Consider the following 72,089-nt stretch of genomic DNA (forward strand, 5'->3'; position numbering starts at 1 on the left):
TCACACCTGCAAAATCAGGATGAAAGGTAACTTACAGGGTAAATAAAAAGATTAAAAACACTGAGGATTCCCCTCTAGGCTTAGCTTCAAAGTTACAAAACAAAACAAAACAAAAACAGGAATAAAACTCCCTCGTAGCATAGGGAAAATTCACCAGCTAAAACAAAAGATAATCTAATGCATTTCCTTGCCTTTACTTACAATTTCTGTACATTTAGATGTATTATTTCAGATATCTTTTCAAGAGATGATTTACCTGCTTGGTCTCGCTCTCTCTATTCAGAGAGGGAATAAACAAAGACAGCACAAACAAAACCTCTTGCCCACCCTCCAGTTTTGAAAGTATCTTTTTTACTTATTGGACCTTTTGGTCAGGTACCAACCAGGTTAGCTGAGCTTCTTAACCCCTTACAGGTAAAGTTATTCTGTAACTCTGGCTGGGAATTATTTCCTGTTACTGCATACATAAAGGTTGTTAGCCTTCTCTTTATATTTATGACAGAAGGTTTTCACAAAAGAGGAGGTGCACATTATGTTCTGGAAAAGGCGAGACTTGGTTTACACATTTCTTATATATATCTTTTATTTGCTTGAGCAAACAAAGGCATCTGATTTCCAGTGCAGTCAATATGGCATATTTTGTGTCAGTTTTTCAAAGAGTGACTCAGCTGCTGAGCCCACAAAAATCTGCACACACATGCAAAATACATAACCAAACATTATACAGTTTTTGCAATATCATGCCCATATATATGCCATCACCTGATGTATGCAAATATCCACTTAATTGAGCAAAAGGTGTGCGTGGTGGTGGGGGGAGATGTTGTGAGTGCATTGCATCCACAGGCATTTTTGCCAGCACTTTCAATACACTCTCTGTTGATGTTTAGTCATGTATGTTTAAACAGTGTTATTTTAAAAAACAATCTCCAAGCAGGGAGTGGAGGACTTAGCAGCGCACTGGCATTGCCTGTTAGCTGTGGATGTAACCAGTTAGAAGAACACTGCAGAAATCTGACCAGCCGAGGAAATACAAAAGATATGGGAGAGAGATTGTCATGCAGCATTCTCTTTCTTTTACAGGCAATTCTTAGGACTCAAGGCCTTACTGTATAATAAGAAAGTACATATTCTATCCATTATTTGGGAGTCAAAATTTAACAAAGAGTTCTATCTGAAACAGCTTTAGCCAAAAAGTTTTTAAGAAGACTCACACTAATTATGGGTATTTAAGATCATGAAAACTCTGCAATAAGACTGTTAATGAGACACCCATTATAGCCTCTCCCTAGGGCTCACTCATTCCCTTTGCTGTTTTGCTGCATTTTGCCGCTGTCTGAACATGAATCTCACATGGGAATCCTCAAACAAAAACAGCTTCTGTAGGTCTATTCCCTGAGCTCTGTCTGATGGCCTGCTCAGTGTTTAAGTTTTTTAAAAACATTCTTTAAGTACCTGTGAAATCGCACTCCACAGCAAAACTAAAAACTGAAATGATTTTAAAAAGTCACGTTTAAATTGGGAAAAAGAAGCCACTAACATGCTGAGTGGCATGGCACATGAAGGGCAAAATGGTAGACTTCCTGAATAACAAGGACTGAAAGATCAGATTCTCCAGTCTGCTTTGTCCTCCATAAGTGTAAGCAGCACAAAGTGGCCTGAAAACCTCTGAAGGTGGCCAGTCTAGAGTTCCTTTTAAACAAGGAAATATTGCATTGGCATAAAGTTGGCAGGAATAGCACAGCTGCCTCCTGCATTAACTGCTCCCACCCCAAAGTGGCCAGCATAAGGAGAGGGAGGGTGCAATGTGGGCTGGGACAGTGATCTGTTATGTCCAGTTCTTCACTGGTTTAATATAACTGTGCAGAAATAACTTGCACTGGAGTTAAGCAACTTCAGATCGGGGAGCTACAGTCAATTCTCTCTGGCTTCAACCTCTAATCAAGCCCTTTATGTCTAAGTATTACTCCTGGGGGAATTCTGCACCACTGCACACATGCAGAATTTGTGTCCTCCCACAGATTTCTTTGCTTCCCCTCAGAAAAAATGACTTTCTGAAGCAAATGGAAGCCACAAGAGCAGACATGTACCCCTTCCCTAAGCATGGATACATGGTTTTGGGCACCTGGAGCAGCTGATGGTGCAGCAAATCACTGTGGTGAGAGGGGTGGGAGGCTAAGTCAGACCCCCTTGTCCACCAATCCCCATGCATCCAGGCCCCCACTGTTGTCTCCCCCTACACACCAGAATCCCCCCCACCAAGCCCTCTGCTGAGTCCCACACCTCCAACACCTGACCCTTCCCAGCCACAGCCAGCAGCTCCTACCCTGTGTCAGGCTCAAGGCTGGGGTTGGGGGAGGAGTGCACTTCTCCTACACAGAGCAGCTGGGCCCAAGCAAAATCCACCTCCAGAAAACTGACCTGTTTCCAAATCTCCCTACCCTGCTTCCTGCCCCATCGCTCCTCAGCCACTGGGGGGGGGCATTGTACTGGGAGCTACTCCCCCATCTGCCCAACCTGTCCCATTGCCCCTGCACTCATACTCCCCACCATTAGCCCCTGTGCATCCAGATCTCCCCGCACTTGGACTCCCCCACTGAGCTGCCCACACTCAGAATACCGCACACCTTGATTCCCCTACACTAAACTCCTCCACACTTGGATCCTGTCTGTCTGCCTACATAAGGTGTGCCTAGCATATAGGGACAGGGCCTCCGGGTGTTTCTGTGGAAGGCCCAGCTCTTGCACTATTTCAGGATCAGGTACAGCCTCACCATCGAGTTCATGTCCTGGGTAGAGGTGGGGCTGAAGGGTGATCTTCCACTTCCATGTAGCCAGTGGCATGTGCTCCCCATTGCCATGCTGAAGTCTCCACATTATTTATTGGCAAATAAAATTTGAAGAATTTTGCAGAATTTTAAAATATTGTGCACAGAAATTTTTTTTTCTGCAGAATTCCCTGAGGAGTAAAGTATACAAAGGCCAGTATAACCAGGTTCACTTCACTCCTTCTCGGCTCCCTAGGATCAGGGGGCATGTTAGGAGGCAGCAGGGAAAAGAAAGAGATGTTCTGGAGAGAGGCTTTTCCAGGAGCCCCGCAATGCATGGACCTGAAAGTGGAAGAAGCAGTCATCAGCCACAGGGGGCTGACAGGGAGAGCCCCAGCTGTCAGCACCCTGGGACTTCTGGTGTCTGACAAAATTGCAGGGGAAGCCTAAAATTGTGGGATCTGCAATTTCCACACTATTGCAAATTCAGTAGGGCATTATATATAAGACATTTTATTATTTTTTTATTTACTCCCAGTGTCTAAACTTCATCTTATCATTGTTCTGTCTGGATGAAGGTACATAGTTTCATAAGCAGTACAAAATTAGTATGGCAAATATGAAGTAGCACTAGCTCTTCACCACAAGAGATCTTCTTTGTCCCACCGACAGGAGCCAGCATAAAGAGGTGGAGTTTGGATTGGACCATAAAAGAGAACAAACTTAGGCACCACCATCTGTCCTCTTTCAAAAATGCAGTCATACTGTGTCAGACCAAGAATCCATCTAGTCCTGTATCTGGTCTTCCAAGAGTGGCCAATTTCAGGTGCTTCAGAGGGTATGAACAGAACAGATAATCAGCAAGTGGTCCATCCTCTGTTGTCTACTCCCATCTTGTGGCAAACAGAGGCTAAGGACCCTCAGAGCAGAGTGTTGTGTCCCTGCCCATCCTGGCTAATAGCCATTGATGGACCCAACACCTAGGAACATATCAAGTTCCTTTTATGAACCCAGTAATACTTTTGGCCTTTCACAACATCCCCTTGCTCCTCTGAGCTCTCACATAGTCATTGGGACCATCTCATCTGATCTCAGCTACTTTGAAAATACACGGAGACAGAGGTGATTTCTCAGCAGCTACAGCCCAAACAGAACACTGAATCAATGAACATTCAGAACACATTCTCGTTAGAGACTTAATTGCTCACTGATTGCCATGTATGAGACTGGCTTGTATAGCTTACATGTAGATAAAGATCAGTTAATTCAGCCAGAGAAAACATTTTGGGCTTAGTTCTATTACCCTTATACATGCTGAGAATTAGAGAAAGATACTCTCAGTTGGATGAAGGGTGGAGTTGGTGGGCCCAAAATGTTGGGAAGAACATTTTTTAAAAGGGGCAACTAGATAAATTAGTGCTTAGATACTGGACTTGGAGAGAAATGACATTGTAGAGTAGCTGTTAAAATGATCACTGTGTATACAGGAACATAGCTGGATAGAATGTACTGTATAATTTCCCAGATTATTCTCTCACTTTCAACTATCTAGACAGACAGCTCACTAAGATAGCATGCTAATCCTTAAACAATACCTATAGAGACACTCTACAAATGAGTTTCTTCAAAAGCATGTGCAGATTCTTGTAAATATTGTCAGTGTATAGGGTCCTATGTGAACTGTTCTAAAAGATCTTCAGAAAGAGCATATGCATCTATTAATGCTAATCCATTCATTAGAGCTCTACTTGGTTAATTAAGTATATGTGGGAAACAAAGTAAGAGTAGAGGAATCTGGTCTGAAGATTTTACCAGTCACAATCATTTTAAATGCTTTGCGAAACCAAGAGTAAAAGAAACCATAAATGATTGGATTACAAGTAGAATTGAAGTATCCCAGCCAGAGGAAGGCATTGTACAAGTCTTCAGGTGTTGAGAAGTTAATAAAAGGATCAGCTATTGTAAGAATAAAGAAAGGCAGCCAACAAAAAACAAACACCCCCATGACTATACTTAAAGTTTTAGTTGCTTTGTTCTCTTTTTTTGTGGAGATTTTGTTTTTTATTGCAGAGACACATTTTATTGCACTGGGGATTTTAGCAACTTGTCTGGCATGTTTTCTTGCCACTGTAAATATGTGGACATAGATACCCACCATCACTGTGCCTGGGAAAAAGAAGGCTATAAGAGAAGCCATCACTCCCCAGAACTTGTTAAATATGAGTGCACAGAAACCACTGCAGTCAATAGAAGTCACATATTCTTCAATGCCCTCAATATTCAACTCTGAGAAAACTAAGCCAAAGGCAAATAAGAATGGGACAGACCAGCTAATTAATAAAAACAGTACTATCACAAGGATAGTTATTTTGGTAACATAATGCAGTGGGTCACAAACTGCATAGTAACGGTCAACAGAAATAAAACACAGATGGAAAATAGAGGTGGTACAGAGCATTATATCACAACAAGTATGGATTTTGCAGAAGAGGTCTCCAAAATACCAGCATGACTCAATAGACCTGATCATACTGTAGGGCATAACCATGAAACTAAGCAAAAAGTCGGTAGTTGCCATGGAGCAGATCAGGAAGTTGGTTGGGGAGCGCAGCTGTTTGAAATGAGCGATGGAAATGATCACAAGCATATTTCCACCCATTGTGAGCACTATTGTTCCCACCATGAAGATGTACATAGCCCAAAGACTGCTTGTAAACCTTACATTTCTAGGACATGAATTGTTAACAAAGTCAAAGCAATACTGCACATTCTGTGGACTCCAGAGATTGGATGAATTCATGAAGTGGGATCATTGATAGGAACCTTTTCAAAAGTATTATAATACAGCCAGTTCTGAGGAAAAAGAAAAACGAAATAAAAAAAATGACATGAACAGTAGCAACATTTGCAGACCTGTGTTTCACATTAGTTTATTAGCATCTAAAATTAAAAATAATGGGCCTGATTCTGCTCTCAGTTGCATGTCAATTCAGAATAATTCTCATTTATTTCAGAAGATTACTCTAGACTTACACCAGTATAAGAGATAGCAGAATTTGGCCCAATGCTAACAAAAAAGGAATGGGCTGAATCATTTCCTAAATCCTTTTGAATCTTAAGGTGCTCAAAAACACTTAGTAATATTGGATATTTTTGCTATGAGTTTGCATTCAACACTGTAAGCACCTTGATAAGAGTTTTGTAAAGTGAAAGCCTCAAACACATGACACTCACCTGATTTCCACAGCTCTACCCATCACCTCAGAGATTTTTGTTCCTGGAGATACTGCCCATACTTCCAAGAGAGACATTACAGCATCAGGAAACCCAAACTGGTTGATGCTATAAAGATTTTAACATGCAACACTTCATAAGAGCCTCCTCGTTTTAGCATGCTTGCCAGTAGGCCACTGAGTGTATACCTGCAGACTTGTTTCTGTTTGTAATATTAATCCACTAAGGAGCTTACCCTCAACATATAATTGGCCAGGATTAAGAGAAATATAATAGCATCGTGCTGTGGAGTCATTCGGGTTTGCTAAACAATCTGTGCCTCAAAGTACTGAAAGATTTGAAAAACAGGTTAAACAACATCCAGTTTATTGAACTGTATTTATCCTTTATTATGGATAATTGTTATTTAAGACTCTGTTTTTATTTAACCAGTATTTGTTATTACAGATATACATGTGTAAGAAGAAAAAAACCCATCTATGTCACCTTACAGTCTGCACACTTTCATCTACATGCTACTCCTTATGCCAGCAAACTGCTACGCAATTCCTAGGGTATACAGCAGAATCTCAGTTAACAAACATCTCAGGAACAGAGGTTGTTCGTAACTCTGAAATGTTCGTATCTCAGAACAAAACATTATGATTGTTCTTTCAAAACTTTACAACTGAACATTAACTTAATACAGCTTTGAAACTTTATTATGCAGAAGAAAAATGTTGCTTTAAACCTTCTAATTTTAAATGAAACAAGCACAGAAATAGTTTCCATACCTTGTCAAATCCAATTTTTTAAATCTTTCCTTTTAGTTTTTAGTAGTTTACATGTAACACAGTACTGTACTGTACAACATTTCCTTTTTTTTACTTTTCTGTCTCTGCTACCTGCTTATGTATTTCTAGTTCCAAATAAGATTTGTGATTGACTGGGCAGTTTGTAACTCTGGTGTTTGTAACTCTGAGGTTCTACTGTAATAGAATTAAAGTGATGGAGTTTGAAGGTGGCAACTATGTGTGATAGTGTGTGCACACACATATATACATAAATGTACACATGTTATCTATATGTTATTAGAGTTTGGGAGTTTCATAGTGGTAAAATAAGGAATAGTGTTTGGCCAGTAATGCCAACAAGAGTTCCTGGTGACATCACAAACCACAAAACTCAAGTTACTGGGAGTTCCTCATGCTACAAGGTCTCCAAATTTAATTAGGTGCTTAAGGTATGTATACGTCAGGGACTCATTCTTCAACAGAATACAGATTTTAATCAAACAAACTGCCCCATCTGCAAGTCCCATTTCTTCCTCCTTTCAATTCTATAGGTCCTTATCCCTTCTCCTGTTTTATCTATCCCCTTTATTTGTCCCTCACATATTCCTGTTTTTCTTTTCTTTCTCCCAGCTTCTCAGGTTCATTAAGCTATTTCTGGATCAAAAAGTACATGAAAGCTTTCTGGCATACTTTTCTAAAATCCATTGGAAACGCCATTGTATGATAAGAATATGAACATTTGCCATTATAAACCTATTGCAGGTTTACATCGAGTATGCCCGGCTGATATCCAAACGTATCCTATATAACAACCTTGTAGTATGAATGCCCCCAATAGGCAATTATGCTGTGTGTATGCTTAACATTTTGTGATCTTTCTCCTTTTTACACCAAAGATATAGAAAGTATCGTATCTATTGTAAGCCAAAACCTTACCCCATTAAAGTCATTGAGAGTTTTAAAAATGATTTTGATGGAATTAATATTAGACCTTATGTCTAATAAAGTTTATTCCTACAAGCATTTAAGCATGTGTATAACTTTATTCCAATGAACAGGGCTACTGAAATCAGTAGGTCTAGCCACCTGTGAATAAGAGTGTTTGCAGAAAAGGATTTTAGTATAGTATCTTGCTTTAGCACTTCGAAATGATATATGACATTAACATGCATAAGAAATATCATAATGTTTGCTCAGTAACAGATTTTGTAAAAGTAAACTCTCAGAGACTGCAATCTTATGAAAAACAACTTTCTAGCCCAGCACTGCAGTCCTCCCATTGGTAATTAGCAGCTCACTAAAACCATTTACAGATGTTTTTATCTGTCATTGGAATAACATAAATTATTGATGATACAGCTGTTCATCTCTAGACAGTTTCTCAACGATCTTGCCACACATTTTAAGATTCAATTGACTTCTTTATTCTACATCGTGGATCAAGTTATTCTTATGATACAGAGACAAACATTTCCTCTGAATGAAACACTAGAAAACTTTTTGTCATTACAGTCATTCCATTATTGAGATTGGAAAATCAAATAAATTGCAGTTCTTCTAGTACTTTACAAAATTCAGTTGGTTACATCATTACATGGGAGTAAAAGATGGTTTACCTGATATCTCTCTATAATTCATCTTTTCATGGAAAACATTTTTAGCTGTGATTTTTGCTTTTGTTTCCAGTCTCATTTCAGTTAGAAAATCTTCCGATACAAATCAATGAACAGTTTTAGAGTTTATCTGTAAAATGTGCATAACTTTTTTTCTTATTACCTTACAAAGCTATTTTGGTTGCTTTTTTCTCCATGAGACTCCTTTGTGGCAATTCGCAATGAAAATGCATTTGATTTTTTTCCTCTTTTCTTATCAGATTAACTGGGATGCTACTAGTATATATACAACAAAGAAGACCTGTAGCTGTCTCTGGTGAGTTCACAAGTCTCCTATCGTGTCTTTACTTTGGCAGATTTACTCTGTAACTCTTCTCTGCTGCTGCAGCTGAAAAAAAGTATGCACAAACAATCCAGTGAGGAGATTATTTAATTTGGTTCACAGCCACATTGGAAATGGAAAGATGAACTTTACAACTACTTAAATATGTTACATATAAAGCCATGGGAGGTCTTTTAAAATATAACTTATAAGATTCATGGGACAGGGGCTGTCATTTACTCTGCTGAGTAGGGCTGATAGAAAATAATCTGTCAATTATTTTTGGAAAATTTGTTTTTTGTCTAAAGACATATTTTTTACAATAAGTGTCTGTTTTCAGTGGAAATTTTCAATTTCTCATCCAAAAACTGAATGGCCACAAGCGAAAATATTTCATCCCAAGTCCAAAATACTTCAGATCTGAAATGCTGCCACAGGATCTCATGGGAATTGTAATTAGAGTGCCTGACACTCCAATTCTCCTCTCTCCACACTCCATTCCAATTTCCACATCCAGACTTCATCTCCCATAATGCACCATGGTCATAGAACTCTATTCTATATAACCTCTACTCAGCCAGAGGGGAGACTGTGGCACATCGCAGAAGATGTAGTCCAATGAGGGAGCACAGCCTATAGAGGAGAATGGGGCCTGAGGCACTTGAACTAGAGCGCCCAGAAGGCATTAAAGTAGCAAAGAACCTAAACATTTTCCAACTGAATGAATGATTTTCATTTCATTGATATTTTCCATGGGGAAAAACCCTTATTTTCTAATGTCGATGGGACCCTAACCTGTCAGAGAGGTCTCTATGTTCTATTGCAATGTAGATGTTAAATTATAATAATTAAGTCTCAATTGAGATAAATGAAAAAAAGCAACTAGAGTAATGACTTCTAAAACAGGGGAATGCCTCATAAAAGACAGGGAATCCAAGGATGATCAGTTACATCTAGGGATGGGCAAAATATGCTAGAAATTATAGGTGTCTTGTTTCCTTTTTCCATTTCCACAATTCAGCCTTTGACCATTTCAACCCCTTAAACATTATGAAGGGTCCTGAAAGAGCCTTCTCACCATGTGTTTCTGCACATCTAAATTCAAGCCACAACTAGACACACAAGTAGTGAAATACCGCAAGGCAAACTGTTCTCACTGTATCCTTAGCTCTATCCAAGGCCTCACTTCAGGAGACCATCCCTAGTGAGCAAAACACTAAAGCACTTACTTCACTTTGAACACAAGGTTCGGTTCTACTGAGTTAAACAAATGCTTAAGTTGGTCTGCTGAATTAGAACTCAGAACAGTAAGTAACACCTAGGTGAAAAGAAAACTTGTTCTTGTAAGATTTTCAGCTAAGGATTCATACCCCAGGTATTTAGATTGCTTGGGTGTTCTTTAATTTTCTTCTAGCCTGGGTATGTAGCAGAAAGGCTGATATGTGCTGCCCACTTTTACTTGCGTTTATCTGTGGACTCCAGAAAGGTATATAAAACACCAATCCAGAACAGTTCATACTGTAAGAGGATCATGCAAACCATGCAGAGGTATTTACATTTACAGATGAAAATGATATTTCCTTGCCATAAGCAGGCATTGTATAAATCTACAGGGATTGATGAGTTACTACATCTTTTAGCTATAGTATGTCAGAATAAGGAAGGTTAATGAACAGAACACTTGTTTGAACAAAAATTGTTGGATCTGCAGACAGCACCAGTCACTGCTGGGACAGGCAGAGCAGGAGTCATGATTTCAGAACAATTCACAGATATGTTGTCAGACTATCAGGCTCAACGGCGCATGGAAGAAACAGGCTGATGCATTCAGCATACATAGAGGGTTATGAACAGTTATTTTTTGTGTATAGGGATTGTGTATGAATAAGACTATTATGTAGTGAATTTATTTATCACCAAGGGAGAGTGGTGGTAGTGGGGTACTGGCCTAGTGTTCGGAGCAGAAACAGAAAAAGGACCTGGGGATTACAGTGCACTAGAAGCTCAATATGAGTCAGCAGTGTGCCCTTGTTGCTAAGAAGACCAATGGCATATTGGGTTGTATTAGTAGGAGCATTGCTAGCAGATCGAGGGAAGTGATTATTCCCCTCTATTTGGCACAGGTGAGGCCACATGTGGACTATTGTCTTCAGTTTTGGTCCCCCTACTACAGAAGGGAAGTGGACAAATTGGAGAGAGTCCAGCAGAGGCAATGAAAATGATTACAGGGCTGAGGCACATGACTTTCAAGGAGAGGCTGAGGGAACTGGGTTTATTTAGCCTGCAGAAGAGAAGAGTGAGGGGGGATTTGATAGCAGCCTTTAGCTACCTGAAGGGGGGTTCCAAAGAGGATGGAGCTCAGCTGTTCTCAGTGATGGAAGATGACAGAACAAAAAAAACAATGGTCTCAAGTTCCAGTGGGGGAGGTCTAGGTTGGTTATCAGGAAAAGCTATTTCACTAGGAGGGTGGTAAAGCACTGGAATGGGTTACCTAGGGAGATGGTGGAATCTCCATCTTTAGAGGTTTTTAAGCCCTGGCTGGGATGATTTAGTTGGTATTGGTCCTACTTTGAGCAGGGGATTGGACTAGATGACCTCCTGAGGTCTCTTCTAACCCTAATATTCTATGATTCCATGATTCTATGGTGGGGTAATGAAATCTAGAAGACAGTCTACCATGGTGTCTATAGTAAAGGGCAGCCAGCAAGGAGATAGATTCTATATCTGTACCAAGAGTTTTAGCTGCCTTTTTTTTCCTCTTTGATGCTCCTGAGTGTAGCCCACATCCAGCACTCTTGCTCATGCTGCTCATCTGTCTAGCTTGTCTGTTTGCCACAATAAATATTTTCACATACAAAGTTATCATTATGAGGCAGGGGAAGAAGAAAAGAGGGAAGTTCAACCAGCCCCAGAGCTTGTTAAACAGCAAATGACATCTACCAAAACAGGGCATATCTTGTAAGAAATGGCCCAACCCTTCTTAAATTGCATTGGTATAGAGCAAGACAAAAGTATAAATCATGGGGACTCCCACCCTATTGCTATATATATGCATGCCACTCTTATGGTAAACTTAGTGGGGTAGAGCAAAGGATCACAGATAGCATAGTGACAATCAATGAAAATAAAACACAGATGAAACATAGAGGTCAAAAAAAAGACAGTGTCCAGAAAGGTATGCAGCCTACAAAAGTCATCTCCAAAATACCAGCAACTCTTCATGGATCGGATAGTGCTGAAGGGCAGCACCATTATCCCCAGGAGGAGATCTGCAAGGGCCAGGGAGAATAGTAAGAAGTTTGTGGGGGTGTTATAGCATTCTTTCTCAGATCTGAACCTTAGAGTTCAGAAAATGAGATAATAGCATGAATTTCCCTAAGCTTAATTACCAGCTTAGATCTGATAGGCTGCCACCACCCAAAAATATAGTGTTTTGGGGCACTCTGACCTCCCCAACCTTCCCTGGGGACCCCAAGAACCCAGACCCCTTGGGCTCTTAAAACAAGGAGAAATAAACCATTCTCCCACCTTCCCCCTCTCAGAACTTCCCTCTCTGGGCTATCCTGAGATACTGATCTAACCTCTTAAATCACCATACAGAGAAGCATCTCCCTTCCCTTCCACAAAGAGGCAAACAGATTCAAGGAAATCAGAGAGAGATTTTATCTCTCCCCCTTCCGTCTCTCCACCCGTCCTGGTGAGTTATCCCAATCCCCTGGGATAAAACAAGGGAAACAGAGAAAAAGGAAACAGAGAAAAAACAATCAATCAGGTTCTCTAAAAAGAATTCTTTTAATAAAAAAAAGGAAAAAGTAAAGAATTATCTCTGTAACTTCAAGATGTCAATATACAGGGTCCTATAGCTTACAGATACCAGAAAGAGACTTTCCCCCCAGTACCAATACAAATCAAAATATTTCCAGCAACTACACATATAAAAGTTAACCAGCCAGATCCACAATTGCAAATAGAGTAAAACAATTTAAAAAAACACCTAAACCGCCTGTTTTTTACTCACTACTTGAAAAGAGACTTAGAGAGCCTGTAGTAATGTCTGGTCTCTCTCAGATCCTCTGAGAGAAGAACAAAGAACTCACACCCAAACTTCCCTCCACCTGAATTTAAAAGTATCTTGTCTTCTGATTGGTCTTCTGATCAGGTGTCCAGTTTCCTGCTTGTAACCCTTTACAGGTATAAGAGACATTAACCCTTAACACTCGTTTTATGACAGGGGGTACGTAGGGTATTGAAGTGAGAGACTGCAATCACCACCATCAGATTCCCCAGTACGGTGAGCAGCATGCCTATGGCACAGGCCATGTAGATGGCCAGCTGGATGCCAAAGGAGTGAAGCGTTCTGGAGCAGGAACCATTCACTTCATAGCACAATGGAGTGGACACCACTTCATTAGCACCTGGCTTCTGGACAGAGCTCATTTCTTCCTTACTAGCTGTTCTCTACCTTCTCCAGCTCTTCCACACTTCCAGTAAATGACTCGACTTTTAAGGGAGATTCAGGACAATTATCTTCTGTGCTAAAAATAATAAGAAAGTAAGTTAGGCAGAAGAAAACCACATGTTTATTAATACAAATGAAAAAGGCAGGTTTTTTGATAATTTGCATATGACTTTTTAGGCATAGTTTTTCATATATATTTTCCCTTTATTTTCTCAGTCAAAAATATTTATTTATGCAATCGCTTGGAATGAATGAAGGAAATATAGTAAAGTTAAACCCAAAAGGAGATAGAGCAAAAATTGTGCCATAAAAGTATACTGAGTCCCAGTATCTGCAAGCTGGGGTGTATGAACGGATCTTTACAGCTGACGCTATAAAATAACAAATTAGTTCTTGTGAATTTCCACTGGCAGGTTTCCTTAATGTAGTTTTTGAGAAGTTTTCAATCTGTAATGAAAATAATTATTTTTATTTTGAGTCTAACTAGAAACTGTTTGCTTCTTATGGACAAATTATCTTTTCTTATGAAAATAGCTATGTCATATGGCAGATGAAAAATTCCAAAGGGCAAATTGCTCATTTTATATACTTCCAGTTAAAAATGAATGTAGAAAACCAGTATAAGACTGAAAATTCCACACTCAAGTAACCAACTGTAATGACTAATAGACTTCCTAAAACACTAGCACTACTTTCTCCCATGTCATTGCTATGTACATCCTTATTCAACAGGAAAAGTAACATAATAAATATAGATGTACACATGAGAATTTTCAAAGAGTATTTTAATGAATCATATAATTAACAATATGATTTTAAAACACACACATTAGTTATGTTTTTAAAAACTACATTATGATAGATGTTTTTAAATATAAACTTTCTGTTCATTTGTTTTTTCCAAAATCACTAGGTTGCAGCCAGAATTCATTAATTTCTGAACAAACACACACAGAATGATACTGGATCTCTCTTAAATTCAATAAAGTATAATATAAAACTATGTTTATAAATCAGTTGTACATACAGTGAAACAGAATCACCTATTGTTGTCTCATGTGATCTATATTACAGTGAGTAGGGTCCCTCTTCTTATGATGTATCAATTGGCCATACCTGGGAGGTGGGAGATTAGTCAATGCTTTATATAATCCAGATGGAGAGATTGGTCCTCCTCAGATGAATAACATGCCTGAGGGAGTGCTCAAAACATTATTTGTACAAGAAAACATTATTGCTTTTAAAAAAACAAAGAATCTTAAAACACACTCATGCTCACTTGTCCGTAAAATCTTTAGACCCCTTTCAGGGGACGCTGATGAGCTTTCACTTGGAAGGATCCTTCCATCCCCATTCTTCTCTGCAGGTTCCAGGCCCACTTTGACCTATCCTCCACCATGCTCAAACAGGTTCCCCATGTCCATCCCTTTTACCCCAAAATTCAAGCAACAAATCACAATGCCCTAGAATCTTCCATATTTCCCAGTGAGAGTGTGCCTTGCCTTCAAACTCACAAGTTCCTGGCAAACTGAGATTTTCTCATCACCCAGAAAAGGTGATTATTACAACCTTCCCTCCCCATAGATGTTCTGACAGTCTCTTGGTTTTATCTGACTCAGAGTAAACTCCCAGTTCCACAAAATAACCTGGTTTAATGTGACTCTGGACACTCTCCTCAAGACTATCCAGCAATGTGCTCCAGGCTTCCCACAACATAGCTGTGAATTCTAAAACAGGCTCCTGGCTCCCAGACAAAATTCTTCATATTCACGAATCCCTCCCTGCTCCTGATGACAAATTCATGATCCCATCACTACTCACAAATCTGTCACAGACATCCAAAAATACCTTTTCTCACCTGGAGTCTCCTCACAATATCTGCTTCCTTGACCTGCAGCTCTAGGTTCTTTATGTGCTTCCTAAACAAGATCTTTGCCATTCTTCCTCTCTACGTCTGATCTCCTCACTAACATGCCTTCAATTGCACATGGCCTTTCTTCACGAGAACCCATCTCCCATTTCCTTGATGCTCCCTTGCCTCTCATTCCCTCTGCTCCTGCCAAGTGTTTTCCAAGTGCACTCTGTGCCAGAGGAAACAAAAGTGGGAAAGGAAGTGTAGAGGTCCCACAGAGAGATTGCCATGGCAAAGGTTGAAGGCACATCTTTTATGTGGATTTTTAAGAAGGGATTACACTGAAGTTGGAGCCAGTTCTTATCTTTTTCAACTGGTACACATATTCCATGGCAGAACTCCAGAAGTGATGCTAGGTCCTCTACCTGAGTGGGAAAAAAAAATCTTCCCCAAAACTTTTTAAATAAAGACTACAAGGCCAAGGCCTTACAATTTTTTCAATGTCTTTTGAAATGTTACAATTGTGTTTTAGCAACATTATGAAAACTTCTGCAAAAAAAAATTATAGTGAAAAAATTGTGAACTTTGCATAACTTTACAAACTGCTAGACAAAAAGATTGCTACAGTGTCAATCCAAACAATGGATATTTTTATGTGTGTTCATCAAAAAAGTGTAGATAGATAGATAGGTAGATAGATTATCAAAGGTTTTTATGGAATCATCAGATTACTAATATAGTATATATCTGTCTTTGTGTTTTGTCATCTTCACTATTTTCATATTCTTCTAGGTTTTAATATAAATGAATTCAAGGTCTCTTTCCAATTCCAAGTATGAATGTATCTACATCAGAATAATAATCCTGTCTATCTATCTATATGTAGGGACTATGGCATGGACAGTTACTTCTAATTGTTAGAATCAAGAGCCTGGAACCTTGATCAGAGTCAGATGCCAACCCAAAGGTCAGATCCAGAGACAGAATCAGGAGTCATATCAAAGGTCAGAACTAGAGTCAGAGTGAGGAGTCAAGCCAGGGATGTGGAGCAAGGCAGGAAATTGGAAACTAGGAACAGATGCAGACGTGGGATAAGGAGGGCAAGAACCAGGCTGGACAGCAGGGCTTAGGAATCAGGCAAGTATACAGAAACCATTGTAGCAGCCATTCAGGGATTCACCTAGTTTCTCAGGCAACTTCCTGGACCTGTTTATGTAGTATGTCCCAGCCAATCAGCGAGGCTGGATGACTCCTCCAGTCATGAGCTTTGTGGACAAGGCCTTTGTGAGCTAAAGCTTGGCTGAACTTCTCCACTGGCTCAGGTGAGTGGCTGGATGGTATCCATGGTCTGAGCACTGGGGTTTGAGGTTTGCAAACTCTTACATCACCCCTGTCCTCTTCAAATATGTAGGCAGTGGTCTAGGTTTTCCATGGTGTTTTTTGTGGAAAGCTTTTACCAGATCAGGAGTCTCAATATTCACGCCTGTTCCCAGGAGCACTCTTCAGGACCACAGCCTTCCCAGTCTACACGATACCAAAGTCTACTTTTTGCCTGATTCTGGCACTGAGGATCTCATGGATGATATACTCACCCTGGTCTTAAAAACATACCAGCGGAGGGTGGGACGGTGTTTGGGAGTGGTGAGGGAATGGTGGGCTTCAGGAGTGATACATGGAAAATTGAGTGTATTTGGTAGAGAGTGAAGTAATTTGTGTTCAAAGGTAACTGGGTTCATTTGCCGGGAAATTCAATAGCTGCCAAGGGATTGATAACCAAATGTATGAAACGGCCTGTTCTTGTGTAGGTTTTTCATCAAGTGGCATACCTTCTGGCTTACCAGAAGTGTGGACCCCTCCTGTCATTGATGAGCCTTACATGGTTTCTTGGCATCCTCCAGGTGAACTTTTAGGTTATGTTGGGTTTGACATGTCTGTTGTGTCAAGTCTAGGGCGCCTGGGTTGTGGGAAGGTGTGAGTAGCTCTGGGTAGAACCCAGAGGAGAACCCATAGTTTGAAATAAAAGGGCTTTGCCACATAGAAAAGTGTTCTGCTTTGTACACAAACTTTGTACACAAACCATTGTATTCCAACACTGCCTGAGCTAGAAGCAAGGACCAATCATTCTGGTGAAGATTTATGAAGCACCAAAAATACTGCTCTCAAATCTCATTGGTTCTCTCCACTTGACTAATTGTCTAAGGATGATAGGCAGCAAAGAGGCAGGAGTGGGTGCCAGTGCAGGGAATGAAGTGTGCCATCTTTGTGAGGTGGTCCATTACTGTCTGAATTGTTGTGAACCTGCTGGACTCAGGCAGTTCACTTCAAAATCTAAGGCAGTGACTGTCTAGGATCCAGGTGGAGTCCTGAGGGATTGCAAAAGTCTGAAATGTTTATTGTGTGACACGTTGGAGTTGGGGCATACATTGGAAGAGGCCATATAGGCCTGCAATGTGGCTTGAATGTGAGGCCACCAGAAGACATGAGAGACTAGGAGCTGAGCTTTAAAGCAGCCAAACTGCCTGGTGGGAGTCATAACATATTTTTAGGGTTAGAGGCCTTGGAGGCCTGGTAGGAAAACATATATATGCCCTTATACATAGATTACCCTATCTTGGATGTTGTAGGGTTCCTTATTTATGGCTTCCTGCTCATCAGGAGGGTGTTAGGGGGCTTATTCCTTCACCCTCTCACTTCCTTGGTCCTTTTCGCATGAACAGAGAGCAACAATACCCAAAGTCCAAAGGTGCATCTGCTTCAATGATGAAGACTTGCATGGTATTGGGGTGGATCAATATGGGAACAGTGATAATTGTGAGTATTAATTGCTCAAGACCTAATGGACCTTTATGGAGCAGGGCAGTGAGAGGGGTGATCCACTCCAAGAATTTTGGGATGAACCCGCGGATAAATGTTCATGAACCCCAGGAAACATTGTAATTTATGAACATTCCAAGGTACTTCCCACTAGAGGACTGTTCTTTATCTTATGTGGGTCCATTCATGATTCTAGTAGGAGACACGATGAACCCTAGGATTCTATGACATGGTGGCCTACTTCACGGCACACATAGTCCACACATAGTTCAAGGCTTTCATCTTTCTTTTTAATAAAGAGGAGTGGTGCCTTGGAAGGCAAAGTGGACTTATGAATAAAGTCCTTGGATAGGTTCTCCTGAAGGTAGGTTCACAATACAGCTAGAAATGGCAAATATATGCTGAGTGGAATGTTTTCCCCGGTTGTAGTTTGATTGGGCAATTGTAGTCCCTGTGTAGGGGCAAGGTGTCTGTGGATTTTTGCTAAAGACATCTTTGTAGTTACTGTATTTGGATGGAACTTAAGTGCTGGCATCACCAGATGACATTGCCAGGCCAGCTTCCCTGGCATGCAACTGCTGGGGAACTACTGCGCACTGCCCATTTCCCGGGGTCAAGCAGTGCAGATATCTGAGAAAAATTCAACTTAGTTCACATCAGCTTATAAGGGGGTTGTGGCGTGCCAGCCATGAAATATCCATAATCAGAGGGAAATGCGGGGAATGGATGGCACTGAAATATAGCATCTCTGTGCTCTTGGATATCAACCTCAGGAAGAACCATTTCCATGTCCACCGGCCTGGAGAATAAGTGGGACGTATCATGAACTTTTATCAGCAGTTCATCAAAGTCAGGAGTCAAGCCTCGGGTTGAAGCCATCATCAGGGGTAGGGCATAAGAGCGGGGATTTGGAGTGAAGCAGGGAAGCAGGAACCAGGAACAGAAGGATGTTAGGGATGAGGAGGGAAGGAACCAGGAAGAGGCAGGAAGGAAGGGCTTAGGAGGCAGGCAGGGAAGCAGGGTCTGTAATAGGAGCCAGCAAGTGAATCACTTAGTTGATTATACAAATTCACATGCCTCTTTCTGGTTTAAGTATTGCCTCCCAGCCAGTCAGAAGGGCTAGACATCTCCCCCAGTTTAGGAGCATTCTGGGTGGGACTTTTTGTGAGCTAGAGCTTGGCTGGCCCTCTTCTCAGCTGCTCTGGTAAGCTGGTGGGTGGTGACCACAATCTATGTACTGGTTGGGGTCCCATGGGACTGGTGTTGCAGCTCGCGGTCCCTCACATTATCTATATATGATATTTCTAAAGTGTTCGTCACCATTGTATTTAGGTAGCAAATATAAAACCTAGAGACAGGTCTTAAATGACCAAAGCAACTTCAATTGTCCACTTCACCATTGTACATTTGGCTTTTTTTTTTCTTTCCTCTCATTTTATTTCTGTCTGTCTGTCTGTCTATCTCTGCTTCCTCATCACCTACTGGCCATGTGACAAGAAACCATCTAATCAGTGATAGAAAGGTTTTCTCAAAAGAGGATATGTGCATTATGTTCTGGAAAAGGTGAGACTTGGACTACACATTTCTTATATATATATTTTTATTTGCTTGAGCAAACAGAGGCACCTAATTTCGAATGCAGTCAATATGGCACATTTTGTGTCAGTTTTTCAAAGAGTGATTCAGCTGCTGCACCCACAAAAATGTGCACACCCCTGCACAATACCTAACAGAACATTACACAGTTTTTGCAATATCACGCCCATGGATATGCCATCACCTGATCTATGTATGCAAATATCCACTTAATTGAGCAAATGGGTTGGGAGGTTTGTGAGTGCATTGCCATCCACAGATGTTTTTGCCTGAACTTTCAATACATCTTTCTGTTGATAATTTAGTTGTGTATGTTTAAACAGTACAATTTAAAAACAATCTGCAAGCAAGGAGTGGAGGAGGTAACGGTCCACTCACAGGCACCAACTCCACATCTATGGAAAAAAATTAGCAGGTGCTTAGCATCCACTGGCAGCCAGCGCCTCATGCTCCCTCCAGCGCTTCTCACTTGCTGGCGGCCTTACTTATCAACTCCTCTGTGATCAGCTGTTCCTCAGCAGGCAGGAGGCACTGGGAGGGTGGGGAATGAGTGGGGATGGGGCGCGCTTGGGGGAGGGGTGGAAACAGTCAGGGTGGTGGTGGAGTAGGGGTGGGAAGAGGCAGGGTGGGGCTAGGGACTTGGGGGAAGAGGTGGAGTGAGAGAGGGCTTCGGGTGGTGGGAGGTAGCGAAGAAGTTGGTGCCTATGAGTGCACTGGCATTGCCTGTTAGCTTCCACATGAGCTATGGGTGCAACCAGCTAGACAAATACTACAGAAATCTGACCAGCAGAGGAAATACAAAAGATATGGGAGAGAGATTGTCATGCAGCATTCTCTTTCTTTTGCAGGCAATTCTTGAGACTTAAGGCCTTATTGTATAATGATAAAGTACTCATTCTGTCAGTTATTTAGGAGCCAGAATTTAACAAAGAGTCCTATGTGAAACAGCTTTAGTCAAAAAGCTCTTAAGAAGAGTCACACTAATTATGGTATTTAAGATCATGAAAACTCTGCAAAAGATGCTTGTTAATGAGATACCCATTATATCCTCTCCCCAGAGTTCACTCATTCCCCTTTGCGTGTTTTACTGCATTTTGCTGCTGAGGGAACTTGAATCTCACGTGGGAACCCTCAAAGAAAAACAGCTTCATAGTTCTATCCCTGAGCACTTGTCTGATGTCTTGCTCTGTGTTCAAGGTTTTTAAAACGTTTTAAGCATCTGTCAAATCACACTCCCTATATAAACAAAACACTGAAATATTTTAAAAAGTCACTTTGAATCTGGGAAAAAATAAGTCACTACCATGCTGTGTGGCATGGCACATTAAGGGCAAAATGGTAGAGCTCCTGAATAACAACGGACTCAAAGACCAGGGTCTCCATGTCTGCTTTGTCCTCCTAGAAGTGTAAGCAGGACAAAGTGGCCTTAAAGCCTTTGGAGGTGCCAGCCTAGAGCTCCCTTTAAACAAGGAAATTTTGCATTGGCATAAAGCTGGCAAGGGTAGCACAGCTGCCTCCTGCATCAACTGCTCCCACTCCACAGTGCCCGGCCTAAGGAAAGGGAGGATGCAGTGGGGGGTGGGACAGTGTTCCATTATGTCCAATCCTCCAGTGGTTTAATATCACTGTACAGAAATAACTTGCATTGGAGATGGGCAACTTTAGATTGGGGAGCTACATAGCCAACTCCCTGTGGTTCTTATCTCTAATGAAGCCCTACATGTCTAAGTATACAAAGGCCAGTATAACCAGTCTCACTGCATCCTTCCCAGCTCCCCAGGATCTGGGGACATATTGGGACAGCTGGGAGAAGAAGGGGATGTTTTGGAGGGGGTCTGTATCATGGGACCATTCTAGTTGGCTATTCTGGCTTACCCCCATGCAGTCCTGGCTTAGAAATGTGAATGACAGCCATCGTTGCTTTACCCCATAAGCCGCGTTAAGCTGATAATTATACCCCAAATGTTTCTGTAGTGCATTTAAACAAGGTTTCAGTGTTGATTGTATGTTCATTGCCATTTTCAGAAAATTGGGAAGTGCAACTCTTTTCACATAAACTCTTGAAAAAGCCATCAGATGTTAGCATCTTTAACAAACTGGGCAGGGTTTGAAATGTGAGGCACTTCATGGCTCATTACCAAGCCTTTCAGATATCTCCATTTCCTTCCATTGCTGACAATGTCAGCACTGGCACTTGAATAGATTGGTGATTTCTGGCCACATAGAATGGTGAATATGAAAGCACTTTTTGTAAATAATGTTGTTAGATTTGCAGAATAGTTTTGAACTGAGACAAGCCTACTGTGGCTCCTACTGGCCCAGCTAAGGAGAGGATCCCATACTCACATAATAGAGAAGCTGCTTTGAACTAGTATTCATGTTTGATTCCAAGCTCCAGTAATGTGCATGATACATAAATAGTGAATCCAGTCACGAGAAAGGGGAACCCAGTCTCAGGTTAAGACCTTCGCTAGTGTCTATCCACCCTCTAACAGACACAACAAATACATCCCAGATATATGCTGGTGGGCAAATATGTAGACGTATAGTAATATAAGGAAGGCCCAACTTGAATTGTGGGATAATTGTCAAATAATCGTGGCTGAGTCACAAACAAGACGTGGAAAATCTTGAAAAAGTAACAATGGACCTTTATTAATTGCGGAAATTTAGAAAAGCCAGAGAAGACCTATTTGTGTAAGAAATTTTTTCCATAACAATATAAACCCTAAAGTATATTATGCTGGCTAATTTTTTTGATAACCAGACATTTTATGGCAACTGTTAATGCAAGGGGCTGACAGTGGGAGTCCCGGCCACCAGCCACTGGGGGCTGAGAGCAGGAGCCCAAGCTGTTTAACCGCCCAGGGCTCCCGCTGTCAGTCCCCGGTGTCTGGCAAATTGCAGGGGAAGCTAATATTGTGGGATCTGCAATTTCTGCAATAACACAAATTAAGTAAGGCCTTAAATATAAGACATTTTATCAGTTTACTTTATGTATTCCCATATTTTAAACTTTATCTTATCGTTGTTTCATAAGCAGTATAAAATTAGTATGGCAAATATGAACTAGCAGTAGTCCTTCAACACAAGACGTTTTCTTGGTCCTTCAGGTAGGAGACAGCATAAACAAGTGGAGTTTGGATCGGACTGTAAAAGAGAACAAACTTTGGTACCATCATCCACCCGTCATCAGAAAGTGCCCCCCACTCCATAAGACCAATGTTCCAGTTAGCCCAGAATTCGGGTCTTCTGACAGTGGTCAATGCCAGGGGCTTCAGAGGGAATGAAAAGAACAGGTAATATCAAGTGGTCCATCCCCTGTTGTCCAATCCCAGCTTCTGGCCAAACAGAGGCTAGCGATACTCAGAGCATAATGTTGCATCCCTGCCCATTCTGGCTAATAGACATTGATGGACCTATCCCTCCAGGAACATATCCAGTTCTTATTTGAACCCAGTCATACTTTTGGCCTTTCACAACATCCCCGGCATCCTTCAGACTCCCACATGTAGTCAGGACTGCTAAGGTCTCAGCTGACCTCAGCTACTTTGTAATGCATGGAGGTGATCTCTCAAATGCAGCAGCTACAACCCAAAACAAACACTGACTCAATGAACATTCAGAACACTTTTCTGTTAGAGACTTAATAATTCATTGACCGGTATATATGAGACTGGCTTGGATAGATTGTATATAGATAAAGACCAGTTATTCAGCCAGAGAAAACATTTTGGGCTGAGTTGTGTTCCCTTATTCATGCTGAGATTAAGAGATACACTCTCAGTTGGAGTAAGGCTAGCGCTATCGGGCCCACAACAATGGGGAGTCCATTTTCAAACATGGGTAACTAGATAAATTAATACTTAAATGCTGCACTTGGAGTCTCAAACTGGTACTTGAACAGAAATGACATTGTAGGGTAGTTGCCAAAATGATCAATGTATACTGGAACAAAGCTAGATAAAATGTACTGTATAGTTTGCCAGACTGTTCTCTCACTTCCTATCATCCAGACAGACAGCTCACTAAGACAGCATGCTAATCCTTAACAATACCTATAGAGACACGTTACAAATGAGTTACTCCAAAGTAAGTGCAGATTCTTGTAAATATTGTCAATATATAGGGCCCTATGTGAACTGTTCTAAAGATCTCCCCAGAAACAGCACAGGCATATATTAATGCTAATCCATTCTAAAAGAGCCCTACATGGTAATTAAATATATGTGGGAAACAAAGTAAGAGTAGAGGAATCTGGTCGGAAGATTGTACCAGTCACAATCATTTTAAATGCTTTGCGAACCAAGAATAAAATAAACCATAAATGATTGGATTACAAGTAGAATGAAGTATCCCAGCCAGAGGAAGGAATTGTACAAGTCTTCAGGTGTTGAGAAGTTAATAAAAGGATGAGCTACTGTAAGAATAAGAAAGGCAACCAACAAAAACAAACACTCCCATGACTATACTTAAAGTTTAGTTGCTTTGTTCTCTTTTTTTGTGGAGAGTTTGTTTTTCATTGCAGAGATGGCATTTATTGCACTGGGGATTTTAGCAATTTGTCTGGCATGTTTTCTTGCCACTGTAAATATGTAGACATAGATATCCATCATCACTGTGGCCTGGGAAAAAGAAGGCTATAAGAGAAACCATCACTTCCCAGAGCTTGTTTAAGTATGAAGGCACAGACACCACAGCAGTTTAATGGAAGTCACATGTTCTTCAATGCCCTCAATATTCAACTCTGAGAAAACTAGGTCAAAAGCTAATAAGAATGGGACAGACCAGCTAATTAATAAAAATAGCACTATTACAGGGATAGTTATTTTGGTGACATAATGCAATGGGTCACAAACTGCATAGTAACGGTCAACAGAGATAAACACAGATGGAAAATAGAGGTGGTGCAGAGCATTATATCACAACAAGTATGGATTTTGCAGAAGAGGTCTCCAAAATACCAGAATGACTCAATAGACCTGATCATACTGTAGGGCCTAACATGAAACTAAGCAAAAAGTTGGTAGTTGCCATGGAGCAGATCAGGAAATTGGTTGGAGAGTGCAGCTGTTTGAAATGAGCGATGGAAATTATCACAAGCATATTCCACCCATTGTGAGCACTATTGCTCCCACCATGAAGATGTACATAGCCCAAAGGACTGCTTGTAGACCTACATTTCTAGGACATGAATTGTAAACAGAGTCAAAGCAATACTGCACATTCTGTGACTCCAGCGGTTGGATGAATTCATGATTTAGGATCAACGACAATACTTTTTCTGAAGTATTACAATACAACCAGTCCTGGGGAAAAAGAAAAAATAAACAAAGTGACATGAACAGTAGCAACATCTGCAGACGTGTTTTTTCAGATTAGTTGATTAACACCTAAAATAAAAATAATGGGCCTAATTCTACTCTCAGTTGCAATGACATCAATTCAGAACAATCCTCATTACTTTAGAGGAGTTATTCTAGACTTATACCAGTATAAGAGATAGCAGAATTTGGTCCAATGATTGAAAAAAAGAAAAAAATAGGCTGGGCCGTTTTCCAAATACTTTTGAATCTTAAGGTGCTCAAAAATTCTAAGTAATATTGGATATTTTTGCTATGGAGTTTATATTCAACCACTATAAGCACCTTGATAAGAGCTTTTCACAATGAAAATCTCAAACATACGACACTCACCTGTATTGCATACACAGGCGGATTCTAGTTTTGTGGGGCCCTAGGCCAGAGCAAGTGGGGGCCTCATTCCACCACTTCTGCCTGCAGCCCCACCCCTGCACCTCCCCGTACCTTCCCCAACACTCCTGCAATTGAAATGGGGTTAGGGCACGGGAAGGCTTGCCCTGTTCTGCCTGCCTGGTTCTCCTGCCAAGGAGCAGGGTCGAGGTGCAGAGCGGGGTAAGCATCCACCGCTCCATCCTTGCTCCCCAGCAGGAGCACCAGGGAGGCAGAGCAGGGTCAGGGTGTGGGGGCGCTCATTTTTTCCAGAGCCCCCACAATTGGCTGGAGCCCCAGGGCATGGGCCTCGTTAGTCCAGTGGCTAATCCACCACTGATTGCACAGTACTACTGTAGCCCACAAGAGCTTATGCTCAAATAAAGGTGCCAAGGTGCCACAAGTACTCCTCGTTCTTTTTACAGTTCTACGTGTCATCTCAGAGATCTTTGTTCCTGGAGGTACTGCACATACTTCCAGGAGAGACATTACAGCACCAGGAAACCCACACTGGTTGATGCTATAAAGATTTTAATATGCAACACTTCGTGAAGCTCACCAGACCTCATAGTAAAGAGTGACACAAACCTGACTGACCACCATCCTTGTTTTAGCATGCTTGCTAGTAGGCCACTGAGTGTATACCTGCAGACTTGTTTCTGATTGTAATATTAACCCACTGAGGAGCTTACCCTCAACACATACTGGCCAGGATTAAGAGAAATATAATAACATCATGCTAAGGAGTCATTGAGGTTTGCTGAACAATCTGTGCCTCAAAGCATTGAAAGATTTGAAAAAACTGGTTAAAACAACACCCGTTTAGTGAACTTTATTATGGATAATTGTTATTTAAGACTTCTGGGTTTTTTTTATTTAAACCAGTATTTACTATTACAGATATACATGTGTAAGAAGAAAAAAAAAAATATATGTCACCTTACAGTCTGCACACTCTCATCTACATGTTACTGCTTATGCCAGCAAACTGGTGCACTGTTCTTAGTGTACAATAGAATGAAAGTGATAGAGTTTGAAGATGGATACTATGGCCTGAAAAAGTTCATCCTGTATGCTAGTGTGTGCATGCATTATGCACATATACATAAATGGACACACATGCTATGTATATGTTATTAGAGTTTGGGAGTTTAATTAACATTATTTCACAGTAGAGTAAACTAAGGAATTGTGTTCCTCCAGTAATGCCAACAAGAGTTTCTAACAATATCATAAACCAGAAGACTCAAGTTTTGGGGTTTCTCCTGCTACAAGGTTCCCAATTTAATTAGATACTTAGATTATTTACATGTCAGGGACTTGTTTCTTCAATAGAATACAGATTTTAATCAAATCAGCTACCCCCTCTGCAAGCCTCATTCTTCCTCCTTTCAATTCTATAGGTCCATATCCTTTCTCGGGTATTAGCTATCCCCCTTATTTCTCGCTCACCTATTCCTGTGGTTTTTTATCTTTCTCCCAGCTTGTCAGGTTCATATATAAAGCTACTTCTGGAAAGCTTTCTGGGATACTTTTCTGATATTCATTTGAAATGCCGTTGCATGATAAGAATATGAACATTTGCCATTATAAACATATTGCAGGTTTACAACAGGTATGCCAGGCTGATATCAAAATGTAGAGTCATTATTGTAGGGTTCATTATCTTATATAAATAATCATGTAATATGAATGCAAAAGCCAATTATGCTGTGTGTATGCTTAACATTTTGTGATTATTCACCTCTCTACCTCTTACATCAAAGATATGGAAAGTATCAGGTCTATTGTAAGGCAAATCCATACCCCATTAAAGTCATCAAGAGTTTTAACACTGACTTTGATGGAATCAATATTAGATCTTATGTCTAATAAAGTTTATTGCTATAAGCATTTAAGCATGTGTATAACTTTACTTCCATGAATAGCACCTGTGTTTACTGTTTACCTAAAAGTGAATAAGAGTGTTTGCAGGAAAGGATCTTTGTATATTATCTTGCCTTAGTACAGTACTTTGAAAGAATATATGACATTAACATTCATAAGAAATAACACAGTGTATGTTCTCAGTAAGAGACTGCTATCTCATGAAAAACAATATTTCTAGCCCAGCCCTGCAGTCTTCACATTGGTAATTATCAGCTCATTAATACCATTTAGAGAGGATCTGTTTGTTACTTGAGTAGCATAAATTGTTGAAGATGATCCAGCTGTCTTCTCTAGTCAGTTTCTGAATGATCTTGCCACACAATTAAGATTCAAGTCACTTCTTTATTTTACAGTGGCTCAAATTATTTTTATGATATAGAGAAGAATATTTCCTCTGAAAAAATCACAAGAAAACTTTTTCTTATTATAGTCAGTCCACTATTTGGACTGGAAAATCAAATAAATTGCAGTTCCTCTAGTACTTTACAAAATGAAGTTTGTTACATCATTACATTGGAGTGAAAAATGTTTTACCTGATCGCTTTCCATACTTCATCTCTTCACAGAAAACATTTTTGGCTGTGATGTTTGCTTTTACTTCTAGTCTTTGGTTTCAGTTATAAAATCTTCTGATTTAAATCAATCAACAGTTTTAGAATTTACCTGCTAAGTGTATATAAATCTTCTTTTTCTTATTAACTCACAAAGCTTGCTTGATTGGTTTTTTTTTTCCATGAGACTCCTTGTGGCAATACTCAATGAAAATGCATTTGAAATTTTCCTCTTTTCTTATCAGATTAACTGAGTTGTTGCTAGTATATATACACATCAGAGAAGACCTGTAGCTCTCTCTGGTGGTTCACAATCTCCTATCTTGTCTTTGCTTTGGCGGATTAACTCTTCATTCTGCTGCTGCAACTGAAAAAAATTGTGCACAAACAACCCAGTGAGGACATTATTTGATTTGGTTCACAGTCATACTGGAAATGGGAGAATGAACTTTACCTCTACTTTCAATATGTTAAATATAAAGCCATGGAAGGTCTTTTACATTATAAGCTTTAAATGACAGGGGCTGTCATTTACTCTGCCTCAGTAGGGCTTGTTGAAAATGTTCTGTCAGAACTGTTTTTCGTTGAAAAATGGGGGTTTTGGCTAAACAATTTTTTTTTTTGCAATAAGTATTTCTTTTCAATGGAAATTTACAATTTCTCATTAAAAAACTAAATGGCCACAAGCCAAAATATTTCATCTTAAGCACAAAATATTTCAATTCTGAATTTCTACCACAGTGCCTCATAGGAATTGTATTTTGAGTACCTTACACTCCAGTTCTCCTCTCTCCACACTCCACTCCAATTCTCCACAGCCAGACTTCATCTCCTGTAATGCACCATGGCCATGGAATTCTTATGCTATATAACTTCCACTCAGCCAGAGGGAAGAGTGTGGCACATCATAGAAGGTATAGTCCAACTAGGGAGCACAGCCTATAGAGAAGAATGGGGCCTGAGGCACTTGAGTTAGAGCACCCAGGAGGCATTACAGTGACAAAAAAACCACAAACATTTTCCAACCAAAATGAATGATTTTTCACTTTCACTAATATTCTCCATGGGGGAAAACCCTTATTCTCTAGTGTTGATAGGACCCTAACCTGTCTGAGGTCTCCAAGTTCTGTTGCAATGTACATGTAAAATTATAATAATTATCAATTGAGATAAATGAAAAAAAGGAACCACTTAATGTCTCATAATGGAAAGGGAATCCAAAGATGGTCAGTTACATTTAGAGATGCACAAAACATTCCAGAAATAATAAGTGTCTCATTCACATTTTTCTACTTCCACATATCAGCTTTCAACCATTTCAACCACCCTAAACATTAAGCAGGGTCCTGAATGACGTTCTGACCATGTGTCTCCGCACTTCTAAATTCAAGCCATGATTAGTCATACAAGTAGTGAAATACCACAAGACAAACTGTTCTCACTGTATCCTTAGCTCTGTCTAAGATCTCACTTTAGGAGACCATCCCTAGTGAGCAAAGCACTAAGCATGTACTTCACTTTGAACATAAGGCTTGGTTCTACTGAGTTAAACAAATGCTTAAGTTGCTCTGCTGAATTAGACTCAGAAAGAAAACTTGTTCTTGTGAGATTTTTCAGCCAAGAGTTCTTAACCAAGTTCCTGCATCTGGATGTTCTTAATTTTCTTCTAACATGGATATGTAGCAGAAAGGCGAAGATATGTTGTGCATTTTTGTTTGCATATCTGTTATATTCTCCAGAAGGTAACACAAAACACCAGTCCAGAACAGCTCATACTGTGACACAAAGGAATTATCCAAAAGTACATAGGTATTTACAGGTAAAAATAGATACCCTTGCTATAAGCAGGCATTGTATAAATCTATAGGGATTTGTGAATTATATCTTTTCACTATAATATGTCAGAATAAGGAAAGCTAAAGAAGAGAACACTTGTGTGAACAAAAATTATTGGATCTGCAGACAGCACTGGTAACAGCCGGGACAGGCAGACCAGGAGTCTGACACTAACAAAAGGCCAGATAGATTTGCTGAACATGGAAGGGAATGAGGGAAATGTCTTAAGATCGCTGTTGGTCCAAAAAGATCAACAATGTCTATGTCTTGATGTATAGGCTGACATGCATTTGAAAAGCCATTTTCCATGGTATTCAGTGATATGGAAAATGGGGCAGATCTGCAGTGTTTACATGTGGGTGAGAATAACACACCTGATTTAATTAAAAGTGAGTATTCCCCGCCCCCAACGCAAATATACTTCTATGCTACCATTCCACAAAGCTATGTTTGTCAGAAGCAGAGCATTATTAAGATCTCCTGTGTCTCATGTAGGACAAAGGCTGGCTGAGAAGAAACACTTTTACAACCAAAGAAGTGTACTTCGCAATTTCTCAGTGTCAAAGTACACCCCTACTGAGAAGGTTCATGGCTAGAATTGAGGATTTGCAATCCAGAAGCAATGTTGTTATTGGAGTACATGCAATGTACTGGGCCAACTAATGAGGAATTGTGTGATATGTTGAGGGCACACTCAGATCAATATTTAAAATAACTTGGGTGCCTTAAATTAGCTCCTGAATCCATATTTAGGTAACCACAAGCTTCTGCAGGGTTTAAATGTGGATTTTGGAACTGAACTTTAGGGCTTCATATCTGAAAATTTCAGTGTTGCTGCTGAATTAGGTAACAGGAAGCTATAAAACAATTTTGAAACAGTGGGTGGGTGGGTGGAGGGGTGTATTATTATTAAACCAGAGTAATTCTGGCAGCAACTATAGTAAAACCATTTAACATACAAACATCAGAAACATTTGTAGTTTATTGCCTCCAAATCCAGATATTTTATCTAATGTATTGTTGCCCTTTGGCTGAGGAGTGATGAATTTTCAGGCCTTGCAGCAAGTCATTTTCCATTGGTGGAGAGAAGTTAATATCACAGAGTCAGATATCTTATGTGCAATTTGTTTATTTACATGATGCATAAGCCCTTATCTATACAATTTATATACATGCCCTTTCAGTCTTCAATCACCACATGCACCCACAACCATTCCCAGCTCTGCCATGCCTAGACATCGCCAGGAACACTGCCTTTGTCACTTTGCTACAGATTTCCAGCCATCCCAGCTGCCAAGGAACCTTCCCTCTCCTGGCTGCCGGTCAGGAGCCAGAAAAGCAGTAGCAGATTCACCAGAGCTGTTTCATCACAGTGCCATTTGCTGACTTCTTATTGCTCAGGAGATTTTCCATACTATTTATCTAGGTAATTTTAGCACATGGGATCTGAGTGCTTCCCTTAAAGGGGTTTCAGAGGCCATTGTTCACAACTGAAAATGTAGAAGTTGGATTTTTTTCCTGCCATTTTTCCTCTCCAGATGCCAAATCTCTCTTTCCCTGAGCTCCATTCTCTGCTTTGGCGTCTGGTCCAATGCCCACTGTATTCACTGCACATCATTCAATTGATTTAAAGTGCACTGGATCAGGCCTTTGGTTTCCATATCTGCTCATGAGAGGTGGGACTTGTTCACACTCCAACCTAAGAATCTCTAACTTTCATTAGTGGGTTGCAAGCAGTCAGCCTGTCAGATATCTCCTTGCTATTTCAGTCCCATCTGTTTTTGAGGAAGCAATTCACACTTTGGGTTTTAAGCCCACCCCTTCTGAGATTCAAATGGATATTATTCATGTCACCTGTGTTAAAAATTCAGCAAAGAAATGTATTGGTACTGAAGCAATAAGAGATCACTAAAAATATAACAAATCAGTAAATAAGTAAGTACGCTGTAGTTTAGCAGTCAGAATGCAATGCATTTACAGTATATTAAATCGTTAATGTCAAATTTAAATCTAGATCTACAATATATGTTACCATGAATATAATGGGGGCTTTTAACAACTAAATATTACTAGTGCATAACATGTCTGAGTGGGTCGTCTGTAAGGACTGAATACATGCATTCAGTCCAGATAGTATCAGCTTCAGTTGTCTGAGCTAAAAGAACTAGGTTCAAATCCGGCCTCCAGAGAAGTCAACTACAAAATTCCCATTGATTTTAGTGAGGCCAGAATTTCACACCAGATCTATTTGCTTGCCAGCAATAGCAGACTCAAATATCTACACATGGTCCAGCCACTGGAAGAGGACAGAAAGTTACACTGTTAGTATCAGTTATGTTTGCTCTAAGAAGCCACTTATAGTGTGCCTTGGAAAATAGATTAGCTGTACACATACAGAAATGTGGATTAAATATTTTACCTAATATTCAAATGATTTCTGAAACCATACATTTAAGAAGACATCTATTCAATATTCCATAATAAGAAATTAAATACTACCCTAGAAAAGGGGTATATGAAAAAAGAATAAATTAAAATCAGGATAAAATATAAGATCTTTTTTTTAAAATAAAGTACTTGGTGAAAGTGTTCTGTATATTGCATCTTTCAGACCACATATACTGAACAATGAGTATCTAGACATTCATAGGGATTTTTTTTTGTTTTTGCTATTGGATCTTGTTTTCAATTTCAGATATTCTATTGTGTCTGATTTTTAGCAAAAAGATTAGTTGTATGAGACTGTGGATTGAATATTTTACCTCTTAAGATATATTTCAATGCTTTCTGAAACCATGAATAAAAAAGCCATATATTAATGAATTGCAGGTAGAGTTTAAGTAACCAAACCCGTTTAAAGCATCAAACAAAGCTAAAATAGTAGTGAAATTTAAAAATGGGTCAATTAAGAATGTAAAGAAACATGCAAACCAGCATATTAGGAATATCCCCATAAATACACTCAAAGTTGTTGCTGCCTTTCTGTCCTTTTTCTTGGAAAGTTGACTTCTAACATCATTGTTTGCATCATCAGGCATGTTGTTCACAACACGCGCATTTTTTTGGATATTACAAAAAAAATTGCATATATCCCTATCATGACTCAGCCGGATGCAAACAAATCTACTGTAAACAAAATGGTTCCCCATAATTTGTTGGGCACAATAGGATACAAACTAGTGCATACTATTAAAATCTTATAGCTTTGTATTCCAGAAACATATGCTTCTGAAAAAACAATCCCAAAAGCAAAAGCAGCTGGCACTGTCCAACAAACTGCTAGCAATTGCATTATCACAGGAAAAGTTATTTTGCTAGAATAACGCAGTGGGTAACAGTGTAGTGGGCTCGACTGCCCCACTCCCTGAGAGTGAGAGCAGCAATATGCCAGGCCACCTACACAGACAGGGAGCCAATTAAAGAAAGCCTTATTGTGAGCCAATCAGGGCCCAGTTTGGAGACAGCCAATCAGGGCCCGGCTCAGCTCTATAAGAAGGCTGCCCAGGAAGGGAGCAGGTAGTCTGTCCCAGGCCTCTGAGAGGGGAAGGTTAATCTCCAAAGGCAGGAGACTAGCATTGCGGACAGCATAGTGCTGGCCAGGCTCAGAGAGCAAAAGGGAGGTCTAGTCTGTAGCCTGCCAGGCTGCCAACCCTGAAGGGAAGGGCCTAGCAGGTGCAAGGAGAAGCAGTTCAGGGAAGCAGACAGACAAGAGAGAGAAGGAGGGCAGGATGGCTGCTGCCAGAAGGTCCCTGGGCTGGGATTTAGAGTAGAGGGTGGGCCTGGATCCCTTCCTTCCCCCTTGCAGTACACCAGCCATTGGCTGTAGGGAGTGGCCATTATAATGAGGGAGAGAAGGAGGGCAGAATGGCTGCCACCGGAGGGTCCCTTGGCTGGGATCCAGAGTAGAGGGTGGGCCTGGGTCCCCCCCTTGCAGGACACCGAGCCCTTGGCCATAGGGAGCGGCCATTATAGACTATGTCAGATCCCTGACAAGAGGGACTAGACTCAGAGGGTGGTTGGACATGGTGTCTGGGGTTGTAGGACTGCTGATCAACTCTTCCTCCCCCGGAAGGGTGTGTGGATGGACTAAGGGGCACTACTGTAGGGCAGTGGTCCTGAAGAGGAAACCGCAAGTTGGGAGCAACGCGGGTTACACATGCCAACTGAGGGTGGGACGATGGATGGAACACCACCAGGAGGGGCACTCCACTGGACAGAGCTAATTCCCAGAGACAGCCAGCAGGAGGCGCCAGGTGGTGAGTCCCAAAACCGTTACAAACAAACAGCATAAAAGTGATCAACAGTAATTGAATGAAGATGGAAACTAAACAGAGCATCAGATTAAAACTAAGTGGAGTTTGCAGAAGGTGATCCCAAAATACCAGCAGTTCTCCACAGATATGATCATGCTGTAGGGCAGAGGTGGGCAAACTATGGCCCATGGGCTATATCTGGCCCGCAGGACTGTCCTGCCTGTCTCCTGAGCTCCTAGCCAAGGAGGCTAGCCCCTGGCCCTTCCCTGCTGTCCCCCATCCCCCTCAGCCATGCCACTGTGCAGCAGGGCTGTGAGCTCTTGCTATTCTGAGCAGTATAAGGGGGCAGTGGTGGCGGGGAGGTTGGATAAGGGGAAGGATGGTCCCAGGGGGACAGGGAGCAGGGGGGGTTGGATATGGGGTGGGATCCTGGGGAGGGCGATTTAGGTCGAGGGTACTGGGAAGGGGGCAGTCAGGGGATGGGAAGTGGGAGGGGGCAGGGCTCAGACTGTTTGGGGAGGCACAGCCTTCCCTACCTGGCCCTCCATACAGCTTCAAACCCTGATGTGGCACTCGGGCCAAAAGGTTTGCCCACTGCTACTGTAGGACATGATGGTGAATCCCAAAAGAAAGTCTGTAATAGCCATGGACAGAATCAAGAAGTTGGTTGGAGACCAAAGCTATTTGAAATAGGAGATTGAAATGATTATGGCAAGATTTCCAAAGACGGTGATGAGAATGGCTCTAGTCATGAACAAATACACTGCACGTCAAACACCTGATTACCTGGACATTTCAGGACAAGATCCATTTTCAAATTTGGAGCAATCAATAAAGTTTTTGGTTGTATTAGGAGAAACAATAATCTTTTAGCTAATATGATGAGACAATAATATTTGTATGTGACATAATATTTGTAGTAATATAGCTCATATATTAGAATAAAACACAGTTAGTTGACAGTAACTATTTAATGAGCTCAACTGATGTAAAACAATATAATAAAATTAAACAGATTAAATAGTAAGCGTTCAGGGAGGGAATGGAAGAACTGTGAATTAAATATCATGTATTTTTCATCCCTATTTTATATTAGATTTAATAAACTGATTAGTTATTATTTGTATTACAGTAATGCCCTGAATCCCAAACAAGACCAGGTCCCTATGTGCTGAGTGAAGCGCTAACATAAGTCACCAGATTTTCACTGACAATATTAGAATAAAATATATCTTGTAATTTATCAACCACTGGAAACATTCATGTTATAGGCTCCGTAATGGATATAGTAGGCTAGTTGATTCTCTCCAGGCATTTTCTTCGAGCAGTCAGGCGGTCCTCCTCAGCAGTCCCAGGAGTCATTTCAGATTTTGATCACAAATACAGAAATATAGTTTTATTTTGAAAATATGACCAAGTTTTCTCAGCACACTAAGGTTTTGCAGAGAAAACATATTCAGGAAAATCGGGTGCATTTTTGTCTGTCACAAAGTCTTCAGTTGTCCTCAGTACAGATCTTTATAGTGATTAGAGTGAAATAAATCAGAAAACTAGGACAAAAGTTGATTAGTTGCATCATTTAAAAGATAAGAAAATAAGAATTCATGAGGTAGAAACAAGCTGATAACATTTTGTTGCATTGTTAGCTATGACGACAATACTACCAACATTTAAGCATGTAGATAACTTAATCTATATGAGTAGTCCCATCAAAGTCAGTGGGTCACCCACTATTCAAATAGTATTCACATTGGGTGAGGTTAGATGTGTTTAGGCATCTGCCTTTTTGGTAACAATAAAATTGTTGCTAATCATTAGAAGCAGCATTTTGCACATAGGCTGAGGAACCTTTGTCTGGACAACACCATATTAAAAGCTACTAACACAGCTTGTGATTTTTATTCTCATTATATATTTTAAACTGTGAACTATGAAGTAAAATTATTTTAAAAGTTGCTTTGTGGCCTTTGCTGGTCCATCCTGATGTTTCAAGAAAACTTTATGAACAATTTTTGTAAACCCGGGTCAGAGGGCAGCCAAGAGGTGGGGAGAACTTCAATCTATTTATTTTACATTTATATTTATATAATCAGTTATTTTCCTTCCTGCAGGAACTTGACATCTGGGAAAGAACTGACTTTAATCTCATTTCCAACTGAATGAGGAAAGAATACTCAGTTTGAGCCTAGACAGTGCAGAGAAGGGGCATCATAAAGAAATAATAAAGAATATCAAGGATTTCTTTTGGGTTCACAATTCACCTTGAATGCCCTTAGTTTGTAACCCTTGGTATGGCAGCATGCACAGTGTAAGTAGGATGTGCCATATGCCCACATAGTTCATATTTTACTTTAATCTTCATTTCTGAATTGCAGACACTCAGGTCTGGGGAGAGCACACAATGGGTAGATTCTATTTTCTCCCATGTAACAATGTCTCTAGGAGAAACTACTGACATTCTGCATTCCCTGTTTGAAACTAGTGTTCTACATTAAAATAAGACCTACAAGGAGAAGCTGATATCACTTTTATGCCTATTTCAACTTTTCATATAAAGCAGCATTTAAAGCCTGATCCTGCACCACTGAATCCTGCCATTAACTTCAATGAGAAAAGAAATAAACTCTTAGGCTCTGATCCTCGAAGTGGCACCATGTGGGCAGGAGCGGCGCTAGGGTTTTTGGCGAACTAGGCGCAGGGCCGGCTCGCCGGTCCCACGGCTCCGGTGGACCTCCCGCAGGCGTTCCTGCGGACGGTCCGCTGGTCCCACGGCTCCAGTGGACCTGCCGCAAGCGTCCCTGTGGATGCTTCACCGGAGCTGCGGGACCAGCGGACCGTCCGCAGGCACGCCTGCGGGAGGTCCACCGGAGCAGTCTGCCACCCTTCCAAATCCTGCCTAGGTCGCCTAAATGGAAGCGCTGGCTCTGCATGTGGGTAGACCCAGGAGCCCCAGTAGAGCTGCACAGAAATCAGTGGAGCTCAGCAGGGGTTGGAGGTCTGCCAGTGTAGAAGATTATGATTTCAGTGAGTAGCTCACAGTGCTCTAATCTCTGTTGCAGTAGCTCTTCTTAAAAATAAAACACAAATATAGGAAATACAAGAGTCCAGTCATGCATTTCACACACCCTTCATTTTCCCTCTCCTTACCTGTCCATGTCCAGGGAAAGCCTTGATAGATCACAAACTGGTTTTAAAACAACTTTCTTATTGTTCTCGTGCTTGTGCAAAGGGTAATATCGAATTTTAAGGTCAGATTTGCTCAGAGTGACTGCGTGGAATTACCAATGGATACAACATGCTGTGCTTTTATGGCTTTACAAACAGATATCAGGAGATTTGGAGCCAAATGGGGAAAAACCCTAGAACTACTTGGCCTTTAGTAAATAAATAAAGGAAAAACTCTTGGTGGTACTAATCTGCTCTCCCCAGATCTCAGCATTGGTTTTTCTTCCTTTGCCTCCTCCATTTTTTTTCTTTTACCTCCAGCAATTAAATGGCTCCAATCTTTTGATTAGAGGTGACTCTTAAGACAATACCATCATTCTGAAGCCATGATTTCTGTTAACATAATTACTCCCTGCTCTGGCTTTAAAATTATGGTGATTTTTTTCTATGAAATGTGTAGCAAGGCGGTGTGGCTCCCCTCCCCCCTCAGGGAGGGTCGAGCCCCGTCAGTCATCCACGGGGGCGGGGCCTCTGGGCGGAAGTCCCGCCCCTCAAAGGATCAGGCGGCGACCCGGAAGAATAAAAGCTGGGCCCCAGCCTTCAGTTGTGGCTCGGCCACTGGCAGGAGCAGACGTGCCCGCCGCTGCTCGTGACTGGGAGGCTGGCCAAGCCAGAGGTCGAGACCAGGAGCTGCCAGAGTTGCCTCGCCCCTACTACGATGAGGGGCTGCCAGAACTGCCTCGCCCCTCTACAACGAGGAGCTGCCAGAGCTGCCTCGCCCCTACTATGACGAGGGGCCGCCAGAACTGCCTCGCCCCTACTACAGCCCCGAGGAACCCCCAGACCAGGCGTGGCCTGACCCAGAAACCCTACCGGACCTGCCGCCCAGCCCGGATTGGGAGGAACCGATGGTCCTGGATGTCTCCGGAACAGAGGCCCCGGACCAGGTAGGAATAGAGGGGGAGTTAGGAAGTAGCCCGGGGGCAGCTGACTCCAGTCAGGCTGCAGAGCTACCGTTGCCCAGCTACTGGAGTCCTGACCGCAACACACTGACATGGGCATTGGTAGGTGTTGGTCTCTGTCTGAGGGGTTAGAGCAGCCAAGCACTGAGGTACAACCGCATCTGCTCTAACCCCAGCAATGCCCCTCTGATGTACATCGGCCAAACTGGACAGTCGCTACGGAAAAGGATAAACAGACACAAATCAGATATTAGGAATGGCAATATACAAAAACCTGTAGAAGAACACTTCAACCTCCCTGGCCACACTATAGCAGACCTTAAGGTGGCCATCCTGCAGCGAAAAAACTTCAGGACCAGACTTCAAAGAGAAACTGCTGAGCTTCAGTTCATCTGCAAATTTGACACCATCAGCTCAGGATTAAACAAAGACTGTGAATGGCTTGCCAATTACAGAACCAGTTTCTCCTCCCTTGGTTTTCACACCTCAACTGCTAGAACAGGGCCTCATCCTCCCTTATTGAACTACCTCATTATCTCTAGCTTGCCTGCATATATATACCTGCCCCTGGAAATTTCCACTACGTGCATCTGAAGAAGTGGGTATTCATCCACGAAAGCTCATGCTCCAAAACATCTGTTAGTCTATAAGGTGCCATAGGACTCTTTGCTGCTTTTACAGATCCAGACTAACACGGCTACCCCTCTGATACTTGTGAGGATTGGGTTACAATAGTGAACTGCTCTGCAACTGAAACACGCTTTTCACACTAAGTGCTAGGTACAAAGACAAGCCTCTCTTTTTAAAAATGTTAAAGTGAATGTAATACTAAGGATAATGAGGGTCATATAAGAACTCCTTAGGCCTGGTCTACACTACAAGTTTAAGTCGAATTTAGAAGCGTTACATCGATTTAACCCTGCACCCGACCACACGACAAAGCTGTTTTTTTCAACTTAAAGGGCTCTTAAAATTGATTTCTGTACTCTTCCCACAATGAAGGGGTTAACACTGAAACTCTGCTGGGTCGAATCTGGGGTAGTATGGGGGTAGTGTGGTCATAATTCAACGGTATTGACCTCCGGAAGCTATCCCAGAGTGCTCCATTGTGACCACTCTGGACAGCGCTCTCAACTCAGATGCACTCGCCAGGTAGACAGGAAAAAGCCCATGAACTTTTGAATCTCATTTCCTGTTCGGCCAGCATGGCAATCTGCAGGTGAATGCAGATCTCATCAGCAGAGGTGACCACGATGGAGTCGCAGAATCGCAAAAGAGCTCCAACTTGAACCAAACGGGAGGTACGAGATCTGATCACTGTATGGGGAGAGGAATACATGCTATCAGAACTCTGTTCCAAAAGATGAAATGTCCAAACATTTGAAAAAAATCTCAGAGCATGAAGGACAGAGGCTATAACAGGGACCCGCAGCAGTGCCATGTGAAACTTAAGGAGCTGAAGCAAGCCTAACAAAAAAACAGAGAGGCAAATGGCTGCCCCAGGTGAGAGCCCCAGAATGCTGCTTCTATGATGAGCTGCATGCCATTGTAGAAGGTGCGCCACCACTACCCCAACCTTCTGCTTTGACTCCATCAATGGAGTAGCACTCAACAGGGATGCGGGTTTTGGGGAGGAGGAAGTTGAGGAGGAGGGGGTTGAAGACAGCAAGGAAGCAGAGAAACCATTTTTCTGACAGTCAGGAACCGTTTCTCACCCTGGACCTATAGCCAGTACCACAGGCTGAGGAGAGGCAATGGTGAGGCTGCTGGAGGAACAAACTGACATGCTCTGGCGTATGGTTGAGGTTCAGGAAAGGCAGCATGAGCACAGGCTGCCGCTACAGCCCATGTAACCAACCGCCCTCCTCCTCAAGTTCCATTGCCTCCTCACCCAGATGCCCAAGAACGTGGTGGGGCCTCCGGGCACCCAACCACTCCTCCCCAGAGGACTGCCCAAGCAACAGAAAGCTGGCATTCAATAAGTTTTAAAGTGCAATGTAGCCTTGTCCTTCCCTCCTCCTCCTCCACACCTCCCAGGCTACCTTGGCAGTTATCCCCTATTTGTGTGATGAATTAATAAAGAATGCATGAATGTGAAGCAACAATTACTTTATTGCTTCTGCAAGTGGTAATCAAAGTGGGGAGGGGAGGGTGGTTGGCTTACAGGGAAGTAGTGTGAACCAAGGGAGGGGGTCATCAAGGAGAAACAAACAGAACTTTCACACCGTAGCCTGGCCAGTCATGAAACTGGTTTTCAAACCTTCTCTGAAATGCACACACCCTCCTGTAGTCTGCTAACCTCCCTGGTATCTGGCTGTGTGTAATCAGCAGCCAGGCAATTTGCGTCGACCTCCCACCCTGCCATAAACATCTCCCCCTTACTCTCACAGATATTGTGGAGCGCACAGCAAGTAGTAATAACAATGGGAATATTGGTTTCACTGAGGTCTATCCAAGTCAGTAAACTGCACCAGCGTGCTTTTAAACCTCCAAATGCACTGGGTAGGCTGGGTCCCTAAAGATAACCATAGGCATTTCAACATCCCCAACAGTTATTTTCTGGTTTGAGAAGAAAGTCCCTTGCTGCAGCTTTTAAAACAGACCAGAGTTCCTGAAGATGCAAGCGTCATGTACCTTTCCCAGCCATCCCATGTTGATGTTGGTGAAACATCCCTTCTGATCCACCAATACTTGCAGCACCATTGAAAAGTATCCATTGTGGTTTATGTACTCGCTGCCTTGGTGCTCCAGTGCCAAGATAGGGCTATGGGTTCCGTCTATCGCCCCACCACAGTTAGGGAATCCCATTGCAGCAAAGCCATCCACTATGACCTGCACGTTTCCCAGAGTCACTACCCTTGATCATTGCCTGTTAGATTCACTCCCTCTAGGGCACCTGGCATTGGCCACTGTCAGTAGACAGATACTGGGCTAGATGGACCTTTGATTTGACCCAGTACGGCTGTTCTTATGTTATGTTCTTTCTTTAAATGTTAGGCTAAAGACAGAGTGATAATCACTCTATAATCCAGTGCTTAGGGCACCCACCCATTCAAATCCCTTCTCGTCATCAGGCAGAGGGGGGAATTGTACCAGGATCTCCCACATAGAAGTGAATTCCCTAATCACTGGGCTAAAAGCTATAAGGGAGTTTACCACCTCTTCCCCTCACAGCCAATTTCTGTGGCAGGAGATGTGCTCTGAGCATGCCTAATGAATTGGACCCCATGGAGAAAATAGACATTGCACCATCTCTCTTCATCTGCTTTGAAGATCATACTGGGGCTTAGTCATAAGACAGGCATCTGGATGCCTGCCTGTGGCAGCAGTACTCATGCTCAGAGGTATGTGTCTAGGGGACCAAAAATGTTGGTGCTGACTGAGTTTAGGCAGCTAGCAGGATAGGTGGCAGCCAAGCAGGGTTATGTGGATCACAATGATATCTAAAACTGGAAATGAGGTGACTAAATCCCTTTGTGGATCTGTCTGGCCCAAAGTGACTTGCCCAAGGTCACACAGTAGGCAGTGGCATAGCTGCAAATAGCACTCACGTGTCCTGAGTCCCCAGGTAATGCTTTATCTGTTAGACCTTGCTGCCTCCCCTGAAGATCATTGTTATTATTACTGCATGGTATTTTACAGAAGTGTACCAAAGAGACCCCTGCCCAAGCCAGCCTCCAGTTTAAACAAGCAAAATACAGAAAACCAGAGTGGGAAAGACGCAATATACAAGGAAGGAGAATTAATAGTTGTGTTTAGTGTGCTTCTTATGAGTTCCTATGACTATGCTGTTCTGTAGGATTGAACTTCTCTCTCCCTTTTTTCTAACAAAAAAAGTTTATCTTGTGCTGTGAGCTGTATTAAAGTATTGAAATGAGGTGAATGTTATTAGAGATCATCAAAAATGTTCAGTTAAAGTTTTTATAGTGAAAAATGGCTTTTTTGACTACATGAAAATTTTCATGAAAATGTTTATATTTGGAATTTTATTGGAACAAAAATTTTCATTTTGATTTAAAAACATTATTGTTTTGGGTTGGTGGTGGTGGGTTTTCTGTTTTTTGGGGGGGTTTCTTTCCCCTTCTTTCTCTCCCTCCCTCTGTCTGCTCCAGTCAAATAAAGGGGAAAAGGCAAAACAAGTGAGAGAGAAAAAAAACAACAACCAGAAATATGAAAACCATTTTAAAATGAAATTGAAACAAACCAAAATTTTAAATTGAATCAAAATGAAAGAAAAGTATTCCAATGGCATAAAAATGGTTTAATTTCTTTCAAAATGATGTGAGACAAGAGAGAAAGAATTTAGGTTGGTTAGGAGATTGCAGGGGGTGGAGTCAAGGGGACTAGCTGAGACGTTCAGGATAGTGGGACCATGGGAGACCTCCACACCAGACAAAAGAGAGAAGGAGAAGGAAGCCACAGAGGTGGGAAGGGACTGGGAGATGAGGAAGATGGACATATCACACACTTGCAAGATCCTGAGCAGAGAGGGAGAAGGGAGCAGGTGCAGTCACTGCCTTCCACTGTGCGTCATTGTGTGACTCAGTGGCTCTGCCTGTGCTTTAAAATAAAGATTATGAAATTCATTGTTTTTTTCTTCTATCATCATCTTAATTTCAGAACTTTAAAAAAATAGTGAAATGTATGTACTGATTACACTGTATATTTCAGTAAACTACATGGGTGAAACCCTTTTGAAGTCAATGGAAAAATTCCTCATATTTCTCCAAATTTCACCCCATATTTCCTACTATAGCTCCCAGCTGTACACTTGTATGGCATGTTAGACTAGAATGTAGATAGCTCACTTACTGAAGAAACAAAAGGAAAGAATAGAAATTAAGGGGATAAAGTCTGAAACAAGTAATATAAAGAGAAAATTGAATTGCAATGCTGTACTAGGATTACGATTATAAAAGCAAGACAAGGTGGGTGAGGTTACATCTTTTATTGGCCAAACTTCTCTGGTGGTGGAAAAGACAAGGTTTGGGACCTCACAGAGTTCTTCAACTCTGTAAGACTTGAAAGCTTCTCCCCTCCACCAACAGAAGTTGGTCCAGTGAAAGATATTACCTCACCCACCTTGTCTCTTTCATATCCTGGGACTAACATGGTTACTACACATTGCAAACAATAATAAAAGACAAATACAGTTTGTAGTGGTTAAAATATTTCTTTATATTTTGTGTACATCTACTCAATTGCTTGTTTGGGCCTGGATCCTGTGTGCTGACTTGTAGAGGTGGAGTCCTGTGCCTGTATGGAACTCTATTGACTTCAGTAGTGTGACAGGGTAGACTCACCACTGCGGTGCCTCCTGCTGGCTGTCCTGGGGATTAGCTCTGTTCGCCTGTGCGCCCTCCTCTGGTGATGTCTTGCTGCCATCACTTCTGCTCCTGGACCCAGGCGTCCGCTTCATGACACAGCCCTCTGACTGTGCTGCACTCTGTGCTTCCCGCCTTCCAGGGGCCAGTATTGCAGTTTGCTGTCCAGCCATTTCTCTCAGTGGCTACTGCAGCCAGTTGTCTGCTACTTCCTCAGTGGCGGGGAGAGACCTAGACCTGCCCACTACCCCAGGTCCTGGCCCAGGAACCCTGTAGATGGCCACCACTTGCTGTGTCTCATCCCACTCCTCAGTAGATTTCCCTGGGCCACTTCCCCATGCCCCTAGCACCCAAGGCCATCCTTACCCATACACAAAGTATGTAGCTGGTAGGACACCAAGAAATTTGGGGCACCAACTTTCCTGGTGCCCCGCACAGCTGCATGCTGCTTCAGCCCCTGCCCCAGAAGAGCTCTTCCCCATGGCCCCCACCCCAGCCCCCCCTCTGCTCCACCCCAGCCCCACCTCTTCCTGCCCCTGCTCTGCCCCAGCCCCACCCCCACTCCCCTGAGGACTGAAGCAGGGCCAGGCTTGCACTCACCGGTGACAGGAAGTGCAGTGACCCAGTTCCAGCCATGCATCTGGTGAATGCTGGGGGGCAGTTCCTCCCTGCCCCCCAAGGCTCCCCCCCACCATGGAGGCCTGCCCACCCTCACAGGGGGGCTGTATAGGGCCTCAGAATAGCTAGGGACAGTCCTGCTAGCAGCCTCTTTGTCCTGGCCTCAGCCTGCAGATCCTTCCAGCCTGCCAGGAGCTGCCTTTAAGCTCCCTGGGTCTCTGCCTGCAGCACTACTCTGCCCAGGTGGCTTGCTGCCTTCAGCCTGCAAGACAACCAGTCTTCCTCAAGCTCCAGGGAGTGACTGAAGCTGCTCTGCAGCCCTTCTTATATGGGCAAGCCTGGCCCTGATTGGTTGCTCCACACAGCCTCTCTCTAATTGGCTGCCTCCTGCGCAGCCTCCTTAGGGCTCTATTCATCATAAGTAGGGCTTTTGTTTTGGTAAGTCAGGTGATAGCTCTTTGTTACCAAGTCCACATCTATAAATCTGTTTCATGTAGAACTTAACATGAAATTTTCACCTTGTGCCAGCTTTGCTTAATCCATTCTTTTGTGGAAGGTGTCACTCTGCTTCATCATTTTCTGGTTGCAAATGTTCATTTAGTTTGATAATCCTTTGCAAAGATATATATATTACTGAATTATGAGACATGTACTGACATTTTCTACTGAGAGCTTACTTAAACGTAATCATTCACTCTGTATTGCCACTCATACTGTTGGGAGATAATCAGTGAAAACAATCAGATGATAGCATTCTGCAATAATAATTATGACAGATGAATCTTTAATTTTACACTATAATATTCAACCAAATAATGCCCCCTTTTTAACTGAAAATCACCACTGGATTCATTTGTTATAACCAGACATATTTTTGATTTTCAGGAAACAGACTAGCTGTATTGAAGTGTGTCTGGAATATTTTATCTAATATGTATCTAGTGCTTTTTGAACCCATGGGTAGAAAAAAACATATATTAATGGATTACAGGTAGAATTAAAATAGCCACACCATGTTAAGGCATCAAACAACAGTGCAGGAGGAGAGAAATTTAAAAATGGGTCAATTAAAACTATGACGAAACATGGAAACCAGCATATTAGGAACACCCCCATGACTGTACTCAGTGTCTTAGCAGCCTTCCTGTCTTTATTCTTGGAAAGTTGATTTGGCTTTTCATGATTTGCATTTTCAGGTATGCTGCTCATAACACTTGCATGCTGTTTGGCTACTAAAAAATTTTTGACATAAATTCCTAGCATAACACAACCAGGAGTAAAGAAGCCAACTGTGAACAAAACTGTTCCCCATAATTTGTTGAACATAGTATGACACAAACTAGAGCATGCTACTAAAATCTGATAGCCCTCTATTCGAGAAGCATATACTTCTGAGAAAGACACCCCAAAAGCAAAAGCAGCTGGCACTGACCAACAAACTGCAAGCATTCGCTTTATCACAGAGATGGTTATTTTGTTAGAAAAATGCAGTGGGTAACAGATAGCATAAAAGCAATCAGCAGCAATGGAACAAAGATGAAAGATAGAAGTTACACAGAGCATCAGATCAAAACTATAATGGATTTTGCATAAAGCGATCCCAAAGTACCAGCAGTTCTCCACAGATCTGACCATGCTGTAAGGCATAATGGTGAATCCCGGAAGAAAGTCTGTAACAGCCATGGAGAGGATCAGGAAGTTGGTTGGAGAGTGAAGCTCTTTGAAATAGGAAATTGAAATGATTATGGCTAGATTCCCGAAAATGGTGATGAAGATGGCTCCAGTCATGAACAAATACATTGCACCTTGAATACCTGGTGATCTGAACGTTTCAGGACAAGATCCATTTCCAAATTCAAAGCAATCAATCCAGAGCTTGGAGACATTAGGAAAAGCCATAATCCTTTATCAGATATTTTCCTATTAAGATAGACAATGTTTTTATGTGCAGTTTTAATGTTCAGGCATTTCCAATGGACTACAGCTCCTAACATAGAACACAATGTAAAGTTAATTGTAAGTAACCATTAAACATTGTTTAAGGTTGTCAGATGAAATCCTGGTCCCATGGAAGTGAAAGACAAAACTCTTATTTATTTCAGTGGGGCCAGGTTTTCATCCATCATATCTCTGATAGATGCTGAAGTAATTTACATGGGTTGACACTGGAAATGATGACGAATATCATTTACAAAAATGTTTTTAAATAAAAATGTTAAAAGTACATATTTTTTTCACATCATTAATTTGACTATTAGTATGACATTTCTTTTCTGCAGTCTATTACTTAGTTTCCACATTTTAAAAAGCTATTTATTTTCTACAGATGTCAAAATCAGCTCTTTTAACTAATACCAAACATTCAAAAGGGAGGTGGGGAAGCAAAGAATTGCAGTTATCGTGGTCAGGGTGTTTTTTGTGCTTGGTCTGGAATTTTCACTTCTGCTTAGCTGGGTCTCCATTTTTTTCATTCTCTGGGCCACTTGGTAAAATGAATTCTCCCACATGGATTATTTCTTCTCCCCTTGCCTCCTACTGCATGGAACTGATAGCTGATTTTCCATAAACCACAGTTTGAGAGCTGCTATTTTTAACAAATTGACTACTTCAGAGCAAGCCTGTTCAGTAAGGGGAGTTTTGTGCCCAGCTCACACTTCCTTGGAGTCCTTGGAGAAGTCAAGTAATGAGTTGCACTCCACAAACACTGATCTTACAAGTGTCACAAATTCAAAACTCCACTCTCTGCCTTTTAGCTACTCCTACTGATGCTAAGCTCACATGCTATGGATGATAAAGTCCCCACCATGAACATTTGTAACTAAAATTGGTTGTAAAAACAAGAAAGCATATGACAACAAATATCCCTACCTTTATTTTCTCCTCATAAACACCAGTTTTTCACTGTTGTAACACTACTGATTGAAATGAATTACTCTTCATTTACACCAGTATAAGTGAAAGGCGAATCAAACCCTGTGTATTAGCCTTTTCAGAACATTACTTTAAACAAAACGTATATAACAAGCTAACAATAAAGGTTGTATTCTCTCTCATTTGTGCTATTTGTAAGCTTTCAGTTTTATCCTTGAAGAAATCTGAAGGCTGTCAACCAAGTGAATGCTGAGGAGGATGTAAATACAATATCTGTCCACCATCTGCAAAGGGTTATTATTTTAATATTATATCAATCATTTTTTCTAAAAACATGGCATGCTATTTTCTGCTCTGCAGATTCTTGCTTATGCAGCAAGAGATGGTAAATTCTATTTTCTTCCCTCTGTTAGGGTCTGATCCCATTCCTATGGAAGTGAATGAAAAAGTCCCATTGATTTCAACAAGAGGTAGATCAAGCCCTTAGTTTCTTTGTGAAAACACAGCCTCACCACTTTCCCGCCTTCTGCATACTCTGCTAGAGATCATCCTATATTATATAAAAAATAAAAGCAGAGAGAGATACCATATCTATGCCAAGTCAGTCTGTATGTAAAGAAACATGTGATGTGGAGAACAGCTCAACCCCATTGTTTCTGTCCCAACAGATATGGTCTTAAAAGTAAGAAAAGATAAACACACAAGCAACACAAGATTTAAAATAAATACTATAGATTCATGCTTCTTTACCCTGCCCCTACCTGCATCAGACTAAATAACACCATCAATATATTCTTGAAGGTTTATTTTTGTATTATTGTCCAGCTCATTTGAAATATTAATGTTGAATTTGAAGGGTAGAGCCCGTTGGTATCTTTGCCCAGAATAACCAGGAAATGCATGTTACTGCACTTTTATGACATTACAGTCAGGTCTCAAGAGAATTTAAACCAAAAGGATCATTAGGCGGTTCCTGCTACAAGAGATAAATGAAGCCAGGTCCCCTGAAGGGATTGTTCTGTCCTCCATAACAGGATCAATATCTGTGCCTGCTTCATCTGCACTGACACACTCACCTGTGAAAGCTGTTTTGGTGATTTGGAATAGATGAAAGCCAGCATGGAAGGGGCTTCCTTCTTGCCTTCTAGAAAAGAGATGGAGGAAAAGTTGAGGTGTCAGGAGTAGCTGGCACAATCTCTTCCTAGTGTAGTGGATAATGCATTGTGTCTTTTGGATATTTGAGTAATTACCAGTCCTACAGGAGCGTAACAAACCTAACAAAATTACCTTCTTGCCCATTTGAATGAGATGTAAATCTTCTCACTTTCCCCACATTGTGTCCCATTATATTTTTACTTGATTCCTCTGAATACATGTCAACCATCAGGCGGATTTTGTCATAGGTCCAGCATTTTTTCTGTAGCCTCATAACGAAGTGTTCAGCCAAATCTCAGCAAGTGTTAACAGTTTCTGGTTTGTTAAGAGTTTGTCCCTCAACCATAACATCTATGATTACTACAATGAAGGGCCTTTGCTGGCATAAGGTAATGGCTACATTGTCAGTGGGTGCTGGCTTAGGAAGACTGTGCAAGTTGTGCACTAGTTTGCTTTTTGCCTAGCACATATACATTGTTCCATCAAAGCTGAACATCAGTCATGGTACCACAGAGAACTCATACTTTCCCAAAGTGTCATAGAGATCAACTTCATGCTGAGATCTGGACAGGACCAGGAGATGAGCACACAATAATCTGTCTGTGATTAGCTCTGTAACAGTCCCTGCAACCTTCAGCCTTATTTTCTTTTTTGTATTTGAACACAGCTTTAGTCTGTTCTTCTTGCTTGGAGCCCATAGACTGATGGATTCTTGGATAATTATTGGGTTTTGAAGGTTTCATATAAGTCATGACTCAAAGATCCATTTGACTTACATCTTTAGCTATCTTATCTCTGAAGGCTGCTTTGATCATTATATCAATCATACACAAATGGGTTGCCAGTGTGAGTAAGCTGTAGCTTTAAAATTGCCCCGTCTTGGCATTTAACAGCACCTAATTTGTCTAGATAATGCTTGCTTATTTCTGTGGAAGTCATACTAGTCATGCTTAGTGTTTCATTTGAAATTTTATCATGTTCTGGGGTTGTCAGGTTCTCTGGCAGCTTCAAGTTTTTCCTGCTGCTTAATGTGCTTCTTCTCCAACCTTGCCAAATTAAGGTTACTGGTACACTTCTTATAGCATTGTGTTTAATCAGATCCTCCATGGTGGTATTCTCCAAAGCTTCAGCTACTCACTAGCTTGGTACACTATAACTCCCCCACTGATGCCTAAAAATGATCAAGACCAAAGTAAAAATAAGGATTTTGTAATAAATTACTTTGGTATTGTATTTATGTTATGAAATGTACATTATGTAACTATGTGCATACCTTTTGCCTATGGATTCCAGCAATTTTTGGCTGAATGCTGACATCTTAACAAGTGCTCATTATAATTATTTTTGGCATAATAAACAAACCTGATAATCAATATCCCTGAACTGCTTCGTTTTTGCCAATGACGACAAAACAACTTGAAGAACTCCTTCAAATTATAGTAATCTGTAATATAAAAAACCAGATCAGGTATCATGTTCTGTGTATTAACTGATAACACAGTGCTGTCAGTCAAGGGCCACAATTTAACATTGTGAGGGCTGCATGTTTGATGTGCCTGTGTTAAATTATAATTTAAAACATGCTGACTTTTAAATATATATTTTCTCAAACATATAGCTTCATAATTGTTCTAGGTTTATCATGATTGATATCATCATGTTCCCTGGAGAAAGGATACTGTATCAGCACAATTTTCACAAACCAGAGGAAGCTGAAAGCCAGGGTGGGCAGTGAGTTCCCACTGCCAGGCTGTAGAGGATGATACCATTGAAATGATGATTCTGTAGATTTTTACAGCTCAAATGACACCTCCCTGATCTTTTATCATTAACTTGCTTGCAGAATTAAACATGCACACAATCTTCAAACTTGGCTTGATTTTTAAGTTTTAATGAGACATAGTGGACAAGCCAAGTTTGAAGAAAATCAGGCCACTAATTTTAAAGTTAAGAACATTTAAAGGAACTCACCCATAGGGAAACTGCACTAAAGATAAACAAGGAAACATTTTCCAACATTTTGTTGGAAAAATACATAAAAATCATAAGAATTATCTGACACCATATCACTTGCTAACTCCAAAGAACAGAAAATGAAAACAAAATTAAATGGTAATGTGACTAGGAATATTTTATCTTGGAGGGAAGTCAGCTATTTTGGAGACAAATGTCTGAACTTGATCAGATACTTCTGGAAATTTATTCTTAAATAGTCAAACAAGATTGCAAGCCTCGAACATACTACTTTTTATTAAAACAAACATGTAAAATATCCGTCCATATGGAAAACAGATGTGATTATATTCTATTTCTGAGTTACAAACCATGAAGAAATAACTAAAAAAATCTGTAAAAACATGCTGCACTTTGAATAAAAACATGCTTCACTTTAAGAACAGTAGGTCCTGTGCCTCAGAATTTGTTCCCCATTCAGCATGGAATGGCAAATAGGAACAGACTGCATATTTCAGTGTTTTGAAGAAACTTAAAGCTGAAATGTTTTAACAATGACAACAAGGGAAATTAAATATATGGAATGAAACTAGTTAAATATAAAACTCAATTTCAATTGATAAGGCAGAAAACACCCACGTGTAGTTATTGTGGCTTAATCATATGGCAGGAACTGGAGGCCTTGTAGTGCTTAGGGAAGTAATTATGTGCAGTAGTTACTTCCACCCCAACATAGTGTACTGCTTAATTACTTTAATTATTTCCTAATAATTTCACCTTTGTGGTATCTTGCTGTTTTCTTAATAATTGTTCAGAGAGAACTATACTGATTACTGAGTAAATTCAATCATTAGAATATAAGAACATAAGAATGGTCATATTGGGTCAGACCAATGGTCCGTCTAGCCCAGTATCCTGTCTTCCAACAATGGCCCCTGCCAGATGCTTCAGAGAGAATGAACAAAACAGGGCAAATATCAAGTAATCCACTCTATGTCATCCAGTCCCAACTTCTGGCTGTCAGAGGTTTAGGGATACTCAGAGCATGGAGTTGCATCTCAACCATCTTGGCTAATAGCCATTGATAGACCTATCCTCCATGAACTTATTTAATTTTTTTTAACCCTTTTATAGTTTTAGCGTTCATCCCCAGCAATGAGTTCCACCTATTGTTATCATTGTGAACAAGTGCTGTTCTAACAATACTATGTATTGTAGAAACTCACTCTTCCTTAAGTTGCTTTATTAACACAAAAAATTAAGGAAAATACAACAGAAAAATCAGCTCAAATCTTCCCTCCCCTGCTTGACTGCTCCTACTACTCCCCCATATGGACCACTCAGCCCACACCCTGCATCCTCTTCATCTAAAAATCCACTCCAACTTCCATTATAACCTGATGGGGTAACAAGCCACTTGCCTCAAGGAATCAGCAACCACCTAATCTTTTCCCAGTAAGATCAACACCTACTAGAAAACACTGCCAATCAATTACAATGATATTAAGATCTATAATTTTAAAAACAAACATGAATTCAGTGCTCGTGAAAGGTGCTGCATTGACCTTGCTAATGTTCTTCACTTCTGTCCTGAAGAGTGTCATTAAGCCTATATCTGCACTGCACAGTTACCTGGGTGATTGGCACCCCGGTTTGAGCATCCGCACAGCAAAGCCCAACCCACATCACTGTGTCCTCATTGTTTCTGCCCTCACCTATGTGTAGGACCTGACCAAATCCATGGTCATGAAAAACGTGTCCCAGACCATGAAATCTGGTCTCCTCCCGTGAAATCAGGGCTTTTGTCTACTTTTACTCTATACTACATAGATTTCACAGGGGAGACCAATGTTTCTCAAATTGGGGGTCCTGACCCAAAGGAGAGTTGCAAGAGGGTCACAAGGTTATTTTCTGGGGATTGCAGTATTGCCACCATTATTTCTGCACTGGCTTCAGAGCTGGGTGACCAGAGAGCTGTGGGTGTTGGCCAGGCGCCCAGCTCTGAAGGCAATGCCCCACCAGCAGCAGTGTAGAAGTAAAGGTGGCAATACCATACCATGCCACCCTTACTTCTGCGCTGCTGCTGGCAGCAGCTCTGCCTTCAGAGCTGGGCTCCTGGCCAACAGCCACAGCTAGTTTGAGCTCATTTTGTGCCTTTGCCTTTCTAATGTTGCCCCTGCATTTCTGTGTTGTTTGCCTATATTCATCCTTGGTAATTTGTCCTAGTTTCCATTTTTTATATGACTCTTTTTTATTTTTTAGATCATGCAAGATCTTGTGGTTAAGCCAAGCTGGTCTTTTGCCACATATTGTATCTTTCCTACCACTGGTTCTTTGTGCTGAGAGGCTCTGGGGGAAAGAACTTGTCTGTCCTTTCCAGGGGGGCTGGGAGGTGGAATTGTGAGAAGGCTTCTGAAGGACTATCAGCACTGGGGGAGAGGGATAGCTCAGTGGTTTGAGCATTGGCCTGCTAAAGCCAGGGTTGTGAGCTCAATCTTTGAGGGGGCCATTTAGGGAAGTGGGGTAAAAATCTGTCTGGGGATTAGTCCTGATTGGAGTAGATGACCTTCTGAGGTTCCTTCCATCCCTAATCTTCTATGATTAGGCTCTAAGCTGAGTAAGCTACCACAGGTGTAGAGCACATCTAAGGCCAGAGGTTCTCTGTGTGCAAGGTAGGGGTGGGCTAAAGCTGAAAACCAGGTAAGACCATGGGCTAACTGGTCAGCATAGACACTTGATATCTCTGCTGAATCTGTTAACAAGTATGCCCATTGGAGGGGGGAGGGTGATTTTGTGATGTGAACAATTTCCTGCTAGGAATTGGACTGAGACCTCACATTCATTTTATGAAGACCACTAAACAGTTATGACCTGGATGTATTTTAGTCAATAGTGACTTTGGCTAGATTTAAATTGGCAGCCTGGAGGTAAAAAGCTCTAGTAAAAATCCCTCTCAACCAAGGAAGTGTAAGAAAATCTAGTTAATGCATTACTGAGAGTAGGATTTCAAGTATGTTAATTTCAGGATTTAGGCCCAGATCCTCAGAAGTATTTGGGCACCTAATTCCTCTGGAAATCAGTGCAAGTTAGGTGCCTAAATACCTTTGAGAACCTGGGCCTTAAGCTCTGATCCAGGGAAACAACCCTATTCAGGAAATGAATTAAGCACTTGCTTAAGTGCTTTCCTGAATCAAGGCCGTAGGCACCATAGTTATGAACACTATAAAAAGCCTTAAACTAGACAGATAATTGAAAAAGCAAGACTTGCTCCCAAGAAAGTAAACACAGCTATGTTTGTGTGCATTTCATGTTTTCTACCCCTGTTTTTCTTGTTATCAATCTGCTATTATTTCCTATTTATGTAAAGGATCAAATATGGTGTGATTTGTGGGTATCCTTACCTTTTGAAGTGTCCTAATTTCCCTGCGATCAGTCCTGCATCTGGTTCTGTTCAATATCTTCATCAAGGATCTAGATAATGGCACAGACTACACTTATAAAATTTGCAGACAATACTAAGTTTGGAGGGGTTGCAAGCGCTTTGGAGGATAGGATTAAAATTCAAAATGATCTGGACAAACTGGAGAAATGGTCTGAAGTAAACAGGATGAAATTCAATAAGAACGAATGCAAAGTACTCGACTTAGGAAGGAACAATCTTTGCACACATACAAAATGGGAAATGACTGCCTAGGAAGGAGTACTTCAGAGAGGGATCTGGGGTCATAATGAATTATAAGATAAATAGGAGTCAACAGTGTAACACCCTGTTGCAAAAAAAAGCAAACATAATTCTGGGATGTATTAGCAGAAGTGTTATAAGCAAGACGCAAGAAGTAATTCTTCTGCTCTACTCCACATTGATTAGGCCTCAACCAGAGTATTGTGTCCAACTCTGGGCGCCACATTTCAGGAAAGATATGGACAAATTGGAGAAAGTCCAGAGAAGAGCAACAAAAATGTTTAAAGGTCTAGAAAACATGACCTATGAGGAAAGATTGAAAAAATTGGATTTGTTTAGTCTGGAGAAGAGAAGATTGAGAGGGGACATGATAACAGTTTTCAAGTACATAAAAGGTTGTTACAAGGAGAAGAATTGTTATCCTTAACCTCTGAGGATAGGACAAGAAGCAATGGGCTTCAATTGCAGCAAGGGTGGTTTAGGTTGGACATTAGGAAAAACTTTCTAACTGTCAGTGTGATTAAGCACTGGAATAACTTGCCTAGGGAGGTTGTGAAATCTCCACCATTGGAGATTTTTGAGTGCAGGTTAGACAAACACCTCTCAGTCAGGGATAGTCTAGGTGATACTTAGTCCTGCCATGAGTGCAGGGGACTGGACTAGATGACCTCTTGAGGTCCCTTCCAGTCCTATGACTCTATGATTCCATTTCTTCTTGCTATAGAGGCAGAGGATGTATCTGAAAGCTACATGAGGTAATCCAGGTGTATAGCAGGCCCTGATCTAACAGGGAAGGCGCTTGGTTCCATGGAAAAGCAATCACTTGAAGCTCATAAAATCACTCATGTTTTTATAGTAAGATTTCCCCCAGTTTCACTATTAATTAGAGATGGACCCAAACCCACCCTCCCTATGTCCACACCTGGGAGCTGTATTTGGATCTAAGTTCATAGCTGCTGACTGCTGTTTACTAGACTACGTCAATCCATAGACAAGTTCACCAGCTTGGAGAAGGCTGGGCTCGATCTGGATTTCTAGCACTTGCTTTCAGTGTTTTGAGGTCTGGGATTTGGGTTTGTCCCATGACGAGAAGCATCTCCGTTCAGATCTGCTGTTCTGATCAGGGAGGGCTGGTCCAGACTCAGGGAGAATTGGTTCAGACCAGACCGTAATCTGACATTGAACCAGTTCCCACCTATACACCTAACATCACTGCATGTTCCAGCCTTGAGCAGGAACAGGACTCACCTGTTCTTCTTCTAGCCTCCTCTGGTCTTGATGTACTGCTAAACAGCTTGATGTGTCAGTCATAACGTTGCACTGGTGCTGTTGTGTGTTATCTTTTAACGTAACTGTTTTAAGTAGTCCTGTGTTGGGATGTAATTCTGTCTCAGGGTTCTGGAAATGCATAAAGCACAAAATCAAAATTATAGACTTTGGGTCAATGGGACCTTTGCCTTTAACATTATTAGCAGCAAAATGAAGCTGGGGTGCTCGAACAATTTTTATAGTGTGCTGAGACCCATTGAACCAAACTGTAAACCCTGGATATGATGGAAACCACTTCAAGCCAGGGGGTGCAGCAGCACCCCCCGCACCCTTGTTCCAGCACCCATTAAATGGAGGCAGTTGTACATTAACACACAAAATGAACATACACATGTTTAACAAGAGAAAAATGCTTTCTTAAGGTCAAGCCCAGAATAATTGCTAAAAGAAGTTTTCATAAAAGTTAAAACATGACCTCAGCCATTAGAGACACATTTGTTTTGAAAAAGGCAGTCATCTGGGAAGTGTTTAATAGGGTCAGTAACTAGATGTGTGGATAACAAATTTAACAATGCCCTTAGCACTTCATTTACAGGATGACACTTTGAAGGTGCACTTGCTTATATTTTGCTTGGTTGACCATAATTTATAATCCAATCTGACAAAAGCTCAAAGCATTTTTCTCACTTCCAATTTGCAAATTGTTGGGTTCAAATAGAGACTATGGGGCCTCATTAACACATCTCTTTTGTCCGCTTTCGTCATCACGAGTAATAACTGGCAGTGATTAGGACTAATGAAAGTAAATAGTTCAGGACTTCATTAAAGTAGCTGTGCCTCTGGGGATCACAGTGTCGGTAAACAGAAGGCAACAAGGTGCTTTGGGAAACTATAAACTTTAGTTTAAACCAGACACAAGAGAAAGAAGTTATTTCTGAAACTTTTTCTCAATTGTGCCATGCGCAAAAACAGTTTGTGTTATAGCCATAAATTACTAAGAGCAAGAAAATCTGCCTTCTTAGTGTGGTGAGGCCTATATTCCAATACGCTGGTAGTTTTTGTGTGAAGGCCTCTACCAGTGATTTCTGCAGAGAACTAACATTCACAAACTGCTGTAGCTGTTACCAGGGCCAGCTGCTGCTATTGCAGCTACTGCTCTGTGGCTGGCCTAGTTGATATGAGAGATATTTCTCTGTCACAGGTGCTGCTGGAGGTATCATGTTAACATTGTCTGAGATGTTAGAGTCAGCTTGTGATGATTTGGTACAACAAACTAGTAGGGTGGTTCTTTTGTTTTGGCTCATTTGCTTCCCTCCAAGATGCTCCAGGACTGGCTTCAATGCTTTGAGGAAGCCAGAATCCTGCACCAGTACTCTCACCACCATTCCGCTCCCTCTAGAAAAGCAATTAGGGCTATTCAGCTAAAACTCCCATACTGGGTTATACTTTCACCTCCTAGAATAATTGTCCAAACTTCAATGTGAGGGTCCTGTGTGTCAGTAGTTAATCCCTAGAGCGCATGCTTAGTGCTAGCCCCAAACAATTGGTCTTAAAAGCCAATTGGCCTCCCACCATTGTTCCAACCTTCCCACAGTTTATGTGAAACTTATAGATGCTTCTCACTCCCTAACTTAAGGCTAGTGCTCCCCACTGCAAGTACTTCCTGGAGAAGGAAGTGTAAAGGGGAAAAAATTCTCTGCTGGAAAAAGCCCCAAAATAGCAGTGATATGGGCAAGTAGAGAAGTGCTATTAGGACTATAGTAATGGGTTTGGGTGGCAGAAGAAAGACTGGAGGGTAAGAATGGAGGAGACAAAGAGTAATGGAGAAGTGAATAGGTGTGGAGGATATAGGGGAGAGGAAAGATTCATGAATAAGAGATTGTTGTAGTATGAGATATTGGAGGAGGGGGGGCAGAGGTTTTCAAGGAGTGGACAAACATGGAGAGAAGGAAAAGTGTTTTAAGGAAACAGCTAGTATGTTCTAAAGGAAAACTCACACACAGATAATCAGATCTAGGGTCTGAAATTGCTCTCATTGAAGTTAGTGGCAAAACTCGTTGACTCTAGTGGGTGCAAAATCAGGCCCTTCAGAAAGGAAACATTTAATAATGAATGAAATTAATGAACCCTTTTAACCTCATTTGCTTTTATTGCAATCCAGTGTTGTATGGGCTTCAATGAACATTTGTGTTGGTTTCAGGTCAGGTGGTTTGAAAGCCTTTGAGTTGAGATTTATTAGAACTCTTAAACTCAAATGAAGCCAAAGAGCTACATTCAGCTTTGTTCACTGCAATGGGAGGTTTAATAAGGCTTCTTGAGGGTTCAGAACCCAGCATGTGAGCAGACCTACACAAACCAAACCTACACAACCCAATCCTGAAAAGTATGTATAGCGGTCAGGTGTGCAGGGAAGGAAGGAGTAGGGACACAGCATTGTTACTAGCTAAGAACATTACTCAGCTACCTGCCAGCCTGTCCTGAAAACAACCAGGATAGTGGCTCCCAGCAATCTAGACTGGTAAGTGGGCCACTTGGGAATTAATCCTATGAATTTGTGAAGTTCTGAATTTGTATATGCCATTACCAGCCCAGCTTACCACCTGATATAGTATGTTATGCCACCCAGTAATCATAACCTCAAATGTGGTTAACCTTATTCAACATTCCAGGGAGGGGCATAATTACCTTTTCCCCAGTGTAACCTAAAAACAATAATGTTACATATTCCTTTGATAGTTCAATTAGATGTGCATGATGCCTCCTAAAATCAGATAAATACAGAGTCAGTGCCATGAAGAACTTATAATACACATCAAATGGTTGTAAAAATATGGATGCATACAGCTGTCAGATCCTTATTGTTACTTTCATCTGTACTACAGTAGCACCCAATGCACTACATTAGTCAGGCTCAGGGACTCATTATGCTAGGTGCTGGTCAAAACACTGAGTAAAAGACATGATGAAACAGTGGATGTAATAATTATAAGAAGAGATGAGGGCAGGAGAATCAGGGAAACAATAAGAGCATGGATTTACATAGGCCAGCTATGAGCTCAGCAAGATGATTTGTAGTCAGCTATTAATATTTAAACCAAATTCTTCCCTCATCAAATGAGATTCACTCTATGAATCCTCTCCCTTGAAAGTGTTTCTGTCCCATAGCCTCCATCACACCACATGCTAACTACTTGTCTTCCTTTATGACATTCCTCTGCTCCTCCTTGGGCCAGCCTCTCTGTCTTTTCCATTCAGCTCCTGATCTCCTGGACTCTTTTACCCAGATAGTTTCCAGGACTGTGCTTTAGGTGACTGTGACAAGTTGGACCCCCCCTTCTGGGATGCCACCTGATGTACTGGGATTTCACTGAGCCCACTTTCTCCACTAGCATGGGCTCAGTCTCCCTGTTTTGCTGAATCAGGCTCTCCAGCCGCACACAGACAGGTAAGGAGCACCAGTTGTAGAATCACATAGAGTCTGCAAACAGCTGTCTCTGAGATGGTTCAGCCAGGAAATTGCCCAGCACTCAAGTGCAGCTTCCCTCTGGAAAATACACACAAGATAATATTCTCTTGTACTATATAGAAAGATATGCACAGTGCAAGCTTAAAAAATTTGCCCTGTCCTTCAATGTGAAGAGAGATGTGCACAACTTCTTGCCCCCATTATAAATTGCACAAACTGCGTTGTGTTATAAACAATAAATAAGTTATTAGCTATAAAAGATAAATATTAAGTAACTATAAGGGATAGCAAACAGAACAAAGCAGATTACTAAGAAAATAACACAAAAAGCATAAACTAAGTTTAAGATTTTAAAGAGACTGGTTTCAAGAAGTAATTTCTCACCCTAAATGTTATTTTAGGCAAGTTGCAGAGTTTCTGTAGCTTAGAGTTCCAGTTCTCTATTCTTACAGACCCCATCTTAGTCTGGACTCACCCCTGCCTTTCCCTTTAGGTTAGGTTCTTTGTCTCTTCAGGTATTTTCAGGCTGATTGCTTACTGCCTGGTGAGCGTTCCCCCAAGTACACACACAGTTGTAATTGCAAGCATGCATGCATCCGACAAAGTGAGTATTCACCCACGAAAGCTTATGCTCCAAAACATCTGTTAGTCTATAAGGTGCCACAGGACTCTTTGCGGCTTTTACAGTTGTAATTGTTACATAGTCAATATTCCTAGCTTCAGATACAGAAATGATACATGCATACAAATTGGATAATCACAGTCAGTAAATTAGAACCTTTCCACTGATATCTTACAAGACCCATCTTGTATAAAAATATATCTTTGTTAGGCCATATTCATATCATAACAATATTTCTATGAAGAATAGGGAGTGTCACGCCACAGTGACCAAACCATCTGAGCCTGCAATCCCTCATTTGTTCATCTTGTATGGGTGTTACTTATAGCATGGCTCTAACACACACACACATTCCTCGCGTGGTCTTTCTTGCTTACATAACTCATCAATCTCAATATTCACATTTCTGTGTAATAGATCATTTCCTAAAGCAATTATACGAAACTTATCAACATATAAACCAAATAAATATCAGAAGGCTCTCCTGGCTACATCCCTAGCCTTTTTCAGTTGAGTTTTTTGTGGGCTTCATGGTAGAACTTGGTCTTGAGCAGAGGTTCTCCAACTGGGAGTCAGGATCCCTCAGGGGGTCATGAGGTTATTAAATTGGGGGTCACGAGCTGTCAGCCTCCCCCCCAAACCCTGCTTGGCCTCCGGCATTTATAATAGTGTTAAATATATAAAAGAGTGTGTTTAATTTATAAGGGAGGTCACACTCAGAGGCTTGCTTTGTGAAAGGGATCACCAGTACAAAAGTTTGAGAACCACTGATCTTGAGGAAGGATTTGAAGGCTGCTAAGGTAGTGGTGGCCTTATGGTCTAGTTCAGAGCATTAGTGACTGGCTGTAGATGATGTTTTTCATGGAACTGCGTAGCAGGGTGACCACACGCTCCAGTTGGAAGGGGTTGGAAAAGCTCTGCAGAGGGCAAGGTAAAACCCTGGCTGATTGGAGGAAGTGGCTGCAGCTGGGGCCATGCCCCAAACTGAGCAACAGGGCCTTATAAGAAGGCCAGGAGCAAACAGTCTCCCTCTGCCTGTAGAGGGAGAAGGGCCTGGCTGCAGGAAGCTAGACACAGGGTACCTGAGTGAAGCAGGGCTGGGGAAAGGCTGAGGAGCTGGGGAGCTCCAGCCTGGAAAGCCCCAGGCTGCGGCCTAGCATTGGGCTAACAGGTACTGGAGGTTGCAGAGGGCAGTCCAGGAGTAGGCCAAGGCAAAGCAGGTCCAAACCCTCCTTGCCAGTGATGAGTAGGCTGATACTGCAGTCTGCCCCAGGGCGTGGGGCTAGACATTGGCTGGCAGTAGCCATATACTGAGGACAGGTGGGAATAGGGAGGGGAGACCCAGATTGGTGGGGGACTGCCAGGGGGCAGCACCCCAGTTAAAAGGGCAACAGGGTCCAGGGAGGGACACAGAGGCCAGAGGACAAGTGGATCACTAGCCTGCAAAGGGCACTCCGGATGCTGGAATGAGCTAATTCCCTGAGAGACCAGCAGAAGGCGCGGCAGGAGTGAGTCCACTCCTCTACAAACTGTTACCAGAAGACTACCCTCAACTCTCTATATTTTGTAAAAGATTCCACTGAAGAATAATGCTTAATAGTTTTTCCAGTTTCTTCCTCAAGGGCCAGATCATGACCCTTGCTGTGTGCTTATGCAGGGAAGTAACGTGACATAATGAGGCCCCTTTCTTCCCTGGATTGGCCACCTATGTCTCAGGTAGCAACTCGGGGTGGGAGGGCATTCACTGCAGGCTCCCTACAATCTCTTCTGTGCAGGTGAAAAAGAAATGGGTGGACAGGAGTAAGGAGGACTCAGCTTGCCAGCCAGCTTATCAGAGCCATCAGGGAGAGGGAAGTAAGTTGCACCAAAAAAAAGTTTGTTTCCTCTATAGAGCAAGGAAGAAAGGGGAACTGATTTTTTACTCTTTAATTATCAGTTACTTTATCTGTTATGAGTTACTTTCTTAATAATTTATAAATGCAAATAAAGCAATGAAATATCATTGGAGATAAAAACTTTCAACAACACATTTGGCCAGCTGCAGTATAATCCACTAATTGTTTATTTTAGATAGTTTGGGGGGATACAGATTTACAAGATGTCAGCATAACAATAATAGAATAATAGAGACAACAGGGAGTATTGATCATTTGATCTGACGAAAGGTAGCATCATTTTAATTTCCCAGTGAAACATTAATAAGCAACTTGCATTCTCCTTATTCTAGGTGTTATACAAAACAGAGTATGAGACAAGATGCAACAAATGGCACACACTTTTCCTATCCATATCAGCAGAGGACTTGATACTGTAATAATTTACTACTGCGTATAACTCTTACTATAGAGTCTAGCTCCACTGACTGCTCAGTAATGACTGTGTCCAGTACTAAGTATTACTCCTTGCAGTGTTTGCAAGATCAGGCCTGAGATGATATTTCTGTTTCAGTTTGGTAGGATGATATTCATTTTAGCATAGCAATGTCATATTTTAAAAGTCAACAAAAAGTGTCTTAATCAGCAATTTTTGTTGCCATTTGTTAAAATAACAATATCTTTTAGCTAAAACATTTAGTTTCTGCACATTTTACATTGTTTGTTTTACATAACAGAATAGTATTATCTGCTTGCAACCAGTTGGACACTGGCCAATACAATTTGCAATGATTTTCAGATTCTAACCCCTAGATGTTCAATTTTGCTTTTGAGTTCTGTTTGCTAAAGTTAACTTACCTTTGGTACTGTTTTGGTACCATTTAACATTTGGATCTTAAAATTATCACTTAAGAAATATTAATATATATTGAAAGGAGAATAGCTTTATGATAAAAGCTATGTTCTGTCCTCTTTGGGTCATCGGTGGAAATCCAAAAGGAAAACCCTTTGTTGCTCTGCTTAGAAGGCAGCATATTCATACAAACCTCAGCAATGAAAACTGTTGAGTGCTTGCTTTATGAAAGTACGAGACGGGCCTTCCAAAAGAAAACAGTGCTTAGTGTATCCCGAATTACATGATTTCTCTGGACAAAGTGATTTAATGTTCTTTTAAACTGCAAGCTCCCTTTTGTATACCGTAGAGAACTCAGCACATTGTAAGTTCTTAATAAATCATTGATCATAATAAACTAAGTACAAAGCCTAATTTGAAGCAAGGTCCAGTCTGTACTGAGACAAGGTTTAAGGTACCACAGTTTGCAACCTGAACTAGACATCACAAGTGGGTAAACAAACAACTGTTGATTGTCACCTCTTTTAGCTGATATTGATAAGCACAATCTCCAATCAATTGCTAAATGTAGCGAGTCCAAAAATTCTAAGTATATTATTCTAAAAATAATTGAGTCCTGGAAGAGTCCTGTCTGAAAACTTTCCCAAACAGAATCAGTTTTAATGCTCTGCGAAACCACATGTAAAAAAACGCATACACTAATGGGTTAAATGTAGAATTCAGGTAACCAAACCACACCAATGCATCAATAAGAATAGGTGGTGTTGAGTAGTTCATAAAGGGGTCAATGACAGTACAGAAGAAAAATGGAGACCAACATATGAGAAAAACACCTACCACTATGCCTAATGTCTTTGCAGCTTTCCTTTCTCTACTTGGTGAAATGTGGTACTTCATTTCAAATCTGATCTGCGTTTGGCTAGCTGCATCTCTAATGGATCTTGCCTGCCTCTTGGCTATAGCATATATTTTCCCATAGATGCACAACATAACAAATCCAGGGATATAGAAGGAAATCATGGAGGCCACCACACCTGAAGTTTCACTAAAGAAGACAAAGCAGCCTCCCACACAGTGGATATGATTATAGAAAATCTCTTCTGCTCCTTTTAAGTTTAGCTCCAGAAAGATCATCCCAAAGGCAAAAATAGCAGGGATGGTCCAACATATGACAATCATGACCACTATGATGCACGTATTTATCTTCGATTTGTATCTCAGTGGGTCACACACGGCATAGTAGCGATCAACAGAAATGAAGGAAAGATGGAAAATGGAGGCTGTGCTCAGCATAATGTCTGTGCTAGTGTGGATTTTGCAGAAGAGTTCTCCAAGGTACCAGCAGTTCTCCACAGACCTCACCATGCTGTAAGGCATGATGAAGCACCCCAACAAAAAGTCAACAGTGGCCATGGAAAGGATCAAGAAATTTGTAGGCGTATGGAGCTGCTTGAAGTGTGCTATTGAGATGATAACTGTCAGATTTCCAGCCAACGTGGCCAGGATGATGCACATCATGAAGATATACATGGAAATACGGATATTGCTTGACCAGCTGCTCTTTATGCAGGAGCCATTTACAGTTTCACCGCAAAACTGCATCCTTCCTGAAATTTCAAACCCACTTAAGTACCTTGTAGTCTCAACCTGTTGGATGTTGCACAGGCAACTTTTGTCCTAATGCTGAAATACATTTAGAGTTATTTATTGTTTTCCTGGGTATTCATCCAGCCAAGGTAACTGCAGAGAGAAAAAAAGAAAATAATAAACATATTAATCTACCAGAACTTTTAGGAAATTAATTTTATTTAATTCATTAAGGTCTTGGAAGGGATTAAACTGGTTTTGAAACAGAATTACACTTTTATCATTAGATTTTTCTGAACTGAGACTCTCCTTGGGCTGAATCATGGCCTGGCTAATGCAGCAGCACACCTGTTGGCCCCACTTATCCACCAGCTACATTTGTTTTAGATTCTGCAGCCCACTTGGCTGCAGCTTCCTGGAGACATAAATCAAAGACATAGACGTCAAAGTGGAAGGCTAGGCACACAGATGGTAACATCTGGAGAGAACAGGAGGTTTTCACTAAGTCAAGGAAGATTCCAATCTGGCAACAAATACTCTAAGATCTGCATCTAGTAAATACCACTTAGCTACAGTCACATCCTACCTCTGTCCAGCAATCCTGTTCTCCCCCTCAGCCTGCCTGTCCCTGGATGCTGTGATTGGTTGCTATGCTGACAGTAGTTCCCAGGACACTTCTCTTTCCTTCTGGCTATGATCAGTGTAGCCTATAGGGTAGCCTGCCTGCTTGCCTATATATCTTTTCTTATGGGTTTCCTATGGGTTTGATTATTTGTTTTATTATTATAGGTCTATAGATTTATATTAGAGTATTTTTGGCTGTAACGCAAGGGACCAACAGGCCACATCCTGTATGTAGAACTTAGGCAAAGTTAGCGGATATATGTTCAGGATCTTTCACCTAGATATGTGGTGATGAGCTAAAGCATAAGGTCCATATATGGTTGTGATCTTTAAATTTAACAGATACACCACAAAGAACATGAAAACAACAGGTTAGACCAAAAATAACAGATGTAAAAATGAGCTAATGGCCATTAATATGTATGCATGTGTCATCCATACACACAGACATGCCAGCCTATAAAGTAAGTGTATCCTGATATTTTGTGGGTGAAAAATTAAATTTAAACATAAAAGGAGGACTCCAATGTCAAGCTCTATAAGTGTAACCCACCATGCATAGGTAGCTTCTTTGTTCTTAGTTCTGGGTTTATTATTCTTTTGTTAGTCTATAAATTTGTAGATCTTAATTCTTAAGTTTTAAATCAGTTAAGTAAAACTCTTAATGTCAGCTTTTGTAGTCTTTCTTTAGCTTTTAGCTCTCTAGCTTCTCCTAAGCTCTGCACCTCCCACTCAAGCACTGAGGAACCTGGACCTGAACTCTCTTGGATGCCAGAGGTGTGGCTGGTCCTTTGTGTCTTACCACCAGGTTATCAAGGAAGGGTGTGAGTATATTAATCAAAAGTAGTACATAATACCACATGTATCTCTAGAACAATACTATTGCCTTGTAACTCTGATTCTTTTACCATTTAATTACTATTCCATTTATCTCAATAGAAGTCTTTAAAGCCATATGTGTCTCAGTGTGAGTGTCCTTGTCATACATCTCTGGGGTCCTTGCAAATTCTGTGTAGCCTAATTCTGGGACAAAAACCTTATTATCTTCTGATCAAATTAATTGGCGAGCCTATAACCATATTATCTAAAATAATAATATTAACCTCCTAAAATCAGGCAACATCAGGGATGATAAATCATGGCTTATTTGATCTTGGAAGCAGTGTGGACAGCTTTAGAGTCTGTGTGTCTCTGCCTCAGCTCCCATTTCTTCTCAGAGTCTTTGACCTCTCTGGAACAAGCCACTCGACATTGCCTTGCTTGTGGATGCACAGATAAACAACAGACTATCCATTTCGTATTAGGGCTCTTTGCCTGCTTCAGCATCAATATAACTTAGATGAGAGATCCTGATACTGTCTTCTATTTTTTTGAAATATTGCATTTGGCTGCATAAGTATTATGAAAAGCCCTTTGTCTGTATGTTTTTTCTATAGATTGCTAACTCTTAAGGGCTATCTTTCTTAAAGTGTCAGAATACACCACCCGCTCATTGAATAAATAAGAGTGTTTGTCTATGCTTGTGTGGGAGGATGTATTGTGGAAATACTAATGTGGCCTAGTGAATAGAACACTTCCCAGCACTCCCACTGGCCTGCTGAGTAACCCAGGATAAATCACTTCTCTCTAGGCCTCAGTTTTCCTAACCGTAAAATGGGGATGATCGTGACCTCCTTTGTAAAGTGCTTTGAGATCAGTGGATGAAAAGCCATACATAAGAGCTAGGGACTGTTATTAATGTATTCTCTATGTATGAGCAGGGATGTACCTATATGAAGCAGTATGCCAGCTCAGGGCCTATGTGAGGAAACAGAAGCTGTTTGTGGAGAGAATATAATGTGGGGCATGTAGGGCCTTATTCTGCTCTCAGTTACACCAATGGAGATTCTTTGAATTTGACATGGGATAACTGAGAATCAGGACAAAAGTATGCACATTTGTCCATTTTAAAATTATTTTTGATTTGCAGCAGCACAGGGTGATTTTTAATCTGGTTGACACCACAGATCAATACCATGGTACAGTTTAAGTACAGCGGTGATCCGTAAGTGCGAAGACTTAATTCAAAGACTTTAGAGGAAAAGGGATGCCACTGTCTACATTATTGTCATTATTAATCCTAGACGTTAGAAGTACGCTTTTTTGAGTATATTTGTAACAATATAGACATATCTTTAATATAATACTATTAAAACACCCTTTGCTTTGACGATTTCAGTTCTTAGCAATTTTATAAAATAAACTCAATGATTTCCTTTTAAATTTTGTTCTTTCCTTCTTATTTGGGCACAGGCGCAGTGTCCATAAAAGTAGTGGAAACTGGTATGAACAAGTTTCTGTTGGGTTGCACTCAGTTACTGTAAAGTGAAAAACAATAAATCATACACAGGCAGCACGTTACTAGGAAAAAGATTCCCAGCATGTTTCACTGATGTTTCAGTAAAAATATCATGTCAGGTAAAACTGAAAGCTAACCTTGTTTTGTAAAGATTGTTTTTTTAATAGTGAACATAGTGCTCGTGCACTCACACAGGTGCCGCGCACACAAGTTGTTAACAGGCAGAGCAACTGCTACGAGATGTAGCTTGCCATATCCTTCACTTTAATTGGTAGCCCAGGATCCATATGGCAAAAGTTTGGCCCCCAATGTAAAAGACTGATCAAATAATTCAACAAACAATTTTGTATAATACTCAAAAGACACAGTGACAGACATTGCTATAGGGACAGTCACTAGTGCTTTTTACATTTTTAGAAATAGCTATAACTGACAGCCATATTTTTCCTTCTATCCCAACAAACACAAATTCTAATTTTTCCTGAAGAAATCCCCATACATACTGTATCTATATTTGTAAAGTTCCCATTTATAATTGATCATTTTAATATTTGTTTATTATCTTGCATTTCTTCTTTCTAGTTCTCTTTTCTGATGGGTCTCTGAAATTCATAGTATGTTCTTTATCTCTCCAAAACCAATAAACATTGGTAAATGGGTCTCTCTCTTGACAGATGATTAATCAAATCTGTTCTAAATGACAAGCCTCACTAGATTTTCATCACATTTACTTTTTAGTTAGTAGCAGTTCTCTGCACATCCTCCTCTGTCCTTTCTGTGGAATGCTGAGCAGCAGAGAAATGTGCTGGTTTCCTGTACTTAAGCAAGAAATTTAAAATCCATATGGCTGCCGGCAGTAAATACATGCCATATCAATTGCTGCAAATCAAAATATCTATGATAGAAATTCAGTTGACAAAAATAAAATAATTAAGAGGCATTGATTTACTGCATGTATTCGATGAATAACTGAACTATTTGTGGAATCATTGACCAAGTGAAATGGACTGAAAATATTGATATTGCTTTTATTGTGCTTTTATTATCTGTATACTTACTGTAACCTCATAACTCATACTGCCTCAGTTCTGCTGTATTCCATAATTTTGGACACATACCACACTCTTTTATACTGCTTGTGTAAGAAAATGAATTGAACTGTCAACAATTCTGTTTATCGTCAATAAAATTAGCAATATCCAGGTGTACTCAGAATCCCAGAGACTGGTTAAATCAGTCCTGCTCTCTGGTCAGTTCCTCTGTCTTAGATTATAAAATACCCACATGCTAGGATTCATTATTTTATTGATATGCAAACACATTTGGTCACTGCCATGTTATCGTGACTGTGCTATTTTTGTAATAGGCTTATTATAACATATCACTTTCTCTTTATAAAATCAAACTGATTTAAGACCACTTCAATATAAAGGGTATTATTAGGAAGCATCTTTGTTTTTCAATAACATTAACTTTGTAATTGCTACATGTGAAATATTAGCCGTCAGTAACAGTCTTCACAGCAATGCATTGTCTTTTCATAGAAAAAAATATAACATCATCTCCTCAGCTGGTGTAAATCAGCTTAGCTCCATTGACTTCAACCAAGCTGTGACACAAAAGATTAACATTAAAGGAAGCTCTCCAACCAGGGCCGGCTCCAGACCCCAGCGCGCCAAGCGCATGCTTGGGGCGGCATGCCGTGGGGGGTGGCTCTGCTGGTTGCCAGGAGGGCGGCAGGCGGCTCCGGTGGACCTCCCGCAGGCGTGCCTGTGGAGGGTCCCCTGGTCCCGCAGCTCCAGTAGAGCATCCGCAGGCACGCCTGCAGGAGGTCCACCGGAGCAGCGGGACCAGCAACCGGCAGAGTGCCCCCTGCGGCGCGCCGCCGTGCTTGGGGAGGCGAAATGGCTAGAGCCGGCCCTGTCTCCAACTAAGCAGTTCTAAAGCTCTCTGCCATAGCAGCTGAGAATCTGGTACACACACACACACACACACAAAGAGATAATAGATTTAGGATAACATCTTAGGACCAAACTCTGGCTGGCCCAGTACAAGTGAACTTAAAGTAGGAAAAGAGCCTTTTCCTGACTTTAGTGCACTTAATACAGGGATCAGACACCATTTGGCTGGCTTCATTAAGCATGATAAAGGATGGGTGCAGGCTGGTATCATTGCAATCACTTACCAACCCAAAGAATATATGCCTGAATTGGATATGATCATGGCTATGGCCCTCTGGTCCCACCCTTTGCATTGGTAAGTACCAATAGTGGAGCACTGCAGCAAACACAAGTCACACCTTTTTCAATGAGCAGAAAGAGCTGCATTGCACTAGAGTTTCCCCAGTGCCCTTGGAGACTCCACCACTGCCAGAGTTCTAGCAATGCTTCTCCTTACCAGAGTTCTACAGAGGCTCACAGAACAATAGCAGGAAGCTATGCATGGGTTAGTTTTGCCCACCCAGGACCATGGGCACTTATGGTGCTGATGTGACTTCACTGCTGTTACTTGAGCTTGCTTTGACATACACATGCTGCCCCTGATCTACATGTCCTTGTGTACTGTAGTGACACTTCCCAGTTGCAGCACAGACATACCTTTAGGGCTTATCTACACTTTAAGTGCTGTAGCAATGCAGCAACACCAAATTAGCGCTTCAGTGAAGATGTTACTTGTGCTGACAGGAGGGCTTCTCCCATATCCATTGGTAGGCCACCTCCCTGAAAGGCAGTAGCTAGGTCAGCAGGAAAATTCTCCCATTGACCTAGCATTGTCTACACCAGGGGTTAGGTTGGTTTAATTGTTTCACTCAAGGGTGTGGATTTTTCATAGCCCCAAGCAATGGAGATATACCGACCTACTTTCCTAGTGTAAACCAGGCCTTAGGGTTTGGCTACACTTGCAGGTGTGCAGCGCTGGGAGTTAAAGCTGTCTTCGTACAGCTGTGTAGGGAAAGTGCTGCAGTGTGGCCGCATTTCCAGCTGTGCTCGGAGTGGTGCATTATGGGCAGCTATCCCACAGAGCACCTCTTCCCATTCTGGTGCCGTGGGTTGTGGGAAGGGAGTGGAGGATGTGGGTCATTCTGCTTCCTCTCCCAACTCCCCATGATGCATCGCTTCACATTCCAGCAATCTCTGTGTTTCCCTCAACGTTTGGAGCCATCTTGCATCTTTCAACGGTTTCTGTGCAGTGCCATTCTGTGTTCCGTTTCGGTCTGCAGGAAATGGAGCCCGAACTGCTGAGGAATATGTTGACGAGTCTCGCCAGCACATCATGTTTGGCAGTTGAGCTATTCCTTAAGATCCAAAGTGGCAATGAGGAGTCTGACGATGATAGCGAGTCGCATAATGCGTACGACATAAAATTGCTTGTGGCATTCACAGACATGCTCAGCACTGTGGAACGCCGCTTTTGGGCTTGGGAAACAAGCACTGAGTAGTGGGATCACATCGTCATGGAAGTCTGGGATGATGAGCAGTGGTTGCAGAACTTTCAGATGAGAAAAGCCACTTTCATGGGACTGTGCGAGGAGCTCGCCCCCACCCTGCGGTGCAAGGACACGAGGTTGAGAGCTGCCCTGCCAGTGGAGAAGCAGGTGGCTATTGCAATCTGAAAGCTAGCAACTCCATACAGCTACCAGTCGGTCAGGAACCAGTTTGGAGTGGGAAAGTCGACTGTTGGAATCGTGTTGGTGTGAGTTTGTAGGGCCATTAATCACATCCTGCTAAGAAGAACCATGACTCTAGGGAATGTACAGGACATTGTGGATGGCTTTGCACAAATGGCTTTCCCTAACTGTGGAGGGGCGATAGATGGGACGCATATTCCTATTCTGGCACCACCCCACCTAGCATGCGAGTACGTTAATCGGAAGGGGTATTTCTCTATGGTTCTCCAAGCGCTTGTGGATCACTGTGCGCGTTTCACTGACATTAACGCAGGCTGGCCCGGAAAGGTGCACGTTGCATGCATCTTTCAGAACTCTGGCCTGTTTAGGAAGATGCAGGTGTCATAAACAGATAGCTAAGGGTTAATGTCTCTTTCACCTGAAGCACCTGACCAGAGGACCAATCAGGAAACCGGATTTTTTCAACTTTGGGTGGAGGGAAGTTTGTGTCTGAAGTCTTTGTTTTCTGTCTGCCTGCTTTCTCTGAGCTTTGGAGAAGTAGTTCTGTTTTCTAATCTTCTGTTTCTAAGTGTAAGGACAAAGAGATCAGATAGTAAGTTATATGGTTTCTTTTCTTTGGTATTTGCATGAATATAAGTGCTGGAGTGCTTTGATTTGTATTCTTTTTAAATAAGGCTGTTTATTCAATATTCTTTTAAGCAATCGACCCTGTATTGTGTCACCTTAATACAGAGAGACCATTTGTATGTATTTTTTCTTTCTTTTTATATAAAGCTTTCTTTTAAGACCTGTTGGAGTTTTTCTTTACTTCAGGGAAATTGAGTCTGTACTCACCAGGGAATTGGTGGGAGGAAGAAATCAGGGGAAATCTGTGTGCGTTGGATTTGCTAGCCTGATTTGCATTCCCTCTGGGTGAATAGGAAAGTACTTTTTGTTTCCAGGACTGGGAACAGAGAGGGGGAGTCACTCTGTGTAGTTTCACAAAGCTTGTGTCTGTGTATCTCTCCAGGAGCACCTGGAGGGGGGGAAGGGAAAAAGGATTATTTCCCTTTGTTGTGAGACTCAAGGGATTTGGGTCTTGGGGCCCCCAGGGAAGGCTTTTCAGGGGGACCAGAGTGCCCCAAAACACTCTAATTTTTTGGGTGGTGGCAGCAAGTACCAGGTCCAAGCTGGTAGCTAAGCTTGGAGGTTTTCATGCTAACCCCCATATTTTGGACGCTAAGGTCCAAATCTGGGACTAAGCTTATAACAGCAGGCCAGGACTTTTTTCCGAGACCGGAAGATCCCAGTAGGGGACGTCAAAATGCCCATTGTGATCCTTGGAGACCCTGCTTACCTGTTAATGTCATGGCTCATGAAACCGTACACAGACAGCCTTGACAGCAGCTTTGGAGAATGTCATAGAATCACAGTTTAGCTCCCAAATACAGCTACGCTCTAGGAAGAAAGTAGCTCATTACCAGATATTAAAATAAAGGGCATCCTTTTTTCTTAACAACAAAGCAAGGACCCACCCTAGTTCTAATGAGCATTTTGCCAAATGGTAATATATAATCAGAGTGGGCTTCAGCCGTAAGTGTACTTAGAATTTTAGCAGCCTTCCTTCATTTTAGCAGGCATGTCTTGGACAAGTCTGGGACAGAGGCCTTATGGGGGTATCATACAAAAATGTGTGTGTGTGTGTGTGTGTGTGTGTGTGTGTGTGTGTGTGTGTGTGTGTGTGTGTGTGTGTGTGTGTGTGTGTGTAACAGTGTAGACACCTATCCCAAGTTCTGGGCATCTAGCCTTAATTTAATTTCACAATAGCTTCCCAACGACCTCCCCAACTATAAAAATAACTCCCACAATGACCAACAAATGTCCTTCAGTCTTCAACAGTCCTCATTCCAAATGCCTGAGAGGAAAGATGCGGTGTGCCCTAAAGATTAGCAGATCCAGACTCTGATCAGACCATTCATTGAAACTGCCCTGCCAGCAACCCTTCCTGTTCATGACAAGTGGCATGTAGCTTGTGTACACGCTCCAATATTAACTCCGGCATTATCTCCTGGGGAGAGAGGTAACAGGTTCTTAGGTAACTATTCATCGCTTTATAAGCTAAACCAACACATTGAATTCCAGCTGGAGAATCTGACTGCTTGCCTGTGCAGGTCCAGATCACTGTGGAAAATATATTTCTTATATGACACTCTTTTTAAAAAATGGGCTGTCACATTTTGGGCTGATTTCAGTTTCCAAAGTTGTCTCAGTGCAAAGTCTAATCTCGAGGTGACAAAAGCATGGGTATGTGTAGCAAAAGCCACATTAGATGGATGAGATCACACTCTTCTTATTAGGCAGATGAAAAAAGTGCTCATGATCACAAC

General features: G+C 41.4%; 3 protein-coding genes and 3 pseudogenes across 3 annotated transcripts; all 6 read right to left on the reverse strand.

Moving 5' to 3' along the window:
• Nucleotides 1-4,524: 4,524 nt before the first annotated feature.
• LOC115647527 (trace amine-associated receptor 4-like) lies at nt 4,525-8,413 on the reverse strand. Its single transcript, XM_030554249.1, is given in 2 exon segments — nt 4,525-5,621; nt 8,392-8,413. Coding segments are annotated over 2 exon segments (1,119 nt in total).
• Nucleotides 8,414-11,350: 2,937 nt separating this feature from the next.
• LOC115647528 lies at nt 11,351-13,147 on the reverse strand (annotated as a pseudogene).
• Nucleotides 13,148-23,715: 10,568 nt separating this feature from the next.
• LOC115647529 lies at nt 23,716-24,584 on the reverse strand (annotated as a pseudogene).
• A 7,595-nt stretch (nt 24,585-32,179) lies between these two features.
• On the reverse strand, nt 32,180-36,887 carry LOC115649397 (annotated as a pseudogene).
• Nucleotides 36,888-44,728: 7,841 nt separating this feature from the next.
• On the reverse strand, nt 44,729-45,601 carry LOC115647531 (trace amine-associated receptor 2-like). The gene has a single exon (XM_030554250.1). The coding sequence runs from the start codon at nt 45,599-45,601 to the stop codon at nt 44,729-44,731; it is 873 nt and encodes a 290-aa protein (XP_030410110.1).
• Nucleotides 45,602-62,140: 16,539 nt separating this feature from the next.
• TAAR1 (trace amine associated receptor 1) lies at nt 62,141-63,172 on the reverse strand. Its single transcript, XM_030554251.1, has one exon. The coding sequence runs from the start codon at nt 63,146-63,148 to the stop codon at nt 62,141-62,143; it is 1,008 nt and encodes a 335-aa protein (XP_030410111.1). The 5' UTR covers nt 63,149-63,172.
• Between the last annotated feature and the right edge of the window lie 8,917 nt (nt 63,173-72,089).

The sequence above is a fragment of the Gopherus evgoodei genome, chromosome 3 (genome assembly GCF_007399415.2).
Source record: "Gopherus evgoodei ecotype Sinaloan lineage chromosome 3, rGopEvg1_v1.p, whole genome shotgun sequence".
Taxonomy (NCBI): domain Eukaryota; kingdom Metazoa; phylum Chordata; order Testudines; family Testudinidae; genus Gopherus; species Gopherus evgoodei.

Bases quoted from the DNA above. Each gene is read 5' to 3' on its own strand.
- LOC115647531 (XM_030554250.1), bottom strand. From the start codon at position 45,601: ATGTATTTGTTCATGACTGGAGCCATCTTCATCACCATTTTCGGGAAT.
- TAAR1 (XM_030554251.1), bottom strand. From the start codon at position 63,148: ATGCAGTTTTGCGGTGAAACTGTAAATGGCTCCTGCATAAAGAGCAGC.